The 72,089-nt window shown below is 39.6% G+C and overlaps 2 protein-coding genes, 3 non-coding genes and 1 pseudogene across 5 annotated transcripts; all 6 read right to left on the reverse strand.

Moving 5' to 3' along the window:
* Positions 1-8,930: 8,930 nt before the first annotated feature.
* On the reverse strand, positions 8,931-9,012 carry trnas-uga (transfer RNA serine (anticodon UGA)). Its single transcript has one exon. It is a non-coding gene; the product is annotated as a tRNA-Ser (tRNA).
* A 2,431-nt stretch (positions 9,013-11,443) lies between these two features.
* Positions 11,444-24,402, reverse strand: LOC115816319 (butyrophilin subfamily 3 member A3-like; annotated as a pseudogene).
* trnas-uga (transfer RNA serine (anticodon UGA)) lies at positions 18,275-18,356 on the reverse strand. The gene has a single exon. It is a non-coding gene; the product is annotated as a tRNA-Ser (tRNA).
* Positions 24,403-26,105: 1,703 nt separating the features above from the next.
* LOC115816320 (butyrophilin subfamily 3 member A3-like) lies at positions 26,106-34,880 on the reverse strand. Its single transcript, XM_030779276.1, has 5 exons — positions 34,787-34,880; positions 32,270-32,620; positions 31,899-32,174; positions 26,528-26,650; positions 26,106-26,440 (listed from the first exon to the last, which is right to left on the reverse strand). Exons 1-5 carry the CDS (start codon positions 34,878-34,880, stop codon positions 26,106-26,108), a joined length of 1,179 nt encoding a protein of 392 aa, XP_030635136.1.
* trnas-uga (transfer RNA serine (anticodon UGA)) lies at positions 34,786-34,867 on the reverse strand. The gene has a single exon. It is a non-coding gene; the product is annotated as a tRNA-Ser (tRNA).
* A 3,452-nt stretch (positions 34,881-38,332) lies between the features above and the next one.
* Positions 38,333-43,796, reverse strand: LOC115816322 (butyrophilin subfamily 1 member A1-like). Its single transcript, XM_030779277.1, has 5 exons — positions 43,733-43,796; positions 42,156-42,506; positions 41,781-42,056; positions 41,533-41,640; positions 38,333-38,880 (listed from the first exon to the last, which is right to left on the reverse strand). The coding sequence occupies exons 1-5, from the start codon at positions 43,794-43,796 to the stop codon at positions 38,333-38,335; spliced, it is 1,347 nt and encodes a 448-aa protein (XP_030635137.1).
* Positions 43,797-72,089: the final 28,293 nt, after the last annotated feature.

The raw sequence follows: 72,089 nt of genomic DNA on the forward strand, positions 1-72,089 counted from the left end.
ACACAACTAAAATTATAATGAACTGTGATCCTCTTGAACCTGACTCACCTGTCGAGTCCAGATGCCCCAGGCATTTCTCATGTTTTAACAGTGTCCTCAGGAGCTGGGGCTGAGACGCAGACCGTGCGCATTCCTCCAGAACAGCGGGGGCAGTGCTGAGCCATGACACGGTCTAAAACACAGGACAAACCACTCAACTGTCAAAAAACACCTCTCCACAAAGTAGTATATGGATTCGTGTAATCAAAGGCAAAGCTAAAATTGCAGACTTGGATATGCCCAACGAGAGAACAAAACAGAATGAGAAGTATAAAAAAAGTGACATCGTTTAAATAAGTTCAAATATGAGTACAGATTTGAGAACTTGTTTCCGCATTCTAAGTGCCTCTACCTGAGTCAGATCTGGCACTGGTAGTAACTGGTCCAATCTCGTAAGAAACTCCCACAGAAGTTTCTCCAAAGCCAGCTCATACTGAGGCCCGTACTGAGAATGAAACTCCTCCTGAGGAGAGAGGGAGGGAGAAAGACGGGAGGACGTCAGTAAAGGTCCTCCCCCCCCCCCCTTCAGAGAGAAATAAATTCCTTGAAAAAAAAAAACAGAAGGGTTCGAAAACCATCTGACCTGGAAGAAGATTTGTCTCTCAGTTTGGTACTTGAGCAGAGCCCGCGTGAGGGCGTGGAAGTTCTCCACGGCCATCTCGACTTTCGCATCTTTCCTCTGAAACCGACAGAAGCACGCTTGCATGAGGAAAGCACCAGAACCTCGTTTCTCTGTCGCTTCGCCAAAATGCGCGCCCTGTCGTCTGACGCGACCGAGCTCGCATAGCGCGCGTGTGTGTACGTTTGTTACTGATGGCATACAGAATGACGGGACACCGCAGCGTTTGGATGTTCATTCATTTACTTACCGGTCTGGCAGAGAGAGGGAGAGGGGGGGCACGAACTCTCTCCAAGTGGGACTCAATGATTTGGGGATCTGGCGATTCTGAGCAGTGAAACAGCTCTAGGATCAGCTAGAGAAGGCCACAAACGACAGGAAAAACTCACACACAACTGACTTTTTTAAACACAACCGGTATATCACGACACGCAGATGATCATTTAAATTATTTTAAGCATAATCGTGTGACACTATCTGCTAATGGCCAAAACTTGTACCACAGATACAACGGATTCGTCGGTCGTTCTGTTCTTAGCGCTGAATCTAAAGTCTGACGCATAGTCCTGCAGACTCACCCGTGCCCTGAGTCCAACTGTCAGCTTTGCCTGGTGTCTGTAATTTAGCAACCCCGGAGCGGCCTCGCAGACAGAGGACACGAACTCCTCCAGCTTCCCGTACTGCATCACATCCCGATGCTCCATCACCTTCCACATCGCCGCCGAGACCAGTCGCAAAGGCGGAGCCAAAAGTCGCAATGAGGAGAAGGGGAGGGTTTCATCTAATAGTAATGATAATATGTACGTAAGAGAGACAAATTTTACCATGGTTTCCTCGATCAATGTTATGGTTCTTGCATATGCTAAATATGGAAACACTGACAATGTTTATAACACATGTCTCACTTTCACTGACTTCGAAAAAAACGTCAACAATCTATACTGTTTGTAAACAAAATATGACACAGTCATAGAGAAAGTGTGCTATTCACGGTTTCGATGAGGTCAGGAGGTTTTTGTTTAATTTTTGAAAAATGGACTAGTAAGACATTCTGTAGATCTCTGAGGAGATGACAAATCGGAATTGCCCAAAACAGTACCTAATACTGAAATTATAGATGATCTTGACAACTATAGTGCATAACATTTTCATCCTCGGAAACCAGCCTGCTGGTTCGGTGGTGAATCCATGGAAATGTTCACAAAACCATTAACAAACAAACATAGGCCGGCGTCAGAACCGTAGAATTAGAAGACAAATGATTCGTGATGGCTGAGGACAATAACAGCTAACACAGCCTACAACGAATTATCCTTCACATGGTAACTTGTAATGACAGCATAGACATGATTTTACAAATCATTTACAAAGCACACGGGACAGCTTTGTTTGCTCCAGCCACTGTCTGTCAGCTGACGTTACTGAAACATTTTAAGGAACATAAACGAAAACACATACCCTCACTCGTTGTCCGCAACGATTTCTTCATCATCAGCGATCAAATTTAAAACGACTGCAGTACTATCTCTTTCAAACTCGCAGAGCAATTTTCTCTACGTCAGCTGATTTTCATCACAAGGTTGTATTTCCACTGATAAACCCTGTAAATTTTTTCGACAATCTGTCAAAAAGGTATAAACAGCCAATGTTTCTTGTACATGTTTTGAAAGGACATATACTTCACAACTCTGTTTCTGCAGTAAGCAGACACTTCTCGAAAATCTGGAATTTTTTCCCGCCAACCGATGAATAGGAAAAGGTGTAACATATCTAGGATGTGACGTAGATTTCGTCACAGCTTTGTTTGCCACGATATTTTAAAAGTAGACTTTATTTGTTTACAAGATATGTAAGTGTGTTTAGTGGTTCTCTGAGAGTGTTTAGTGACATTGTCTGTATCGACGCTAGGATACTCAAATTTAAATCGCGAAAAGGATGATTCAGGGCTTACAGTATGGTAAAGCTAATTGAACAAGTAGGAGACCACACAGTTTTTTAGGTCCGTCATCTTAGCAACACCCTAGAAGCACTATTATTCAAACTGAGTTGAAAATCACAGAACGTGATGCTGTTTTAAAGGGATTACTGAATATGTTAATAGCGGTTGTGCAGATCTTAAAGTCTCGGAGTAAGAAGCACATCTTTATATGATGTAAATGGCCTGCGCGAAAATGATTTTCACCTAATTTAATACAATGTTATGCCGTGTGTCAAAAGAGAGTTGCCGCGCTGTGTAATTAACCAAAAAAATATGCTGTTTAGTTTTCCCTGTTTATTTATTAATTTATGTACAATTCTGCATAATTACCAAGTCAAGTGCACATACAGTACGAGTGAACACGGATATAATGGACGTTTTGCGTGTTTCCATTTTATATGAATTGATTAATATGAATATTAGTACTAATATGCAACTATTAACTGAGCACTACCGTAATGTTGCTGGTAGAGGAGAGAGAGCAAGAGAGTGAAAAGAGAGAGGGGGAGGTGCAAAAAGTTTTAGATATAGAAAAGCCCCCACCCCCCTCCCCCGGGCGATCTGATACGATATGGATCCGGAGTAACATCAACTTTAAAAAGTATAGAAAATACAAATACGAAATACTTTATTAATCCCGGGGGAAATTCAGGTGTCGCAACAACACCGTCAGCACGCACCAAACACAACAGAGAATAAAAAAAGTGGAATATAATAAGATAAATAGGAAATAGGAATAAAATTAAAACAAGACAAAAATAAAGGTTGTTTCTGTACATAGTGCAGTAATTGGATAGAAAAAGATAGATATCTGTGTGCTAGTGTGTGTGTGTGTGTTTGTATTACTTATGCGTGTTCGCATAAAGTTCACATTGAATTGATGAGGTGTTATTCCCTGAGTGATGCGGTGTTATTCCCTGCAGCAACCGAAGACTCGTCTTTGTTTTTTCCTCTCTTATTCTCAGACTCTGGAAAGAGATTGAGGTTGAAGATAATATCACAGATCATGACGTAACAGTAACAGTATGAATACATGGGTTCAGATGGTTCTGGGTCTGATATGCATATATGTATGTTATCTATAAAAACTGAAATTGCCAACCAACCAATCAGTCAGACAATTGTTCACTTACACCACTTATCTATGTATATAAACTCACCTGCACATGTCTTTCTTCTCTTAATTTCTACAGGAACAGAATGTCAAACATTCAGAATGAGTTTTACATCTTCCAACGAATGTACTGTATGTGAAATAGTAAGTGATTACACCAATGAAGTCTTTACCGTGCAGTTAACTCAAACTGTGGTTTTAACGCAAAGAATCATCAATCTTAAAGGTCTTAAATCTCTGAATTACCTCTCTTTATAAGAATGATGCAGATCATTATAATCAATCCAGTGACAACAACGGTGGCTAAAATGGCAATCCAGGTGGTATGAGTCTTCCAGAAATGAAAAATATTACCTGAAGAACAAAATCAACATGAAAAATAAGCCTCCACAGTGTCAGATAGCTAGCTAGATAAGAAGGCAGACACAGCTAGTAATCATGACATACTTGAGATGTGAATCTCTGTCTCCTTCATATGGTCTCCCATTATTACTCTGCAGTAGTAGGTGTTACTGTCTTGTACTGTGATTCGGTGTCTAACAGAGAAACTTTCTGTGTCTCTGAGTGTCTCTGTATCTTCAGCAGGTAGTCTGGTTCCCTCACTGTCCAGCCACACAACTTCAGGCTCAGGCCTCCAGCCTTTAGTTTCACACAGTAGACTGAGTCCCCCACCTTTACTGTAGCCCTCCAATGAGATCACTGGGTGTGTTCCCACAACTACAAAAATGAAAACAAACAGGAGCATTACTACAAAAAAGAAGAAATTGACAACTGAGAGATGTGACTTGAAAAGGGTATGATTTTTATTGTGCTGTTTTGTCTGTCATGCCTTTAGTTGACCACCAGAGGGGGATGGAAAGCCACATTAGACAAGTCCTTTCAGGCTCCCCTGTCTCTCAGTCTGTTTATCATTAGTTAATCATCTGTACCACTTTCCTATTGTCTAACGCATTTACACTACCTGTTCTGTGGTATTTGTTAAGTCCTGGAGTTGTAATGCTGCTGAGGTCTCATATATTTTGGAAGTACTTTGTGTTCTTTCCCTCTTTTTTCATTTATTAAAAACCACATTGAATAGTAAAAGTGGCACTTACCAGTTCACTTGTGACAGTCTTAAATGAGTTAAATTATGTTCTAGAAATAAAAATGACAGATGTTTGCATTTTAGTCACAACCAGCTGTGTTTGGAATGAACACCAGTCTCACCTTCAACACTGACTTGAGCAGTCATATCATCATACCAGCTTTCAGACTAGACAAAACATTTGTATTGTCCTGCATCAGAGACTTCCACTCTGGAGAGTTTTAATGAAGTGTTGCCTTTCTGCAGTTCCTCTTTAAACAGTGAGGTCCTCTCTCTGTAAGATTGAATCTGACCTTCATTCCTGTCAGCACCATCTTTGTATAAATGCACCACTGAGTCTGATGTACGGAGTCTAGACCATTCCACTCTCATGTCCACAGCACTGATGCTGGGTTTGAGAGAACAGGGCAGAATCAGATCTTCACCAGCTTCAACAACAAGAGGACCATCTGGACCAACAACCTGAAACTGATCTGGAATTGAAAACAAGAGCATTAAAAAAAACATCCTTCATACAACAGTGAGACAGCTGTCCTTGGCAGCCTTGACTGCTGGGTAGTTGAGCAGATACAAATATATTAGTGTTAAAACACACGCACACACACAAACCCAGACATACACAGAAAGCTAAAAAGTCCTGTGACAATGATTTTTCCTGTTCCAGACAAGGTTGTGCCCTGAAGCATTAGGAAAATCAGTAAAGCGGAGTTTATTCTTCATAGAGATGGTTCTACATAAAAGCTACTAAATGAACAAAGATTACTAGACTAAATTACTATTTAGTTTTACTGAAATAAGCACGTGTCTTGTGGCCCAGGTAACAAAATGAAAGTACGGAATTTTCCTGAGGCCAATCGCATCTATAAATTAAACCATTAAAATTGACTCATCTAAATTCTGTGCACCAGTGCTAATAACTTACCTTAACAAGACAAAGACAAAACAGACTACACTAACCAGGGAACACTGGGGGCAGATCAGTAATTCCTTACACAGTGTGGCAAATCAACATGACGGCAAAATTATTCCAGCAGTCTCAGTAGTATCATTCAGTAGTTTTGAAAAATGGGAGAGATTCCCCTTAAGGTTCTATAACCTAACAGTAAAGGCTCCCAGACCACACAGGAGAGGTATATATATGTGGGCATTTGTTCCCATGCGTTACTGCTAGCTATCCCACACACCATTTTGGGCCTATGAAAATGACCAAAATTTGCTACCACGCCGTGTTTTTTTCCATAATATCTTCATGTTCATTGGTGGTAGAGACTTCAAATATTGGCACAATATTAATAAAAGATTGTATTTGAAGAAATAATAATGATTGATACCATTTGGGTGCAAACAATGGGGTTTATAATACCCTCAATACCACCCTCGTTTAGGAATTTTGCACTTTTTTCGCAAGGACGTTATAGAAAGTCAATAGGCATACAGTACAAACTTTTAATGGTTCAGTCATACTGAGAACACGTTTGTTTTCCAGCCCGACAAAGTTGGGTGAGGCTAGGCACAATACTTGTCAAGATTTTAATGCCTAAACATGGCCTCCCAGATAAGGTGTTTTTGAGGCGATAAAAACGAACGAATAGAATTTGAACAGAAATATTTTACAGGCCTAGGTTTTGGGACCCACTCATGATACAGACAAAGTTTGAACAAAATCTGAGATGGAACAACCTTATGTGACGTGACGTTGCACTCTTTTAACTCTTTTTTTTCCAATTCTTTTGAGTGGATGTTTGTTTTTTATTCTGAATCTTTTTGGAAGGGTTAATATTTGTTCTTTCTCTGTGATTATTGTATTGCAAACATGTTTGTGCTGTTTATTAACCGCAATACTATTGAAACTATAAAACTGGTTGAGTTGAGTTGAGTTGATTTGAGAGAGAGAAAGAGAGAAAAAGAGAGAGAGAGCGAGAGAGAGAGAGAGGTGGGTGTACATTTCAGTGAAGGTCTGCTTACCTGATGTGGACAACGAAGCAAACCGAAGAGTCAAAAGAATCACACAGTAAACAGACTTCATTCCTTAATGTGTCCAATTCAGTTCTCAATACAAAAGGTTTCCAGTATTGTACTCTGACCCCATAAATGAAAAACCCCACTTGTTTAAGGTCAAAAATTCTCATCTATCATCTTTGGACATGTTCGATGGGAGGTTACTTCAGAATAAGTTTTAACTTCACACTCTCCTGTTAGACCTGTCCACCCTCCTGCTATTCAAATAAAGTGATATGCAAACATATGTAAACGTGCATACGCTGACAGGCACTGTTGTGGATCTCCTACAAACCAGGGACAGGTCCACAGTATGAATATGGACAAAAATAAAATAAAATTTCAATAAGAATTCATATTCACATTAAAGGATGTACATAACCGTGTTCATCATATTCACACATATGTTACATGTGTGAGAAATGCTAATATAATATGGACCTTGGTCAGCTTATGATAAGGTTTCATCATTTTAGCTGTAACAAAACCCTCACTCTCTTCTCTCACCTCTGCCCTTATAAGGACAACAGGACTTCCTGGTGTGAGTAACCAGGTATCAGAGACAGACTCAAGGAAATTCTGGAATCATATGCAGGTTAGCTCAGTTTATTTGAACAAAAACAAGCTTGACAATTTTTTTTTGCAACTTACAGGACTCTTGACACAGGATTCACAGCACATTGACAACACACTGACAGCTTCTCAAAGAGAAAGAAGGAAAAAGCAGAGGTATACATACCAAACAGAACAGGACTAGAAAAACTGAACCAGGTGCCACTAATGATATAATTAACTGGCTTAAAGGAAGACCAGGAAGTGCACGTATAAATTGAACAAAATGACCAGCAGAGGGAGTAAGAGAGAACTAGGGCGTGACATCAGGGGTCTAAAAGCTCTGAATCTCTGATCCTGCTTCTCTGTATGTTGGGATAATTGTTATAATATATATATTATAACTTACAAACTTTGTCAAACTACACTGTGTTCTTCTGAGAAGTTAAAAAGACATAAGTGTGAGATGCACCATCATGTTTAGGACATCCAGCTGAGAGAAAAAAACACAGTCCCTCACCACTTTGTATTTCTGCAGCTTTTTCTGTAGCCAATTTTGTCAACAGTCATACAGGTCATTAATGGCATCATTCATAAGTGTCTATGGTGTCTATAGTCGATGGTCTCTTTTTTATGTGAAATACATGCCTAAATCTGTTAATAAATTAAAAAGACATTAACTTGTCTCCTTTCTACAATGTTGTAGTTATGTATACACCTGCTGTTCTCACACTAAAGCCACGAATACTCCACATGTATATAAATGTTGTTGTGTATATGAAGCTGTTCCCATGGAAACTTTCCAAGTTCTCATGAGCAGCTAAGTATTACAACACCAAAAATGTAGTCGCATCAAAATGTGGAGAAAACTCACCTGAACGCTCCATTTTAATGTCATCTGAAAGGCTAAAAGGAAAAGCATGCATGAAATGATATGTTATCATTCATTGTCATATTATTATTTGTAATACTCCAGTTCCCATGTGCAAGGACTAATCACTTCCTAGTGTGTTTGACTCAAATCAGCATACAGGCTGCACATGTGACTGCATAAAACATTATCACAGTTTTCACACTGTTCAGATTATAAAAGCCACTGATGACAACAAAAGAGTAACGCACAACTTGTATGCAGAAATGACAAATACTTTCTCTCTGTCTGTCTGTCTGTCTCTCTCTCATGCATAAGAGCATGTCATTAGCTGTAACACTGAGCAGAGAATCTAAAGATTTTTTTCCGCTGTCTCCTTCTTTCGGACACTGTGAAAAGACAAAGTGTGTATGAAAATGCCAAGCAGATGAGACTTGACAGAAATGAGTATGACTCTGACACTGCTAGCTAAGTTCATTAGCAATACATCACTGTTTGTCAGCTGAACGTCTGGAAGTCGTCAAGGCACCCACACTCATTCATTACATTTACATCAGATCATCGGATGCTTTTATCCAAAGCGACTTCCAAATGAAGCAGAATACAAACCAAGTTGCCATTGAGTTCTATAAGTACAGCTGCTAAATTCAGAGCAGATATAAGTGAAAGACCTCACGCTGCGAACAGGGTTCGAACCTGTGCGGGGAAACCCCATTGGATTTCAAGTCCAACGCCTTAACCTCTCGGCCATCGCAGCCACGCTTGCCTCGCCCTGCGCCACAAAAACACTGCAGAGCACTAAACCGGCGGCAAGACACCCTGGATTCCCTCTGCATGATTACTAGCGTGGATGTTTACACAGTAAATATTAATTTGGATGAGAGAGACCTAACGCAGAGCACATGGTGGTGTGGTGGGTAGTGCTGTTGCCACACAACAAAAACATCCCAGTTTCAATCCCAGGCTGGGTGGCTGGGTGCTGGTCCCAGGTTCAATCCCTGGCTGTGTGGCTGGGTGTTTTCTCTGTGTGAAGGTTGCATGTTCTCTTTTTGGGTTTCCTCGCACAGTCCAAAGATATGCAGGTTAGATGAACTGGAGTCAGTAAATTGCCCCTAGGTATGAATGTTTGTGTGTCTGCCCTGCGATGGACTGGTGACCTGTCCAGGGTGTTTCTTCACCATTTGCTCTATGAGCGCTGGGATAAGTTCCAGCACCCCCTGCAACCCTAATTAGGGTAAGCAGCTTTGAAAGTGAGTGAGAAGTTTCAATGTAGATTCATGTAAAATCACAATCTTGTCACATTATCCAATACTGTGTTTTTCATTTACATTTACCCATTTAGCTGATGGCCGTACCATAAGTAATTTATATGGCAGAGGTCAGAAGCCTCTGGAGTGATTGTGGGCTTAACACTTAATGACAGAAAACCATATTCAGGAGTCATACCCACAACTATAGAGTAACTAGACTATTTTTCTCATCTCTACTCCACTACATTTGCCTATAGTATGTGACGAAAGGTGAGACTTCTGAATTCAATGAGGGGAACAGGAGGAAACCAGAAAACAGACTTAGTTGTGCAGAGTTTATTACAAGTGTGCACCAGACACTGAACCAATGGCCAAGTTCTGAACAAACGCAGTTCTCATCTGTAGCTTGAAAAAAACTGACAGACAAACATTGTGATTTATACCAAGAAAGAATTATATTAAACAAACATTAAGATCAAGCTCCACACAACTTACACAGTTGTATCATGGCCCTGAACAGCAGCAGCATGCAATGTAACTTCTCTGAACGTTCATTCAAACGAGCATCAGATTTATGTTTAAAGTTAATAGCATGAGTCATGAAGGTGTCGTTTACAGTCCCGGACAGGATCATTTATAGTGTGACCATTCCACTCTAAGCAAAAGGTTTTTTGATTGGACAGTGGGATTTCAGCTTCCTGTTGTGTGGTAGAGGAGGTGCAACTCAATCTGTTGTGCGGTTTTCTATTTACTTGTGTCTATGTCACACCCATGTAACTTCCAGCTCATAGACTTCTGGTTAACACAATGTTGTGTCTGCCCAAATAAGAGATAATGTTGTTATCATGATGTAACACATTCCATCAGAAACCTGTTACCCCTCTTCTGCCACTGACCCCTCCTCCAACACCAGGTCGGCAAGTTCTCACCAGACAAGGAAGACAATGTTACCCTAATGTCAGTTTATTCTGGCTTGTGGAAAAAGCACTAGGTATTAAATCAGAAACCCTCATACCTGACCAGACTGCCCTATGCTCTTTGATAGACATACCAGACTGTAAAAGATTTTTCACAGGGTGAAAAAATTTTAAAAGCTTGGACCAAACGAAATTTGACAAGAATATGAGTAAGAACGCGATAGCGTCATCGTTTTATAACAAACTGCAACAACCTCCCTCGCCGGTCTCAGCCACTCAGCGCTCGGCGTCTCCGGTTTACCAATCACCGGCCTGATCACTCTTCATCTCTCTCACCTGATTTCACTCTCATTCCCCTCTCTATTTAAACCCCACTGTTGGAACACGTCCTTGTGAAGTCTACGCTCTCCATGTGCTCTCTAAGCCGCCTCACAATTGTCAAGTTCGATTCAACTCGGCCCCCTGGTAACCCATTACCAACTGAGTGATCCGTGAGTTCATTGTATTCTGTTTGCGTCTAGTCCTAGTCCCCTGGTAACCCAGTTTGTACCTGACTCCTTTTATCATTAAAAGAACCTTCTGTTACGCCGCACTTGTGTCCTGCTCCGTTGTATTTCCTGGCACAAATAAAATTATGCTCTAGTTATTCAGTCAATAGGGTGAGGAGTTTAGACACCCGGGAGGAGCTCGGAGTAGTCCTCCGCATTGAAAGGAGCCAGATGAGGTGGTTTCGGGCACCTAGGCAGGAAGCCTCCTGCACGCCTCCCTGTGGAGGTGTTCTGGGCACGACCAACTGGGAGGAGACCCCGGGGAAGACCCAGGACACGTTGGGAGAATTATATTTCTCGGGTGGCCTGGGAACGCCTTGGGATCCCCCAGGAGGAGCTGGTGGATGTAGCCGGGGAAAGGGATGTCTGAGCTACCTTCCTCAGCCTGCTGCCACTGCGACCCAGTCCCGGATAAGCAGCATTAAATGGATGGATGGATGGATGGATGGATGGATGGATGGATGGATGGTTATTCAGTCAGTGTGACTGACAGGAGTGATGGTCAGTGGACCTTTGTTTTTCCCTCCATCATTAAAATAGGGATTGAAGTATGGATAGAGTTTCTCAGTGAAAGTCTGACCAGTGTAAGAATAGATATGAGACCTGGCATCCACATCATAAAAAGATATCACGCCCTCCTCATAATCCACATACACCCCCACTCTCTGGGGTTTCTGTTTCAGAGAGAGGAGAACAGGAGAAGAGTTTAAAGCCTTATATTCCTTTCCTTTCCTCAACCACACAGTCCAGATCCCATTCTCAGGGCTCTGAGGTATATCCCCTTTCCTGCTAATGGATCCACTGACCACTCCTAATGTCCAGGCAGTTTTCCCACTGACCTGCACCTCATAGTAAAATCTCCCTGAGGAGAACCATCCTTTCCCAGGACAGCGACCCAATAATGAAACCTCTCTGGGTTGTCATCCACAATCAGTTTGGTGTTTCCAAACCTCACTTGTTTCCGATCGTCAGACAGGATGAGGTAGGAGTTCGCTGTGTTTGGATCCAGAGTTATGTCCACTGTGAAAATCAAAGAGAATAAGGTTTGCATGTGTGTGTGTGTGTGTGTGTGCGTGTTAATTACAAGCAGTAGAAAATGACATGTTTAGAGATCAGTGGTAATAGATTAAGCCACTTAAGTCATTTGATGAGTTCAGAAATCAGGGAATCAGATCAATGAAAGTATTAATCGCGTGGTGTAAACTACTAAACTACTCACTGGAGGAAACACACACTCACCTTCATATTTTCTTCTCCTCTTTTCAAATTCTGGAAAGAGATTAAGATTCACAACAATATCACAGAGCATGATTATCTGAGACTAGCTTGGAGAATTAGTTTTGACTGTCCATTTGTTATTGTCACGATCAGAAATCCTCATCATTATTTAACATATGATAAATGCTTGTGTAAAGAACGTGTGGATATCTTAATATGTCAACTGTAACAATATGAATACATGGGTTCAGATGGTTCTGTGTCTGATATGCATATATGTATGTTATCTATAAAAACTGAAATTGCCAACCAACCAATCAGTCAGACAATCGTTCACTTACACCACTGATCTATGTATATAAACTCACCTGCACATATCTTTCTTCTCTTAATTTCTGCAGGAACAGAATGTCAAACATTCAGAGTGAACTTTACGTCTTCCAACAAATGTACTGAATGTGAAATATCAAGTGATTACACCAATGAAGTCTTTACCGTGCAGTTAACTCAAACTGTGGTTTTAACGCAAAGAATCATCAATCTTAAATCTCTGATTTACCTCTCTTTATAAGATTGATGCAGATCATTATAATCAATCCAGTGACAACAACGGTGGCTAAAATGGCAATCCAGGTGGTACGAGTCTTCCAGAAATAAAAAATATTACCTGAAGAACAAAATCAACATCAAATATAAGTCTCCGTTGTGTCAGATAGCTAGCTTGCTAGATAAGAAGGTGGACATAGCTAGCAAATATGACATACTTGAGATGACAATCTCTGTCTCCTTCATATGGTTGCCCTGTATGACTCTGCAGTAGTAGGTGTTACTGTCTTGTACTGTGATGCGATGTCTAACAGAGAAACTCTCTGTGTCTCTGAGTGTCTCTGTATCTTCAGCAGGTAGTCTGGTTCCCTCACTGTCCAGCCACACAACTTCAGGTTCAGGCCTCCAGCCTTTAGTTTCACACAGTAGACTGAGTCCCCCACCTTTACTGTAGCCCTCCACAGAGATCACTGGGTGGGTTCCCACAACTACAAAAATGAAAACAAGCACGGGCATAATTACAGAAGAGAAGATTGGAGATCATAGATGTGACCTAAAAATGGTGTTATTTTATTTTTTTAAGGTGCCATTCTGTCTTGAACACATAATAAATGATCAAATTATAATATTTAAGTTTTTTTTTTCTTTTACAAAGGTTTGTATGACAGTCACAGTTACACTGTGTTTTCAGTAAACACTACTCTCACCTTCAACACTGACTTGAAAGGTGATATCATCATACGAGCTGTCAGACCGAACAAAACATTTATACTCCCCCTCATCAGAGACTTTCACTCTGGAGAGTTTTAACGAAGTGTTGCCTTTCTGCAGTTCCTCTTTAAACAGTGATGTCCTCCCTCTGTAAGATTGAATTTGATCTTCATTCCTGTCAACACCATCTTTGTATAAATGCACCAGTGAGTCTGATGTATGGAGTCTAAACCACTCCACTGTCATGTCCACAGCACTGATGTTGGGTTTGAGAGAACAGGGCAGAATCAGATCTTCACCAGCTCCAACAACAAGACGACCATCTGGACCAACAACTTGAACCTGATCTGGATTGAGAAACAGATTTTAAAACACATTTCTCTAAACACTATAATTTAAGCCACCGATACAGTATAAAATGTGCCAAAGCCAACAGTGCCTTTGTCAGGTGACACTAGGCATACCGACACTTACAATACATACATACTGATTCGAAATGCCCAAACTAGGAGAAAGAGGTGGAGACACAGAGGAGAGCTAGAGAGAGTGAGTGAGAGAGAGAGAGAGAGAGAGAGAGACAGGGAGAGAGAGCTAGAGAGAGAGAAAGAGAGATGAAAGCATGCTGAGGCAAGTCAGGCTACACCAGACAACAACGGAGACAGAGCTGAATTTTCTCATGTGGCACAGCAGAGCCAAACTGAACACAAATACCTAGAGATACAGACAAATACATTCTAAAGTTCTAGAGAATGGGAAAGGTTCTCCTTGAGCTCACAGAATCTAACAGTACCGAGAGGTTCCCTATACCCCATAGGAGAAAACGAACAAATGCTCAGCACTGGCTGCTATATACATGCATACACACACACACACACACACACACACACACACACACACACACACATACACACACACACACACACACACACACATATATATATATATATATATATATATATATATATATGTATATATATGTATGTGTGTGTGAATATAAAATGTGTCTTATTTCATTCTGTGACTTTATGGGAAAAAAGATACTGCACCCGTCTTTCTTCACTCGTTTTTTTTCTATAGTTTTTGTGTGGATGTTTGTTTGTTATTCTGAACCTTTTTGGAGGGGTTAGCATTGGCAGAGGTGGGACACAGTCATTGTTTGGCAAGTAACAAGCAAGTCTCAAGTCCTAATGACGAAGTCCCGAGTCAAGTACCAAGTCAAGACAGAGAAGTCCCAAGCAAGTCCCAAGTCAAGGATTACCAAGTCCAAAGTAAAGTCCAAGTACTTAATCTTATGTTTCCTGAAGAAGTCACTGTGCACTCTTCAACTAATTTAATGCTCTTGCATTCTTATCTGCGTGAGTGAATGAGTGAGTGAAGTGTGTATGGGTGAGTGAATGAATGAACCTGTGAGTGAGGTGAGTGGTTCTTACAGTATGGATTTCAGGGTAAGCATACCGCTAGCTCAGGATGAACCATTATATTAACAAAAATCAGACTGGACAAAAGTGTGTCAGACGTTTGTGCACGATGAGGACTTAGTATGATGCCACCATGGCTGAAAATGGGCTCTATGGAAGCACTGGATTAAAGGTAGATATTGCAACCAATTTGTTAAGAAAAGATTTTGCTGCCACATCGAGTGTGTCGAGAGCTCGTTGTTTTTAAGTTAGACCCATACTAGCTCTTATCTTTCTAGTTTAAGCCATGGTTTACCAAACTTTACTACAAAGATAATTATACTTAATTTACCTGTCTTTGTGCAGCCTTACGTGTCTAAATTGCAGGACATATTCATTTTATATATCAATTATATAACAACGCAGTGTGTCTTAGTCATGCCAGTAAAACGGTTTGAGTGTAAATGAATTGCATTCAGGGAGATCGAGAGACAGAGTGAGATCATGCTGATCTAAATGTCTCAGTGAGGGTTTGCTTACCTGATCTAGACGGTGAAGCAAAACGAAGAAACAGGAGAATCACACAGGCAACAGACTTCATTCCTGTGTTTCTGCATCCAGTTCCTGATACAAAAGGTCTCCGTTACTGTAGATTGCCCCTTCAAGTTAAAAAGGCTACCATTTTTAAAGTCAGCAACTTTCAACAGTCACATTTAGAGATCTATGTTAGGGAGTTTTCCTCAGGGCAAGTTTTAGTTTCCCTCTCGCTTGCTGTCCTTAAACCTGACCAACCTGTTTCTCTACAAAAACAATGAAACGCACGTGCAAACACACACAGTCATGGTTGGCCACCATTTTAAAGTAAGCAGCTTTCAACAGTCATCTTTAGAGACATATGTTGAAGAGTCTTCCTCAGTTTCACTCTCTCCTATTTTTATTGAACCTTCCCAACCCACTGCTATACAAATAGAATGAATTATAGACACATGCAGTCAGTCGTGGCCTGACACCCACTAAACTATGGTCTGGTTGAATGACTGGACAAGCCTCTACCAACTGTATTAATAACTCATCTCTTCAATATTGCACATCTTGACTTGTCTTTGCTTATTTAATGTACTGTACTTTTTTTTTTAAACTCCTAAAACTCTAAGTAGGTCTTTGAGTTACAACAATGGGTTAAGTACTGCTTATTCTTATTCACACATGCATTTACAGTAAGCGGCAAGTGTTTTTGGACTGCGACACATTTTGTGGTTCTTGTTGTTGTTGTTGCTGTTGTTGTTGTTGTTTTAACTGTATGCTTTCTTTCTTGTCCCTGATGTATGCATAATTGATTTTGCGATGCAGGGTGATTTTGCAATGTCTTGGATTGGTTCATTTTGATTTGTCTGCCTCATGACGGACAGTTTCACTGACACTTTTCTGACTCTTCATTGAGCCTTAAGTGTTACCCAAACCCAACAACAGTCCCCAAAGGCAATCACTGAAGGCATAGAATCCAAACTCTCATATACATACACTAATGACAACACAGCTTTTTACCAACAGACATTTCATACATTTGTCTGGACAGAACACACAATACACAACAGTATGTGCTGACAGATAGATAGATAGATAGATAGATAGATAGATAGATAGATGGATAGATAGGTAAACATACTGTAATCATGACATACTTAAGATGACAATTTCTGTCTCCTTTATATGGTTGCCCAGTATGACTCTGCAGTAGTAGGTGTCACTGTCTTGTACTGTGATACGATGTCTAACAGAGAAACTTTCTGTGTCTCTGAGTGTCTCTGTATCTTCAGCAGGTAGTCTGGTTCCCTCACCGTCCAGCCACACAACTTCAGGTTCAGGCCTCCAGCCTTTAGTTTCACACAGTAGACTGAGTCCCCCACCTTTACTGTAGCCCTCCAATGAGATCACTGGGTGGGTTCCCACTACTGCAAAAATCAGAACAAACAAAGAACAGGATTACAGATGATAATGTTACTTCAAAAGGGAATGCTTTTTACTGAGCTGTTCTGTTTTTGTCGTGCCTTTGGTTGACCACCAGAGGGGGGTGGAGAGCCACACTAGACAAGTCCTTTCAGGCTCCCCTGTCTCTTAGTCTGTTTATCATTAGTTAATCATCTGTACCTGTTTCCTGTTGCTAAGCTCTCATTCACTCTCTTTCACTCAATGATAGAGACAGTTCTGCATAACTACTTAATGCACAGAGGTTAACAGGTTAAATTACTGTTTAGTTTCACCGGAATAAACACTTATTTTGTGGCTCTGGCAACAAAAGGAAAGTACGGGATTTTCCTGAGGTCAATCGTATCTGTAAATTAAACCATTCAAACTGACTTAATTTATGAAAATGTAGCACAGAAGAGATTTCACAGAAATAAGCCTAACTCACTAGCAATACATTATGGTTTTTTCAGTTCAATGTTTGGAAGCCTTTAATGCAGGGATGTCAAACATATGGCCCGTGGGCCAGAACCGGCCCGCCAGAGGGTCCAATCCGGACCGCGAGATGAAATTTGCCAGATGTGAGAAATTATGACATTAACTGCAATATATTTATTTGACCACCGGGGGCCCACTGTTTCAGTGAGAGTAGCAGATACAACACAACATACTTTTGCCGCGAATGTAGAATAATTCAAGAAAAATGGACCAGCTCCTATTTATTCACACAGGTCAGTGGGAAACCTGTGTGCTTGGTGTGTATGCAGCAAGTTGCAGTGCTCAAGGAATATAATATTCGACGCCACTATGAGACTCATCACAGTGAAAAATATGACAGCTTGCAAGGACAACTGAGAAGAGAAAAGATCAGTGAAATGTTAGGGGGTCTGAGAAAACAGCAGTCTGTTTTTACCCATAGCCGAGAGATTAGTGATGTGGTGGTCAAAGCCAGCTACCTCACTGCCAATGAAATAGCATTAGCATCCAAGTCATACTGTGAGGGCGACTGCGTGAAAACACGAATGCTGAAGGCTGCAGAAATTGTGTGCCCCCGACAAGCTTTTGCCAACATTAGCCTGACGAGGAATATTGTTTAAATTGCAGTTCTTTTATTCAAATTTCAGGATTTTCATAATATGTGTTGTAAAAAGATAGTTCAATAAATGTGAACATCTTAATAATATATTAATACTTCTTTGCACTAAAACAAAGACATGGATTTAGAATTCTAGTTATTTATAGATTATTATGCTATTATTTTACTGGTCCGGCCCACTTAAGATCAAATTGCGCTATATATGACCCCTGAAGTAAAATGAGCTTGACGCGGCTTTAACGGCAGCCACACTCATTACATTCCCACTAGATCATTTAGTGGATGAGGCAGAATACAAACCACCCATTAAGGTCAATGGTACAATTACTACAGCTGAGTTCAGTTTCAGAACTGATACAAGAAAGACCTCACGCTGCAAGCAGGGTTTGAACCTGCGCGGGGAAACCCCATTGGATTTCAAGTCCAACGCCTTAACCACTCGGCCATCGCAGCCACACCTGCCATTTGTTGATAAGGAAATTTCAAAGTAGATTATAGTAAAATCAGTATGTTGTCACATTATCTAATACCATGTTTTTAATTTACATGTATTCATCTCGCTCATTCCTGTATCATGAGTAACTTTTATGGCAGAGGTCAGAAGCCTCTGGAATGAACATGGGCCTAACATTTAATAACAGAAAACCATACACAGGAATCATACCCACAACTGTAGAGTCACCAGACTATTGTTCTCATCTCTACTCCACTACATTTGCCTATAGTATGTGACGAAAGGTGAGACTTCTGAATTCAATGAGGGGAACAGGAGGAAACCAGAAAACAGACTTAGATGTGCAGAGTTTATTACAAGTGCGCTCCAGACCCTGAACCAACGGTCAAGTTCTGAACAAACGCAGTTCTCATCTGTAGCTTGAAACAAACTGACAGACAAACATTGTGATTTATACCAAGAAAGAATTATATTAAACAAACATTAAGATCAAGCTCCACACAACTTACGCAGTCGTTTCACGGCCTTGAACAGCGGCGGCATGCAATATAACTTCTCTGAACGTTCATTCAAACGAGCACCAGATTTATGTTTAAAGTTAATAGCATGAGTCATGAAGGTGTCGTTTACAGTCCCAGGCAGGATCATTTACAGTGTGACCATTTCACTCTAAGCAAAAGGTTTTTTGATTGGACAGTGGGATTTCAGCTTCCTGTTGTGAGGTAGAGGAGGTGTGACTCAATCTGACATGTGCTTTTCTCTTTACTTGTGTCTATGTCACACCCATGTAACTTCCAGGTCATAGACTTCTGGTTAACACGCTGTTATGTCTGCCCAAATAATAGATTGTATTGTTATCATGATGTAACTCATCCAATCAGAAACCTGTTACCCCTCCCCTCTGATTTGTCTGCCACTGACCCCTCCTCCAATGTCAGGTTGGCAAGTTCTCACCAGATAAGGGAGACAATGTCAGTTTGTTCTGGCTTCACAAATAAACAATCTACAAAAGCACTAGGTATTAAATCAGACACCCTCATACCTGACCAGACTGCCCTAATGCTCTTCGACAGACATACCAGACTGTGAAAGATTTTTCACTAGATGAAAAAAAAGTTTTAAAACAAATTGTAACGACCTCGTCTCCTCCCTCGCTGGTCTCAGTGTCACCGTTTTACCAATCACTGGCCTGATCACTCTTCATCCCTCTCACCTGATTTCACTCTCATTTCCCTCTCTATTGAAACCCCACTGTTGGAACACATCCCTGTGAAGTCTACACTCTCCATGTGCTCTCTAAGCCACCTCACAATCGTCAAGTTTGATTCAACTCGGCCCCCTGGTAACCCATTACCAACACCAATAGTTCTGTGTGTTCACTGTATTCTGTTTCTGTCTAGTCCTAGTCCCCTGGTAACCCAGTTTGTATTTAGTCTTGGACCCCCGGTAACCCCGTTTGTACCTGAATCCTTTTATCGTTAAAAGAACCTTCTGTTACACTGCACTTGTGTCCTGCTCCGTGGTTTTTCCTGACACAAATAAAATTATACTCTGGTGATTCAGTCAGTGTGACTGCCAGGAGTGATGATCAGTGGATCATTAAAATAGGGATTGAAGAACATATAGAGTTTCTCAGTGAAAGTCTGACCAGTGTAAGAGTAGATTATGAGACCTGGCCTCCACATCATAAAAAGATATCACACCCTCCTCATAATCCACAAACACCCCCATTCTCTGGGGTTTCTGTTTCAGAGAGAGGAAAACAGGGGAAGAGCCTTATATTCATTTCCTTTCCTCAACCACACAGTCCAGATCCCGTTCTCAGGGCTCTGAGGTATATCCCCTTTCCTGCTAATGGATCCTCTGACCAATCCTAATGTCCAGGCAGTTTTCCCACTGACCTGCACCTCATAGTAAAATCTCCCTGAGGAGAACCATCCTTTCCCAGGACAGCGACCCAATAATTAAACCTCTCTGGGTTGTCATCCACAGTCAGTTTGGTGTTTCCAAACCTACAGGATGAGGTAGGAGTTCACTGTGTTTGGATCCAGAGTTATGTCCACTGTGAAAATCAAAGAGAATAAGGTGTGTGTGTGTGCATTCATTATAAGCAGTAGAAAAGTACATGTTTAGAGATTAGTGGTTATAGATTAAGCCACTTCAGTGCCAGTCATTTGATGAGTTCAGAAATCTGGGAATCAGATCAATGAAAGTATCAACAGCGTGATGTAAACTGGTCTAGTATTACTCACTGGAGGAAACACACACTCACCTTCATATTTTCTTCTCCTCTTTTCAAATTCTGGAAAGAGATGAAGATTCACAACAATATCACAGAGCGTGACTGGCTTGGAGAATTAGTTTTCACTGTCCATTTGTTATTGTCATTATCATAAATCCTGATGATTATTTAACATATGATAAATGCTTGTGTAAAGAAGTGAGATATGTGTGGACATCTTAATATATGTCAACTGTAACAATATGAATACATGGGTTCAGATGGTTCTGGGTCTCATATGCATATAGCATATGCATGTTAACTATGAATTAACTGAAATTGCCCCCATCAGGACATACAGTCCATCAACCGATGAATCAATCAGTCAGTCAATCATTCACTTACACCACTTATATATGTATATAAACTCACCTGCACATATCTTTCTTCTCTTAATTTCTGCAGGAACAGTATGTGACATATTAAAAGTGAAATTTAAATCATCCAACAAATCTGCTGAGTATGAAATAGTAACTGATTACATCATGGAAGTCTTCATCAAACAGTTCACTCAAACTGTGGTTTTATCACATAGAATCATCAAGATCTTAAATCTCTGAATTACCTCTCTTTATCAGAATGAGGTAGATCATTACAATTAATCCAGTGACAATAACCGTGGCAAAAATGGCCATCCAGATGGTATGAGTCCTCCAAAAAAGAAAAATGAACATTAAAATAAGTCTCCAGTTATCTAGCTAGCTAGATAAAAGATAGACATACAGTAATCATAACATACCTGAGATGACAATCTCTGTCTCCTTCATATGGTTGCCTAGTATTACTCCGCTGTAGTACATGTTACTGTCTTGTACTGTCATGCGATAGACATAACCTGAGTATGTTGAACTTGTTTCATGGTACAAGCCCCTGGGGCCTATACTACAGAGCAATCTCAACATGGCTTCACAAACCCTAACAGCTGGCGTCACAGATACGCAATGTCATGAGGGTGGTTATCAACTCTTTAAATCAATCCAGGTTTTCCTAATCTTACTATGAGCGCATTCACGTAAAAGGGGCGGTGATGGCACCGTTTGGTGTTAAATGGTATGACAGTGATTAAGATTTTGGTTAGTTGACTCGATGTTAACCTAATTGGAGTTTGTAGGCGTTCACATAAAAGGGGCATGTTTGGCAACCCAAGCAACGTTTTTGCATAATGGCTCGTGCTCTGTTTATTTATTCCACGAAGAATGCACGTTGATAAAGTTGGGACATGAGGAGTTTAAAGAAACGTTAATGGCTAAATCTAACACCGTGGCAGCCGACAAAGCCAGGGAGGCTTGTTGGAGGCGCGTTGTCGACAGGGTAAATTCGTAAGAGCAGTGTTCTTGTTGTATGTTCTCTGTTCTGTCTTACGGACTTTTTTTTGTAATCTGATTTGAGATGCGAGGACATGTAAAATAGTCTGTCTAAATATGTGAAAACAATTAGGATAATTCAGTTATAGCCTACACATGGGCTACATCTCTGAAATTGACCTGTTACTCACTCTTAATGAATTAAGATCTTCTCCCTGAAGCACCTAGGCTGTAGGGCTACCCGTATGAATGTAATGCTATTGTGTTAAGAATTACTTCATTCTAACAATCAGTTCAGCTGCAACCCCAGTGCAAAGTGCACCTGGCAACAAGTCAGGATGAAACAGCAAACAGAAGAAAGGCAGAGATCGTGGAAACTGGAGGAGGGCCACCTCCTGCTACATTTTCACAGGGAGAGGAGTTGGCAATGGCAATGACAATAGAGGAAGGCCCGCAATAGAGGGAGACGAGGAGGCAGTCAATTCTGACCCTGGTGGCAGGTCAGTGTCCACCCTTTATGTACAGGGTAATATCATATCAATTGTTTTGACTGCCCAGTTTAAAATAACTTTATGTAGTTCATATGCCTGTCGTATGCACAGTTGAGGGGGACACTACTGATCTGCTCCAGCCATCAGCATGCCCCTCATCTGACTCTCAGGTAGAGGTAAGTGTGGAAATAATTGGAGTTCTGTTGGTTTCAGTACTGATATGTTGACACAACTTAACAGCTTTTCTCTTTTGTTTATTTATTTTTTTCAGGAGGACTTGGGTGAGGAGACCATGTCAGCCATGTCTGACACACACACACACACACACCCAGGTCGACCCATTTCATCACTTGTACCTTTATGTCTTTTTAACAGTGGTTAATGTTACGCTATGTATGGCAAATTGTCATGAGCTGATATTTCCAGTCATACATCTGTTGAATGAGAATGAACCTTCGAAAGAGAACGAAGCTTTGGTCAGCTGGCAATTGCATTATTGTTTTCTCAAGAGGAGCTAAATCAGCCATTCTCCCCGCCCATGGCTACCTCCTGTCAAGGTCTCTCAGAGAACCCAAAGGGTAACTTTTCCTTTGCTATTCAAAGGATTACTGATTATTGTCAGACTGACAATATATAACACTAATGATGGCGAATCTTGTATACCATGTTTGTTCTCTCGGTGTGTTTTGCAGTGCAGGCTGGATTTGACAATGTGTGGTTGCTCTATAACTGTGTGCTTGAGCTCGACTGAAAAAAAAAAAAAAAAAAATACTACAAACAAAAAAAAAAAACGAAACTGGAAATGGAAAAAAACTGGAACGTGACAAAAGGTTTTGCTATATATTGACCATCCTTTGATCAATATGTCTCGGCCATCTGTAACTTTTTTTTTTTTTCTTTCAATTTTTAGGAGTTGGAAAATGCCAATAAATCAAAATAGAATAAGTTAATGTGTCTTTTCTTACTGGTGGAAAAAATTTACCTGTAATGGCCTCTCAGACAGCTCTTCTTGTTGGGTGATCCAGGGTCACTGGGTCCATTACATCTGGTGGCATCAGCAGTTGGCATGGTGCTCTTTATTTTCTAAAAGTGGCAACATTATGGAACACCACACATGCTGCCACCACTTCACATGCCTGCTGCGGACACACCCGCCAGCCAAACAAAGTGTGCTTTGTTGACCCCAAATGTCATCTCAATCCTGACCCTTGTGTTACTGTGAGCCACGCTATACTTTATTTGTGCCCTTGTTTGTGGGTCAGGATAGGGGGTCATCAGGTAACGCAGACTCCTGTAGTCTCTGTCCCCCAAGCAATGGACCATCAAAATACCCTTTGGACAATAGAAAGAAGCTGTCACAACACAGCGTGATGTGTGAAATATAGAGTGGTGGCTATCTTATTTTGTTCAAATCCCTGGCCAAGAGTGGATTCCCGAAAAATGTGTGAATCATGCACTGACCCAGGCCACCTAGCCTCCATACTGGTCACCATCAAATGGTGATCACATGCCATCTGACAAAGGACTTCAGGTAAGTAGAGGGACAAAATAATGTAGGCTGGCCCACATGTCAGATCAAATATGATATGATGAAATACCTGAACACTGATGATGTGAAATGACCTCCTATTCACATAAACCCCCTCATGTTCTCCCAGGGGCTCTCTAATGGGGGTATGTGTACAGTCAATCACACCAATCACCCTCAGGATTCCTATGAAAAAAAAATGGCAACGTTGCTAATTACCTGCACTTGCATAAAGCGTCTTTGATCTTTAGAACACTTTAATGGTCAGAGAACACAACAAATGCAACCAGCTGTTTAGTGAGTAAACTTGTGAACTGCACGGCATACAGTATTCTCATCGGGTAGAAGAGTTTGCCGGTCTCTAAACACCCTCGCCCTGTGGAGTGAGCCTCTTACAGTTCGTGTGGCAATGTCAGTTGGGTCGTCCAAACGTGCTGGCATTTTCTCGACAAGATTATGGGCGGAGGGGCGGTGCTTATATGGGTAATATCGGGAACACGAACAAAACCTGTTCGGAGCAGTTCAGAGACGCAACGTAAACCGCCATGACAGCATACCTCGAGTCAAACGTATCCTCCTTTCGTATTAAGGGTTAATCTGGAAGTGACAACCGACGTCACAATGTTGCTCCAGAAGTTACCCGCACAAGCCAGTTACCTTGCTTCGTTGCACAGGCGCCAGGAAGTGCATAAGCAAAAGTAACACATAGTGACCAGCAGAGGGGGAGAGAGATCCTGGGCATGACAGCAGTGCTTGATCCACTGTCCTGAATGTAAACTGAAATAACAGCGATTTCTTCTTCAGAAATGTTTCCATGTATATAGATATATTTAATGCTGTATATAGACATGCAACATAAATGTAATTTTTACACACAAACACACACACAAATGAGTACACATGAAAAAAAAAAAATTGTACCCAGGGTTTTGTGTTGTCTCATGAACTGACTACATAAATGTGGTAATGATGAAACTTTAAACATCGATATGCAAATCACGACACAGCTCCAATGGCACTGGCTCTAACAAAGAATGTGATCTCTATTGCCTTGTCCCAGCTCTTCTGTAATTCTGTCTGACCTGTCAGTGAGACCATAACCAACCTCCCTTTACCACACAAATGAATTTACAACACCATCAACAAACACATAGTCTTACAGGCCCAGAAAGCATTGTCTGAGATTCAGAGCCATTACACATCTGATTATTCATAACAGAGGGCACTATTGTCTTTATTTCCTGTATTTGGATACAGGCGTGACAAGTGTAAAGGACATTTGGGGTTTCCTGTATGGAGAGTTGCTAAGTCTCAGAGACAACAAACTTCAGATATGATGAATCACATCTTCTTTATTTTACGTGCACAAGAGAAGCACAAGACATGAAGCGCAGTTCCCACTGAGGTTAAGGAGATTAGGCAGAGTTATTCATACATTAAGACAAACTTCCTAGGACATGTGTAGGGGTATACAAGATAACTTTTCTCATAGAGCACAGGATAATTGAAGTTCGCTCTCTGAGTGGTACAGACACACAGTTCACTCAGAGGCCTTGTCTTCTACATGAGAAATGCTCTTGTTTCTAACAAACAGATACCTACACACACACACACACACACACACATATATATATATATATCAGTCAAAAGTTTGGACACACCTGCTCATTCAAGGGTTTTTCATTATTTTTACTATTTTCTACATTGTGTTTTGTTTACAGTTTTTCTTGTATACTACATAATTCCTTACGGGCGATATGGATGCACAGTGGGTGGCACTGTTGCCTCACAGCAAAACGGTCCTGGGTTCAATTCCTGGCTGGGCGGCCAGGGTCCTTTCTGTGTGGAGTTTGCATGTTCTCCTTGTCTCTGTGTGGGTCTCCTCTGGGAGCTCCAGTTTCCTCTCACAGTCCAAAGACATGAAGGTCAGGCAAATTAGAGATAAATTGCCTATACTCAATTTAAGCTCTGGTCTTGAAGACAAAAATACTCTGATATATATCTTGAGAATTTACTTCTTAGACACGTTATCAAATAATTTGAAACCTTTAAAAAAGATTTGAAAAAAATTGGTATTGATCATAGTATTTACATTTCAGTATTCTTCTGCATGGAAGTTAAAGAGCAAATGATTTCGTTAAAATTCATTCAGTGTGACTGACAGGAGTGATGATTAGTGGAGCAGAGTTTTGACCTCCTGCAGGTTCAAATGGAGCAAAGTACGGATAGAGTGTTTCGGTGAAAGTCTGACCAGTGAAAGAGTAGATAAGAGATCCAGCCTCCACATCATAAAAGGAGACCACACCCTCCTCAAAATCCACAAACACCCCCACTGTCTCGGGATTCTTTTTCAGAGAGAAGGAGACATTGGGACCAGCTCGAGCCATGTAAGTCTCATACAACAGACCGAAAATCCAGAATCCATTTTCGGGCCTCCGTTCAATATGCTTAACCCTTTCGATGGACCCCTTAACCACTCCTAATGACCAGGCAGTTTTCCCACTGACTTGCACCTCATAGTAAAATCTCCCTGAGGAGAACCCCTCCTTTCCCAGGACACTCTCACTTTCAACAAACCTCTTGTCATTTTCAGAGAGCTCCTGTGGTTCATCTTCATATGTCACTTGTTTCCCATCAGCAGACAGCATGAGTAGTGGATGAGCTGTATCAGGATCTAGAGTCACATCCTCTGTGGAAGATGAAAAGTTAAATATTTAACATTTTAAATGCATATTAATTTAAATGTGTGTTCATGTTAATCCATGTGAATCACCTTCATTAAGGTAACATATGTTTTAATTATAGTACTTACTTACAACACCAATTTAAACATGTGTATTATCACATTATAGATGATGATCATGGAGGTTCATAACTGTTTGTATATGACAGTGTTTGTTTAAAACAATAAAATTCTGAACACTCTGTGTGGAAAGTCATACATTTGCACTTATAGGGTCACATGGCCAGATCAGTGAAAATATTACTGAATAATACAAACTCACATAGAACTTCTGTATTGGTGATATAAAATGTTTAATGAGTAATTCAGAATATTAGCGATAAAATAAGACTCACTTTCATGTTTTCTCCGTCTCCTGTTAAACTCTGAAAACAGTTGATGAATACTGTAAGTGTTATGACAAGTATGGCTATAATAGTATCATGTATAGTTTAACGGTATCATGGCAGCCGTGGTCTAAAGGTTAGAGAACCGGGCTTGCGACTGGAGGGTTGCCAGTTTGGTTCCCAAGCCCTTGAGCAAGGAACTTAACCCCAATGCTCCCCAGTCGCAAGGAGTGCTGCCCACTGGTCCTGCATCTGGTGTGTGGATTCACTACTGGGGTGTTGGATGGGTTAAATGCAGAGGACAAATTCACTGTTCACAGTGTGTGTGTGCACAATCATGGAAACTTACACTCATGTGTGTATGATAAGTAGTCTCTACTTTTATAAATATGACTTCCCGGGCAACGTTGGGAAGATTAATTAAAACTTAAGGGCACGAACTGGTTCATTTCAGGTACAATTTATATAAAAATGAAATGAGTCGCAACACCATGGAATTCACATTAAAAATGGAGAATAAATTCAACTCGTTGAGTTCAACAGAGTGTAAGGACTGTTTGTCATTAATTTTTTTCATTTATAACTACAAAATATTGGCAATGAGAGGGTCGGATGTGTCTGAAAACATGATCTTACAGTCTGAAGTTTTAACTTTAACAGATTTAACATACAGAGGCCTTGTCATCTTCCATCTTCATTTTTCATGATCTGTTCAAAGCCATTATTATTCTGATTACAGCCAACACCTCCTTTCCTTCCCACTCTCTTCCTCTCTGATAACTGAGGAGATCTCTGTCTGTCTGTCTGATATATCCCCATCAGTTGAACAAGTCACCTTAAACATGACCTGGACAGGACAGAGTTCACCTGCTTTCCCATTAAACCCACTCTGCTGCAGGACCACCCCACACAGACAGACAACTCCTCCTAAACCACCTGGATCCTCAGAGTTGTTCCTGACAAACTTTTCTGGGTAAATCACTACTACAACAAAAACTTGCTGTTTCCTTGTCAACATCAAGTGAATTCAGCAGTTCCTGATTATCATCATCACTCAACTCTTCTGCAAAGTAACTGCTTGTCTGATGTGTGATCTGCCCAAATTCTGCATCAACATCTCTCCACTCAGATACGTCACGTACACGTACTATACATCCATACATCAGCTACTGATCAAGTAAAATAATCATTTCCCCCCTACATTCTGCAAACTAATGTTTTTTGATCAAATGTGTATTTTATGTAGGCGGGTGGTGCAGTGGGCAGCGCTGTCGCTTCACAGCAAGAAGTCCCTGGGTTTGACTTCTGGGTCCTCTCTGTGTGGAGTTTGCATGTTCTCCCAATGTCTGCATGGGTTTCCTCCCACAGTCCAAAGACATCCAGGTTAAGTGAACTGGAGACACTAAATTGCCCCTAGGTATGACTGTGTGTGAGTGTGTTTGTCTGTGTGTCTGCCCTGTGATGGACTGGCGACCTGTCCAGGGTGTTTCCCCACCTTACACCCAGTGAACACTGGGATAGGCTTCACCACACACTCTAATTAGGATAAGCGGCTTTGAAAATTAGGTTTGACCGGACAACAGGTACCAGCAGTGGAGACCTCAGTAGTTGTTTTTGAAAGGTAGTATAGAGTCAGTCTCTCTGTAATAATCTACCCATACAATTTTGGGAAAGGTGAAAGACATCAATGTTGGCTGAGGCATCATTTTCAAAAATTTTTCAAAAATCTAAATTGAGAGAAAACTGAAACTCACCCTCTCGTATCTGTTTCTCTTTTTCCTCAGCGCATTCTGTAAATAAACAGAAAACATTAACCAAATTATTAATAACAGACATGGATCAGTCTATCTGATGTACAATACAGACATAAATCTGTATATTCATTTATTTTTAATTATTTAATAAATTTACTCTTTGAATTTGAGTGACTTATGTAATGAAACTGAAGATCAGCAACATTAAACTGTCATGAAAGCTCACCAGCACGGATCTTCTCAGACACAGGAAAAGAAAAGAAAAAAAAAGAAGCAGTTTTATGTTGTCAGCTATGGTGTACAATTCCTGTAGTACTAATTGAGAGATCGGTTGTGGTCTCTCTGATTACTGTAATCAATCACACAGTGAAAACAGATTGTGATGACAGTGGAGCACACGGCGGTTCCGGCTGTTACTCTTTCTGCTCGACTTTTAAAAAACGTGGGCTTTACAGGAGCACTGTCCCCCTGTCTTCCCTTCTCTCTCTGCTTTTCATATTCATTTGATACTTTTCTGTAGGATTCTACAAACATTCACATTGTCACATACAGTAATAGGCTTTGGATAATTTCTCTAACATGCAGCCTCTAAATGGAACAGTGTAAGTAATGAAACAGTCTCCCTGAGCCTCATTGTCTGAAGTAGCATAGTTCCCTCAGTAATTCAATGATTCAACATTTATGCCTGCTGGTCTATAAAATAAAAACAGAGTGGATTAAACAGTACAATTGCTGCATTGCACCTTCACAGTGACATTTCAATCAAAATACAATAGCCCATATTCAGTGTTGGAATTGTTTACCTGAACATTTTGAAAGGATTCCTGGAATGCATAAAGGGCTGCAAAGAAATATTATGACCCTCATTCATTTGATGAATAAATATCTTGTATGTGGAAATGATACACTACAGTACTACTGTTTCTCTGTCCCTCCCAGACCGACTGCCCAGTTCATTCACAACACAGCACAACATTCATGCTCCTGGGAGATTTCAACTTGTTTCCAGATACATTACAGCTCATCAGGGTCATATTACACCTGCACTGATCTCCATACTGTCTCAGTCTCCAGATATTTACAGGAGGAATCAACAACTCCTCTGTTACCAGTCACCTGAATCTGTCTTCATTCGTGATGGCTCATGCCATCCCCTTCCACAAATAGAGGTACTGGACCCCAGTGACCCCTAAAACCACACATCTGTATCCCTCCTTCCATTTTTACCAAAACACTTAATGTCCAATCACTGATTTTTAACTTTCAGAGAGGCTCACTTTTCTCTCCTCACTTTTTCTGAAATTGATTTCACAGCACTGTACCGTACTGTACTGTAGTAAGAGAGACCTCATCATCTTCTGTCCTGATTCTCCTACATTTATTCACTACTGATGATACTCAACACTTTCTGTCCTTCCCACCCTCTTTCTCCCACATCACTGACAGGATTTCTGTCTGTCAGTCAGACACACCCACTTGGATATATGTCCATTGTCTTAAACATGACCTGGACAACACAGAGCTGATCTTCCTGCCCATAAAAAATTATTCTACTGCAGGATCTCTCCACTGATGGACAGACACTCCACACTTTACACACCACCAACAATCTCACAGTTGTTCTTTATGACCAGCTTATGTTTATTGGCAAATCCTTGGCCAGAGTAATTAGATTACACCCCCTTCCATAAAATTATTTGACTGGCTGTTTATTTAGCATGGGTTTGAGTTTAAAGACCAGACAAACAGCAATGGAAGCACCAATAGGTGATTTTAGGAGGAGCTGATGAATAATTTGGACATACGTTGTGTTCCTAGAAAAAGTTAAAAATACATTAGTGTGAGATGATGCATCATTTCAAAGTCTTAGACAAAAATCAAAATCACTCACCATTTTTCACTGCATTCTGTTTTTCCAAGTCAAAGCCTGTAAACAGTCATAAAGATATACCTGAATCTGTTTATTAATTAAATACATTAATTTGTCTTCTTTCTCTGCAATGTAGTTCTATCTGGTATTGTAGGTTGTTGAGTGGTGTTGCAGTTTGTTGAGTGATGTTATAGTTTGTTGGCTGGTGTTGTAGGTTGTTGGCTGTATATTCTTTTCCATGGTGAAGGGGGCTTTGTTATGCTCTCACAAACTGGTCAAATACTGATCATGATCACATGATCAAAATACGTTTATGACACTGATTAGTAATGAACTCTGGTTGCTGTTCTTATACGTTTCCTCTGGCATGCTTTAATTACTTACTTTCTCCAAAGCCAGTAACACTAACTCCTCTTTTTCTCTCTCTCTATCATTCTGGCTCTCTCTCTCTCTGTCTTTCCCCCTCCCCTATTACTATGATGTTTTATTGTAGGATTCCATGAATACTGACATATGTAACTGCCTAAACAAAGTATTACTGTTAATAAAACTGGGTTTCCTTCAACATCAGCTTCCTCATTAGAACAACTCAATAAACTACTTAGTAACCCAGCATTTATGGTTGTCATTTTAATAAGACAACAATGGGGAAGATTAGTGAAATGTATCATTCTAACATTATATATTAACAAAATAATTTAATGGCTACAGTAGACTTATAAGCTCAGATGACACACTAAAATTACTATCTGACTCTAAGTCTTTCTCTCAGTCCCTCTGTTTCTCTCTCTCTCATCTTTTAAAGCATGTTGTTAGTGTAGGTTACTTACAGACAGACAAATATTAAACATCTCAGTCTTGTATCCTGCTCCTGCATTTTGTCTTTTACTTTTGTTTAAAAAAGGACCTTGGTTTCCTTTCCTCTCCTCCTGAACAGATTCATATAGATTGTGAAAATGTACATGAAAAAACAGGAGTCTGTTAATTACCTTTCATTCTGCGAATATAAAAAAAAAGTCCAATTAATCCAATGATAATGACTAAAACTGCAATGGATATCCAAGCAACCGCAGCTGTCCAGGTATGAAAAATGCTCTCTGAAACACAGAGACAAAATGGAAAAAATATTATTCAAAAAATAGAGAAAGAAAAACAAAATAAATAAATCAAAAAATAATGTGGGCATGGTTTCAGAGTAGGAAATAAGTCTTATCTGTGTAATATTTGAATGTTGTGTTACTCACTTGAGATGACAATCTCTGTCTCCTTCATGTGATCTCTCATTATCACTCTACAGGAGAACCTGTTGGTGTTACGGTCCTGTGCAGTGACACGTCTTTTAACATGGAATCTTTCTGGGTCACTGAGTGTCTCTGTATCTTCAGCAGGGAGAAGTTTTCCATCATTGTCCAGCCACACAATCGTAGGTTCAGGCCTCCAGTCATTTGATTCACACAATAGACTGAGTCCTTTACCAATACTGTAGCCCTCCATAGAGATCACTGGCTGGGTTCCCACAGCTGTTAAAAGCAGTGACAGCAAAGACAGTCATTGTCAGAAAAGATGTTGAAAGTAGCAACTGTTAATTATGCTTTAAATGAGGAACGAGTGTCACCTTCAACATTGACTTGAACAGTAATATCATCAGACCAGTCTTTTGACTGAATATAACATTTGTATTTTCCTTCATCAGAAACTTTCACTTTGGAGAGTTTTAATGAAGTGTTGCCTTTCTGCAGTTCCTCTTTAAACAGTGATGTCCTCCCTCTGTAAGACTGAAACTGATATTCATTCCTGTCAACATCATCTTTGTATAAATGCACCAGTGAGTCTGATGTATGGAGTCTAGACCACTCCACTGTCATGTCCACAGCACTGATGCTAGGTTTGAGAGAACAGGGCAGAATCAGATCTTCACCAGCTCCAACAACAAGAGGACCATCTGGACCAACAACCTGAAACTGATCTAGAATCAGACATACAGAGTTGAAAAATACATTCCTCATTCAAAATGATGAGCTAATGAGGCAACATAACTTGAACAAAACATGCCCATGTCTTTTGGTAAGTAAGTCAACTCTACACACACGCAGTCTTACAAGATACACATACACACATAATCACACCAAAGTGTAAAGATTCAAAGTATGGTTTACCTGATCTGGACACAGTAATGTATTGAAGGAAGAGAAACACTGCAAGTAGGGATTTCATTGGTGAAAGAAACAGTTCCGTAAAAAACACAACCGAATGTGCAGTTTAGCAAACTAAAACGCATTCTACTATTTCCAGTCAAAATACTTATCTTGTAATGAAAAGACAATATGATAAACTAGAAGCACACAGTCTGAAGGACATTTATACCTATAAGCCTCACAATTAAAATGAAAAATTCAGCGCTTTGCAAAATGTAAAAAAATAAATCAAACAAATGTAAATGTACTTTCCGTTTCACACATAGTTTATGGTGATCACATTGCTGCGCCTCTCCCATAAACTGTAGATCATTAACTTTACTCAGATTCTCAGTATCCGCCTCCTCACGAGTTTAGTGCCCAAAACCTGGTCTTTGGTCTTTAGCCTTCTGGTGTTTCTTGTCATACACGTTGACTAAACATGTAGATGCGATAAGCAAATGTTTTATATTTCACAGCAAAGGAAAAAGAAGGCAATTTTTCTGACCATTTGAACACAAAAATATGATGTTTTATTATTTTACTGTCAAATTCAAGAGATCAGAAACTTATCTGACAGGTGTACAATCTGTTTCCAGGAGAGCAGCAGAATAAATGTGAATCTTCTGTACTGGCTGAATGCCGAACACTATGACATAAGTCATTAAAACAGTAAAAGAAATGTACCAAATATACTAGTGTTCACACTTAGGCCTAAAACTCATGAACATAAACACCAGAGAGAGGAGAGAAAGAGAGAGTTCTAAATGTTTGAATGAAGTCCTGTACTAAGGCAGTTTACAACTTGACAGTACATGGATATAGTAATGTCCCAAAGTCAACAACCACCCACACACTGGCACACATTCAACAATAGCGTAATAATATAAAATGCCCTGTGTTCATTTATGTCTGACTTTATTCACTGTTCTCACTCTGAGGGAAAACCAATGACATTGACAAGTACAGACCTACATTATGAATATGAGTAGAGATATTTAATAACAGCTCTTGAAAGATTGAGGCTCTATAGTATAATCTGATATTCTGTACTTAAGAATACAAGTTAAATTGAGCTACAAGTGCATCATGTGCTTCAATCATTACAGTGTTCTTGCTGTAAGTATGTTTTTGTGTATTCAATTCCAAATTGGTTTTGGGGGCAAGATAGCAGTAATAATTTGGGTGAACAGGTTAAATATGTGTCTTTCATGGGTAATGGGCATACACACTTTTTACCACTCACACACACACACACACACACACACACACACACACACACACGTTAACAATGGCATACACACTCATTACTCAGCTATGCGGGAGCAGATTAAATTTTTTAAACACTTAATTGATGTCCTTTGCTATTAACTGCCTAGGGACTTTACTAGGGATAGATAACAATTTATCACACAGATACAGTGACATGAGAAAACACGCAACCACCTGCACATTAGCACACATTCAACAGTTAGTGTAATAAGATGAAATCTTTTCTCTTCACATCTGACTTTGTTCACCATCTCTCCTATTGGCAGAATCAGCTCTAACGTATCAATATAAGCAAACATTTAATATCTACCTCTGAAAACAAGTTCTGTATTATTTCTGAAGACTAAGGCTATGCACTGTACAACATAAGTAATGATGGGGTCACGTCATGGAATATTCCAGATCTTTATTGTATATACACTCATGTGGTTAGAATATAATCTCATTTTCTGTAATTTGATTTGAATGCAAGATGTGTGCAGTACTCTATATAACCTCTGTGTTCTCTCTCTGTCGCTCTGTCTTTCTCTCTCTCTAACACATGTCTTTCTCAGCAGGACTGGATTTGCCAACCCCTGCACTAGATCATTTAGTAGACGAGGCAGAATACAAACCATCCCTTAAGGTCAATGGTACAATTACTACAGCTGAGTTCAGTTTCAGACCAGATACAAGAAAGACCTCACGCTGCGAGCAGGGTTCGAACCTGCGCGGGGAAACCCCATTGGATTTCAAGTCCAACGCCTTAACCACTCGGCCATCGCAGCCACACCTGTCCATTGTTGTACAACAAAAATATCGCATAGCACTAAATCAATAGTAGCATACCACAGATTTGCCCTTGTGTGATTACTGTCAAGGATGTTTATGTAGCAAATATTAATTTGGATAAGGAAATTTCAGAGTAGATTATAGTAAAATCAGGATGCTATCACATTATCTTGTACCATGTTTTTCATTCACATTTATTCATATCTCTCATTCCTGTATCATGAGTTACTTTTATGGCAGAGGTCAGAAGCCTCTGGAGTGAACGTGGGCTTAACACTTAATGACAGAAAACCATACACAGGAGTCATACCCACAACTGTAGAGTAACCAGACAATTGTTCTCATCTCTACTCCACTACATTTGCCTATAGTATGTGACATAAGGTGAGACTTATCAATTCAATGAGTGGAACAGGAGGAAACCAGAAAACAGACGTAGATGTGCAGAGTTTATTACAAGTGCGCACCAGACCCTGAACCAATGGCCAAGTTCTGAACAAACGCAGTTCTCATTTGTAGCTTGAAACAAACTGACAGACAAACATTGTGATTTATACCAAGAAAGAATTATATTAAACAAACATTAAGATAAAGCTCCATACAACTTACACAGTTGTATCACGGCCCTGAACAGCGGCAGCATGCAATGTAACTTCTCTTAACGTTCATTCAAATGAGCACCAGATTTATGTTTAAAGTTAATAGCATGGGTCATGAAAGTGTCGTTTACAGTCCCGGGCAGGATCATTTACTGCGTGACCATTCCACTCTAAGCAAAATTTCTTTTGATTGGACAGAGGGATTTCAGCTTCCTGTTGTGAGGTAGAGGAGGTGTGACTCAATCTGACATGTGATTTTCTCTTTACTTGAGTCTATGTCACACCCATGTAACTTCCAGCTCACAGGCTTGGCTCATACCTGACCAGACGACCCTATGCTCGTTGACAGACATACCAAACTGTAAAAGATTTTTCAAAAGGTGAAAAAAAGTTTTAAAAACCAAATCAAACCAATCAGACCAAACGAAATTTGACAAGAATTTGAGTAAGAACGCGATAGCATCGTCGTTTTAGAACAAACTGTAACGACCTCATCTCCTCCCTTGCTGGTCTCAGCGTCGCCGGTTTACTGATCACTGGCCTGATCACTCTTCATCCCTCTCACCTGCTTTAACTCTCATTCCCCTCTCTATTTAAACCTCACTGTTGGAACACATCCCTGCGAAGTCTACACTCTCCATGTGCTCTCTAAGCCACCTCACAACTGTCAAGTTCAATTCAACTCGGCCCCCTGGTAACCCATTACCAACTGAGTGTTCTGTGAGTTCATTGTATTTTGTTTGCATCTAGTCCTAGTCCCCTGGTAACCCAGTTTGTATTTAGTCGTGGTCCCAGATCAATAGATCAATAGTACTTCTTCTTTTGGGCTTGCAGGCATATTCCTGCACGTACTCAAACATCACATTCTCGCATGACTTCCTCTTTGTTATATTTTCACTGTTCAACCTAAAACGACACTTAATATTGCAGCTTAAGACTTAAGATTAGGCAGAATAGACATTCAGACAGTGTTAATGCTTAAATAGTTTTCTACAATAGAATCAAGACTCTCATATACATACACTAATGACAAAAATGGCGTTTTACAGATGGATGCTTCATAACTTTGTGTGTGATGAGAGTGTTTGTGTGTAACACTCACAGACATGTAAATACCAACACACACAACTGTGAAGCTTCTGACCTCTGACCCCTGTCAGCAGAGCTGCACAGCACAGCCAGTCTCTAGTCACTCTCTTCTCTTGCTTCATCTGTAACTGCAGCGAAACATTTTATAGTTTTCACTTTCTTTAGTCAGTTCGAAAAACAGGAGCCAAAACACCATCACTTTATTCTGAGGTAAAAGTTACAGATATGGTTGACCTCTGCTCAATAGACAACCTTACTGGACACAAAACTCCAACAGCTTATTAACCAAATACATTTATTATACTGTCAAACCTTATTCCAGAGATCTGTATGTTTTCAATCTGTATTCAGTAGCTAAGGTGTAGTCACTAACTAACAAACAATAAGAAATGTTTTCATTAAAAATTCAAATGTTAAGTAAATCACATTAACTTGGTCATAAAAAAGCAGGACGTTTTGATAGTTGAGCCCTAATCTTTTTTTTTTTTTAAATGTATAAAGTAACAGGCTACAATGATTGCTAAACTGATAACACGCAATTAACACACATACACACACACACACACACACACACACACACAACTGGAGCAATAAGGAAAAATGGCCTTTTTCATGGACACCTGCATGTCCTATTGTCTTGCACTTTCATCTTTTCACCACTAGGAGGTGTGATTGACAGTGAGTGAAACTGAAAGCACCTGGATGACATGGCATTTTATCACACAGAAAACACTCTTTAACATTTTAATAATGTTTGAACAATTTCTTGATATGAAAAATGTAATACTAAATCAAAAAAATCCAAATGAAAAAAAAAAGAAAAATACAAGACAGGCTAAAAATGATTATTTTTATTGACTATTACTGATTATCATCTATTGTTATTATTATTATTATTATTAGTCAGTGATCCACTCCTGAAGTGAAAATTTAGTTCAGTTCAAATTTATTGTGTCTGTCTTTGTGTTAAACAGACATCGTCAGAAAAAAATGCTTTACATGATAGTATGCCTAAGACTTTCAATGAAGAAGCACAAGGCAAGAATGATGATGAAAAACATTGTTTGGTCACTAGGGAAGCCTTCAGAGAACCAGTCTTAATCGGACAGGTGAAACTAAGCTCAACTGAACAGAAACTCGTGAAGCCAATGGTTGAATTACTCACCGACTAAACCAAATGAAACAGAACACCGGCCAAATCAAGGAAAACAGAACCTCTAAAAGGCCAGTGGTGGGCGGAGTGAGATCCAGAAGGCGACAACATTATAATTGTAAACAAAGATTATTGTTATTTGACCACCCAAAGAGACCACCCTGTTCCGGCAAAAAGGAATTTACAGCCAGCAACATCGAAAACCCGAGCCCCACCAACCAACATATTGTGTTGCAGGCTGGTAAAACGCTGTTTAGGATTCACGTTTGTTAATCCCCTGATAATTCAGGTTGTCTTGAGTCCTGTTTGTGGATAAAGGTGTGACAAGAGACTGAGGGCTTTGATGGTCACGGGTGGTCACATCTGTTCTCATTAAAAACACGGCTGGAGTTTTTGCACAATTCACCATGTTCATAAAAGCACAGACATGTCTGAGTAACACGTTCATTAGATCTGTTTATTTAATTTTTTTTTTAAGAATTTTTTGACAAGACTTGTCAAATACTGCTAATTAAAAAACGATTTTAAAAAATGCTGTGTCCGATTCGAATTTGATATTTACATCTTAACATGTCGCAGCTTATCATTTAAATGGCTGAATGAAAGGAACAGGTGAACATTTATTCAGTGCGAGAGACAGGAGTGATGATCAATGGCCCTGAGATTTTACTTTCATAATTATAATAGGGACAGAAGTATGGACAGAGTCTCTCAGTGAAAGTCTGATCAGCGAAAGAGTAGAGATGAGAGATGGCCTCCACGTCATAAAAGGAGACCTCGCCCTCCTCATAATCCACAAACACCCCCACCTTCTGGGGTTTCTGTTTCAGAGAGAGGAGAACTGGGGAATCAGCACAAGCCTCACACTTATTTTCATTCCTCAAACACACAGTCCAGATTCCGTTCTTAGGGCACCGTGTAACATACTCCGTCCTGTTAACAGACTCTGTAGCCACTCCTAAATACCAGTCCGTTTTCCCACCGACCTGCACCTCATAGTAAAATCTCCCTGAGGAGAACCCCTCCTTTCCCAGGGCACAGAACCAGTTATTAAACCTCTCTGGGTTGTCAGGGAGATCCTGTCGTGTGTCTCCATGTCTCACTTGTTTCTCATCATCAGACAGAATGAGGTTGGGATGTGCCGTATCAGTTTCCAGGGTTACATCCACTGTGGAAAATACAGAGAACATTGATGTAATTGTGTGTGTTAATGATAGTCCTTTACAGATTACAACTGTATCTTGATTAAGATGATATCTGATTGAATCACAAAGTTTTTCTTAACACAAACCCAGTGTGCATCGTTAACCCTGTGTGGTGGTAATGACATAGTGAGGCAGACCGGTAAACTGACGGTTATAGATTTGAATCCCAAACATAATGGTTCACTGTTGATGTGTGTGTGAGTTAGACGCTGAACCCCATGGTTACTCCAGAGGTGTGTGTGTGTGACATGGAAAGTCATATTCATAAGGTTCTTTGGTTAAGTCTATCAGCTGCAAAACTAGAACTGGACCATTCGACATGTTTAAATGATCAGCTTTTATATCCACTGTGGATAATGTTTAAAGAGGTTAATATCTGTTTGAATCAAACAGTTTTTACTAAACTACGAATTCCCTCATTACATGGGTGTACAGCTTAGATATTAATCTAACATCTCACTAATAGACACGTTCACGCTTACAGGATCCCATGACCAAACCATTCAAAATATCACTGTGCGATATTGTCTAAAGCCATAGTTTTTTTTCATTACTGATAAAATGAGGCTCACCTGCATATTTTCTTCGTGTCCTGTTAAACTCTGAAAACAGACAATGAACATTTTGAGTGTTATATCATGAATTTTATGTCAGTAATAACATTACTTTACATAGTCTCCAGTGTTATAAATGTGACTTTTGTTGGGCAGTCTTGAGAAGGTTGGTAAAATTTCAATGACAGGAAGAGTGAGACGGTTCTTTTAAGGTAGAGTTTAGATATAAATGAACTGAGTAGCATCATCACAGTTAAAAATGGAGAAAAAGTCCGAGCCATGAAATCTCACACAGTGCTTTTTGAAGTCAGTCAACAGTTTATTTCCTTCCCTTTCTTTGCCTGTCTCTCTGATGTGTCCAAATAGGTCATCAACCGTCACCATCACTCATGCACCTAAAACAGCCACGAATGGTCTGTAGACTGAATCACTGCAGACACTAGTAGGTGCTATAACTCCTCTGTAATTTTTCTGTATGTCAGGTCCATGAACTACCAAATTCTTTCTTACCATCTTTCTGCTCATATTATTGCACATATATTCACGAATCCACTAAGAAACTAAAGCAGTCATATGCAAACTATCACTCTTTCATGAGATAATTATTTCATATTGGCACCTGTTGACTTTTAAATGTTAAAAGGAAGTGCCCAGACAGTTTTATAGTGATCGACCGACCCATACAGATTAGCATTGTGAAGAGTTAAAGACATCAAAATAAGCCAAAACATTATTTAGGACAGGCAAAATATGCAAGAAATAAATAAATAATCATAGCTGAGAAAAGAACCAGACTCACCCTCTCGTATCTGTTTCTCTTTTTCCTTGACGTATTCTGTAAATATGCATTGACAACAGTAGCCATGTTATTAACAACCACGGAGTGGCATGTCATGTTGGCTTTCCCTTTGTAAATCTATTTTTTCATTAAATACACAAACCGGTCTGCTCTCTCTGGTTGGAGTAATCCAGTAATTATGTCTGAACCTACTATTTTTAGACCAAAATTAAACTGAAAACCTAATTTTTGAATTTACTCCTCACAGTTAAACAGCTTAATATTATGAAACTGCAAGTCCGTTACATTGATCCGTGTATGTGATAGATAAAAATTAGTGAGAACTCTAAACTTATTACTATGATTAACAAGATGGTGAGATTATTGAGTTAAATGTTTGAATCATTTAGTTTTTGACAACAACACAGAGGCTTTGGTTACAGTTTTTAACAATTATTAAGTTATTAAGTGCATATCTCACACTTAGAAGATCACATGACCAGATCAGTTAAAAAATACATGCAATAATGATACAAACTTATATAGCGTGTTCTCAGTTACGTTAAAATGAGACAGACCTGCATGTTTTCTTTCTGTCCTTTTCAACTCTGAAAACAGATAATGCATGTTTTCAGTATTATGATTATATTGCATGTTTTTGATAAACAGTGTCCACTGTCATAAACATTACCATGGTTTAACAGATCTGGGCTGTTTCATTGTTAAAAAAAAAAAAAAGACTTAAACTTACTGAGTGATAGTGTCATGGCATTCAGTTCATAAAGAAAGACGCGAAATGTTAAAATAAGCGTTTATCCTCTTTCCGTGCCACAATATATTTTTAAATGCTATTTAGTCAGTGAAGGCTTCAGTTTGATCATTGACTAAATTTTAGTAGGAGGTATACTGTGAATGAACTGGAGCTACATTTACACTGACAGTGTAGAATTGACAAAGGAGGCTCACATATACACTCATAGTGTCGAGTGTCAAGTGAAACTGCTGTGTTCTGAATTACAATCTAGTCAAAGGGTTTATCCTTGTAAAAAAGAAGAGAACATCAGATCTGATGCAAGCATTAAAAAAAAGTCAAAACGCACCCAAATCTAAACTGAGAGAAGAAACAATTTGACCTGATTAACAGTTAAAATACAATAATAATATAGACATATAGAAATAATATTGGGAGAAAGCATAATAAATAAATACATGACACTAGTAAAGACTGCATAAGCCAATTACACACAATATCTTTTTTAAAAGATAAAAGTCCATGACTTTACCTTTCATTCTGAGAAGAAAACAGATCATTATAACTAATCCCATGGTAATGACTGAAAATAAAACCGAAATCCAGATAACATGAGCCCTCCAAGTATGAAAAACTGCACCTGAAACACAATTAAAATAGATATTTACTTCATGAAAATGCAACAAATTAACACACAAAATATAAATGAGATCTAATTTATAGTTGCACATTTTGCTGTACAAGCTGGATATGTGCTATATTTAGTGTTGAATTACTTACTTGATATAACAATCTCTGTCTCTATCAAATGGTCTCTCAGTATTACTCTGCAGTAGAACCTGTTGGTGTTACTGTCCTGTACAGTGACACGTTTTTTAACATGGAATCTTTCTGTGTCTCTGAGTGTCTCTGTATCTTCAGCAGGGAGAACGTTTCCATCACTGTCCAGCCACACAACTTCAGGTTCAGGCCTCCAGTTATTTGATTCACACATTAGACTGAGTCCCCCATTAATACTATAGCCCTCCATAGAGATCACTGGATAGGTTCCCACAGCTGTTAAGAGCAGCGAAACAAAAAAACCCAGCCATTTTTGGGGAAAAATGTCTAAAATATTTACCAGTAATTATGTTTTAAATGAACAATAAGTGTCACCTTCAATACTGACTTGAGCAGTAATATCATCGTGCCAGCTTTCTGACTGGATTAAACATTTGTATTTTCCTTCATCAGAGAATTTCACCCTGGAGAGTTTTAATGAAGTATTGCCCTTCTGCAGTTCCTCTTTAAACAGTGATGTTCTCCCTCTGTAAGACTGAATCTGCTTTTTGTTATTGTCAACACCATCTTTGTATAAATGCACCAGTGAGTCTGATGTATGGAGTCTAAACCACTCCACTCTCATGTCCACAGCACTGATGTTGGGTTTGAGAGAACAGGGCAGAATCACATCTTCACCAGCTCCAACAACAAGAGGACCATCTGGACCAACAACCTGAAACTGATCTGTAATGGAAAACAAGAGTGTTAAAAAATACATCTTTCATACAACAACATGATAAATCAATGAGACAGCTGTCATCAGCACCCTTAACTGCTGGTTGGTTGAGTAGATACAAATACATTATCGCTGAAACACAATACACCCACACACAGACCTACACAAACAGACCCAGACAAACACCAAAAGGCTGAAAAAGTTCAGTGACAATGATTTTCTTGCTTTAGACAAGGTTGTGCCCTTAATCAACAGGAAAATCTGCAAAGCAGAGTTTGTTCCTGATAGACATTTTACATAAAACAGCTACTTAATGTACAGAGGTTACCAAGATAAATGACTTTTTAGTGTTAGAAATGCTCTGGAATAAAAAAAAAAAAAAACAGATTTAAAAAGATGTTTCTTATATACTATGACCAAAATGACAGATTATTGCCTTTGCAAGGGGACATTTAGTAAGAGGACATTAGTGAGAGAAATGGGTGGTTTACCTGATCTGGTCAGTATGAGCTGATGAAAAAATGCAAAAATCAAACAGTAATCAGGTGTCATTCCCTAATTGCCAGATATCCACTGTCAAGAGCAAAAAAAGTCCTGTGCTGTACTTTCTTTATAAACCCCTGAAGCTCCTCTAGAGGTCTTTGCGGTACACTTGTGACACGTTAAGAACACCTTATTCGTATTTAAATATGCATGTAGAGTGAGTACCCGGTGTTTTTGCGGAGTCACACATTTTTGTTGTTTTGACAACAACGGCAATAATGATGGGAAAGATTTTTTTTTGGTTCTCTCAAGGTGTTTATGGTAACCCATCAGAGGTAACCAGGCCAAAAATGTAATCTGTCCAGGAGATCTGACTTTCCCGCAGTTTCGTCAAGTACCACCAGCATTCCAGTACTGGAGAAGTTTGTTTGACTTCTTCTCTCTTAGCTTTTTTCTTCCTACACACAACCATATCTAGGGTATCACATGAAGTAATATGTAAACCTTACTATAACTGATGAAGAGCCGTTGGATCAAATGGTTCACTTATAAATGTGAATAGATGAGAGTCTTTAACGATAAGAGCTGCAGCACTGAATGGAGTGATAACATGGCATAATAGTGAGGAACTGTTATTTCTCAGGAAACAAGGAAATGATTAGAGAAAACTGGAATCTTGGAAAAGTTATGCTGGGTTCAGACTACACGATTTCAGCTCGATTTTGACACGGTTTTGTCGTCGCGGACATACTTCCAGCTTCGGGCCCGAATATGAATGTCTGGAACGATGAACGGGCATCTTTACCCCTTGACATAATCTAAGAACAGTGATGTTGCGTCTGAGAATGAGGTACCTCACGACGAAACAAGACACACGACATGAAAAGTCTAGCATGTCAAGAATTTTTTGGTATTTTCCTGCCTAGTCTGACATCTCCTGTGACATGAACCTTGACATTGACCAATAGGATGAATGACAGTCCTCCTTTGAAAGGCAACATATGATGATTGGCTGGAGTCATACTTGTAGCGTGGCTAGTCTCCTGGCCAAGACACAGCAAGAATTTATGGCACTATGATTGCCTAGTCTGACACACTGGCCGTCATGGCCAAAATATCGTGTAGTCTGATCCCAACATTACATGTTCAACTCAAATGCCACAGTTTGGGATCCAATCTAAATTCTGATTAAACCCAAACACACATTTTTAATGTTCTCATGGGTGTCTTTGGAGTCAGCCAGTTTATAATACCTATCCATAACACTTTATCCTTAGCACCATTACTTTTAACTGTAGATTAGACACAGTGTTTTTTTAGTTATGAGAACAGGTGCTTCAAATCCTGGATATCTAATATTTCTGAGACAGGAAGCAGCTACAATGTCAGTAATGTGAAAAAAAAAAAACTAAATGATGTCTCTATGGTTGAGTTAAAAGGTTCAGTAACATGTCAGCAACAGGGCTCCTTCAGTGTGGATGTCTGAAGGTACTTGCACCTGTTCTGTGGTTAGACTACAGGCCCTGGAAGAAAAGTGGGGTCTCTCTCTCTCTCTCTCTCTCGCTCTGTGAGTGTGTGTGCGTGCACGTGCATGTGTGTGTGCGCGTGAGAGAGCGAGAGAGAGAAAGAGAGAGTTGCAAAACTTGTCTGCTGTCAATAACATTCATGGAGCAATATTTCTTTTCAGACAAATTTAGAGAAATTTAGTAGGGTTCATTTTAACAGCCTAAAATAAAAATAAATTCTTTTAAAAATAATAATACAAAAATAACATCATAAAAATATTAGTCTCTCTCTCTCTTGCTCTCTGACTATATACTTTTGCTCATGTGTATTTGTGTTTCTAGTGAAAATAACAATATCTACTTCCTCCTTACAGACATCAGATTGATTACTTACCTGCTCTCCTGTCCTCTTGTATTTCTAAACAGCAACATCTGGTGGCCAAAGAAAATCACTTTCTTAAACCTCGTCTGCTTAAAACTATGTCCTTGCATCTATAGTGCTGAATATGAGTATGAAAATAATAATACTTTTCTGGCCCAGTACCTTACTTTAGCAAACAGTGTGGTCAGGTGTCCTGTTAAAGTGATGGATCAAATCTTTAAGGTTCAGCATGCTGCAATGTGATTTTATTCATTTATTTATCATTCATTTTCCATGTGTCTGTAATAGCTGTTACCAGATGGACCAGATGGACCATGGAAACATGAACACCATTCCTGAGTACTCAGGCTATGTCCCAACTAGGGCTTTGTATCGGCAAGGACCTTGTGATACAGTATCTTTCCATATGTTACATAGATTATAATGCAATACACTATCACAATATATTGCAATGTTGCATATTGTGTGATATAGTTTGACACAAAAAAAAAAAAAAAAAAAATATATATATATATATATATATTAGGGATGTGCCAATCAAGTTTTTTTTGCCCCCAGTTCCGATCTGAGTCTTTTAATATATGGTATCTGCCGATACCAAGTTTATTTTCCTAGATAATACAGCTGTACAGTGCTCATTTCATGTACATTAAAGGTATTAAAATCGATTCAATGTATATGCTTGGCAAATGAAAAGCATCCAAGCATCCAAAATGCCTGCATTGAAGCTATTGCTTTTTTTTTATCTACCTTTTTATTTTACAAAATAACAAAGTGAACCTTGTCGTAAAGCCTCGGTAGAGCAGTGTCTGAAACGTAGTGTCAAAAGGGTAGGGCGTTCTGTGGCTCCAAAAGACCGCAGTGAAGTTAGCCTGAAACATTACACTAAATCCAGATGAATAACAATTTAAGGCACGTTGTTGCATCCTACTGTTTATTCCACTGTTCGTCTTGCACGGAGATGGCGTTTCAAAATAAAAGTCCCTCGAAAGTTCATGCATACTGAAGGGTAAACGTGTGTATTGAAAGTAGAATATCGGTGAAGTATAAGGCCAGGCATGGTCAACAAATTTTGAATATTTATATTTTGTGTTCCGTTTCTCTTTAAACAGTAGTAAAGGATTACTCATGATTGCTCCTCTGAATAATAACAATACCTTTTGAAAACACATTTTGGGACTTTTCTGTTTAAAGGTTCGACCTGGTTCTAGTGACCAACCAGGTATCTAGACATTTTATTTTAACTTAGATTTCAGTAATTTAGTAGTGTCAATGAAATTACCATAAACGTATGATTGTGAAATTTCTCAAAAAAGTGAAATTGGAATACATATCTAAAATGAATCTGGGTCAACTTCAAAGGTCAGGCCTGGTCCTAGTGACTAACAGATGTAGACATGTCATTTCATCTTAAATATCATTAGCACCCTGGTACTGATGAAATAAACAAATAAATACAGTTTTGAAACTTCTCGGAAATTTGAGAAATCACGTAACACTGAAAAAAGGGTGCAGCCGTGGTCTAAAGGGTAGAGAACCGGGCTTGTGACTGGAGGGTTGCTGGTTTGATTCCCAGGCCCAACATCCCCAGCTGTGTCTGGTGTGTGTTCACTACTGGTGTGTTGGATGGGTTAAATGCAGAGGACAAGTTCACTGCTCATTGTTCACAGTGTGTGTGTGTAATCACTGAAACTTAATTTAAAAAAGTCCTAGTGACCAGCCAAAGGATGTAGACATATCATTTCATTTTATATGTCAGTAACACCCTGGTATTGATGAAATAAACATAAAGTTGTGAAACTTCTCAGAAATTTGTGAAAACAGATTATATATATAAAAAAGCGCTTTTTGGGGTCAATCTTAAAGGTCAGCCCTAGTCCTAGTGACCAACCAAAGGATGTAACATTCATTTAATCTTATATGTCAATAACACTCTAGCAGTGATAAAATAAACACATAAATATGGTTGTGAAAGCTGTTAGAAATTTGTGAAATCAGAAAACGTGAAGCATCTTGCACAGAAAATTGGACTGTATTAGCTGGATGGTAAAACGTGGAAAAGGAGTGCTGAATGAAGATGGTTAAGTTGATTTCAGCTCTTAGCGCACGTTTGTATGTGGGTGTTTTTATGGGAATGTAGATCTTTCAGATCAGTTTGAGAAGAGCCTATGGTTTACGTGTTCCACATTTTATCTTAAGTGTCTAATGAAGCGTGGGACTCGCACTGGTCTGGTCCTGGTCTTGACTTGGTCTCACCCTGCCTTGGTCTTGGTTTTGACTTGGTCTCGACCCCTCAAAGTCTCTCAGAACACTCTGGTCTTGGTCACGACCTAGTCTCAGTTTAGGTGGTCTTGACTACAACATTGCTCTGTGGTATTAAGATCATTAAGGTGAAACACTCACACACTGCTTGCATAGTGATATGCTTACGCATACATCCTAAATAACATGCACGATATATGTGCATCCCACCATAATGTACATGTCTCCATCTTGTGCATTCTTCCATATAGGTACATTTCCTTTATCCTCAGACGATTATGGGCTCATATTAACCATATGATATTTCATATTAATTAGGGTTAAACAGAGTTATTTGGTCAACAAAACAGAGAGATCTCTGGGTAGTGTTGTTATTATAGAATTCAGCCCTGCTGTATATACAGTTATTATACCATCATAACTCAGAATTTCTCTGTCATTAAAGAAATATTTTTAGTGACAATCATTCCAGATCTGGCTAAATCACATGCTGACCTAATGAAAAATAATTTTATTTTTTTTATTTTAGAAATGTATTTTGCGAAATATGTCCATTAATTTAACTTAGTACGCCTAGAATGTGACAGTCCAGATACAGTAATACCAAAAGCTCTTAAAATGTTGAATTAAAACATACGTTATCATGTTATGTATATTCATTAAAAACAACTGATGCAAACATTTACACGGCATTATACATGTTTCTGTATAATCAGATAAAAACCGAAATAAATGACCATAAAGGAAAGAAAATGAGAAAACTGTATTTTTACACCACTTTGCTGTAACAAATAAGAGATGCTATGTGTGGAATAACAAGGAACGTATTAAAATAATACAGTAAATAAACTTTGTCAAATATCTGTTTACACACGTTTATAATGAAAGATGCATAGTATGGGAAACCATTTTATTAATCATCATCTAGAATCATTTTACAATCATTTTATTCCTCATAGTCTGTGACTGTAAAGTCATCACAGTGCAGTGAGAAATTACTCAACACTGCCTCTGAAGCTACAGAGAGAAATTGAAAAATGACAGATTACGATGTCTCGGTAACTGCATGCTGTCTCTTGTGTTCATCAGATTTAGCTGTAAAACAGAAAAAAAGTTCATTTGATTGATCAATTATTCAGTGAAACCGTTTTGGTTTTTTTTGGGTTTTTTTTCAGTTTCTCCCCTCTGCATTTATTTACTGCATTTATTCTGTATTTATTTTTCTGCGTTAATTTACTGATAAATGAGTATAGAAGGAAGGTTAAGTTGTCTGATCTTTTTATTCCCATTTCAATCATCTCATATCATTAACTTTATACATGAAATGTGTATCATTAGTATATATAATGTAATTGTAAATAATGTAAATGTCTCAGGCATCACAGGAGGACATAACACCTTGGATCATGTCCACACAAATGTGAGTGAGGCCTACAAAGCCACTCCCCTCCCCTACCTGGGACAATCTGATCATCTTTCCTTGTTCTTGCTTCCCAAATGCAGCCTGGTCATTAAACATGTGAAACCCACAATGAGGATCGTCAAGATCTGGTTGGAGGGGGCTGACTCTTCTTCAGCGGCAATCCCAGCACACAGACTGGAGAGTGTTTGCTGCCCATGCCACCACAGACTCTCAGATTAACATCGATTCATACACCAACTCTGTCCTAGATCACATCAATGGGTGTGTGGACAGAGTGACAACGCACAAACAGATAAAAGCTTTCCCCAATCAGAAGCCTTGGATGAACAGAGAGGCTTGCCTCCTGCTCAAAGCCAGAGATGCAGCCTTCAGGCCTGGAAACCGAGAGGCTTACAGCTCAGCCAGGGCTGACCTGAGTAGGTGAATCTCCCAGGTTAAACACATATACAAACAGAGGATCGAAGAGTGCTTCAACTCCTCGGACCCCAGGCGCATGTGACAAGGTATACGGACCATCACAGACTTCAAACCACCCAGCACTGAGCCCCCATCCAGTTCTGCCTCGCTCCCTGATGAGCTCAAATACTTTGATGCTCGATTCAACCATGGAAACAAGGAGGTCACCCTCAAAGCGGATCCCCAACCTGATGAACTGCCTCTCTCACTGTCCATCTCTGAGTGTGGTATTAGACTGAAAAGCACTCCAGTGGGTGATGAAAACTGCCCAACATATCTCTGGCACCCATTTGCCCACCATTGAGAACATTTACAATAAATGCTGCCTGGGCAGGGCAAAAAGCATTATCAAGGATGCATCCCACCCTAACTACTTTTTACTCTCTTTTTTACTCTCCTCCCATCCAGCAGGTGTTACATGACCCTCCACTCCTGCACCAGCAGGCTCAGAGAGAGCTTCTTCGCTGAGGCTGTGACCCTGCTGAACTTCACGCCACAGCGCTAAGCTTTACTGCACTCATTACTGCATTGTCCCAGTACTTTCATATTTGCACTGCTCACTCTTGCACATGCTGAACCTCTCATGTTGTTCAGATATATATTGTACTGTACATACAACCCTTACATATACACTCCCTTTTCTTACTCTGTCTACTACACCTCTATGTATAACATATTTAATATACTATACATATATATTAATCTGTATATATATATTGCTCTTCACTGTCAGTGACTCTATACATACTGTAAGATATAGCATCCCTTGTGCTGTAGTACTCACTTATACCTGCACTTATCTGTGAATAATACTATTCTTTTGCACTTCTGGTTACATGCTAACTGCATTTCATTCGGTTTGCACCTGTATTCTGCACAGTGACAATAAAGTTGAATCGAATCTAATCTAATCTAATTACACAGTACAGTCGTATAATCAGTGTCATTATTAAAACTTACAATAATTGATACAACTTTCATAATTCAGTTTAGGGAGTGTGAGATTAGACTGATGAACCTCCGTAGTGAGAAGTAGAGAGTTCTCACCTGTAGCCCTCCAGAATTTGAACCCAATGACAATGGTCACCAGCACATATGGAGCAACTACCAGTAGAGAACAGAGCAGTCTGGCGAGAGAGAAGGAGGATTCTGGACCTGTTAATGAAGGAAAAAAACTGAAATCTATAAATCAATGTGTGAAAGAAAGAAAGAATGAGAGAGAGAGAGAGAGAGAGAGAGAGAGAGAGAGAACTATTTTGTGTTATTTGAAACTATTTTTAGCTGTATCTGAAGGCACTGAGAATAAGTTCTTCACCACTGACAGTGATCCAGCTCTTTGGTGATTCTCCTCTCTCTGGTAGTTTACACCAGTAGAGACCCTCATCTGACTTTGAGACAGTAGGGATGGTCATCTCTCCTGTAGTCTGATTCTGGAGGACTAATCCATCTTTATAGAAATCAGCTCTGAGGTCTGAGGGGTCATGTCGATATCTACAGCGCAGAGTCAAAGTATCTCCCTCAGTAAGAGGATGGACATGACTCTCCAAGATCACATCACCACCTGCGGTATAAAGATATTTTAACAGTTGAGAATACATCAATGATAACAACGTGAAATTTTTATTAATGACACTTCATGTGTTGGTACTCAGTAGGGAAGGCTTGTTTTTTTGAGGTCCAAGTTCTGGTGCTTACATGTTGAACTTACATGTTTTGTTTTGTTTTTTCGTTCAATGATAACTGTTTACAGATGCTTACTGATCACTGTAGTGTTGACGGGATTACTGTTCCCTCCAGAGTCAGACTGACACCAATACACTCCACTGTCTGATGACTGGAGGGAGCTGATGCTACATGTAGATCCTGTTACTGATCCCCAGTCTGATGAACAGTCTGACACCTCTCCATTATCTGTGTATCGTCTCACTGTCCATCCAGGAGAGTCACTCTGTACCTCACAGCTCAGTGAGAGAGAATCAGATGTAAAGTGTTGAGTTGTGTAGGAACTCATGATCAGTGAGGATGGAGGAGAGAGACCTGAGACACAGAGAGATGAAGTTAAAACCCGATTTACTCAGGCTTTTCATTAAGCATCTTATTAGACTGCTGATAATAAGCCATGAACGGTAACTATATTCCTGTTTCACCAAGCAGTCATATTTCAGAATCAGATCAGAATCACTTTTAATGACCACACGACCGAGGTCGGTGGAATTTGCTTTCGGTACAGCATGATGGCTAGCTCAATTCAACAGTGTTCATACCATCAAACATAGGTCAATATCACATCACATTAGACATACAGCATCACATTAGACATTAGAAACAATGACTAGCACAGCAGACAACATTCACAGTTACTACAAGACAAAAATTCACCGACATTATTCACAAACAACATTTACAAATTGACAAAGGAGGATTTACAGGTGCCACAAGACAGAAATTCACAGACAATATTACAAGATGGGCTCAGGAGATTTAAGAGATTTAATATTTACAGACCTAATGCAGACATGGAAATAAAACAATTTATGATATCCCGCCCTTCAATTACAAAACAAATAAAATTAGCATAGAAAAGCTAAGAATCAACAGCAAACAGACGCATATCAACATATAATCCCAACATCAACCAACCAACCAACCAATCAATAGTTGATTGACTCACCAGTGACCCACAGTGGTTGTGTTGTGCTGTACTCTGAATAATAGACTGGGTTTCCTCTCTGTGCTCTGCACACATAAACTCCTGTGTGTTTAAGAGCAGCAGGGCTGAGAGTGTAGGAGCCTCCAGCTTCTCTGCTGCTGTCTGAGAGGAGTTCTACAGAGTTAGAATGAACCCTGGGTAACCCATCTCTGTAAGGAATAACTCTGTACCAGAGGAATGTCCAGCCTGTAGAGGAGTCATTAACTTCACAGCTCAGAGTCACTGAGTCTCCTTCAGTCAGCCACATCTTTGGAGACACACTCAGAGCTGACTGGACTGTCCAAATGAAAAGAGTTTGTTACAAAAAATTGACTGACATTATCTTGTGTTGTATGTTAAATGTTCTTCACTGAGTAATTTCTATTTCTATTTAAACTCATTCACATTTACCAGTCACCTCTCCAAGCTCACAAAGTTCTAAGATCTGATTTCTGAGTCTCTTCTGGGTTTTCCATGGCAAGTGATTTTACCCTGGCACTACAGATTAACATGACTGTTTTTTTTTCTTCCTGACCCCCTCACTGATGTCTGAGTGGAAAAAACTAACCTGTAACATTCACCCAGACTGCATCACTGTATTGTGTGTAGTAGACTGGGTTTCCTCTTCCAGCTCTGCACCAGTGCTGTCCTCCATCAGAGTCTGTAAAAGAACTGATTGTGTAGGAGTCATTTTGTGTCAGAGCTGAAGAGTCCTGTGTGTGTCTGTACCAGTAAAACTCCCATCCTGTGGACTGGTCCAGTTTACAGCTCAGAGTAACTGTGCTTCCTCTCAGTACTGCTCCTTTAAGACTGGAGGTGAGTTGAGGTTTTGGTTTTGATTCTGTAGGAGAATAATGAATAGTTTAGACTACACTGTTGGAAATATCATATTGTCCTTTAAGTCTGTATCATTTTAATCACTCACCTGTCACAGCTAGAGGAACTGTATTACTCTTTTTTGAGAGTATGGATCTGTCTTTTCTCTCTCCCTGACACCAGTACTGACCCTGGTCAGTTACAGCTGCTGCTCTGATGGTGAATGTGTCTCCAGTTATAGTGTAACCATTAGACTGAGACACTGCAGTCTGATTGCTGCCTTTATACCACTTATATCTCCAGTTCCTCCCAGACTGTATCACACACTTTAGACTGACTGACTCTCCAGGGTACAAAGGGCTTTCTCGTTCTACAGTCAGAGATGGTGTGGGTAAAGCTGAGTCAGTGAGGAAAAGAGAGAAACTTTATGTAGAACATTTAGAAGTGAATTTCTCAGAGGTAATGCATTCACTGTTGCATTACCACTGAGACATACAATGTGACTCTAAAATATTGCAGTTAAATATTTTGGATTTTGAGCATAAATGAACACAACCACTGCGAAATGAATATAACAGTATTTCATGCTTCTCAGCTCTAGTAAAACAACTAATTCTCTGTCCCAAAACTGTCATAACATCCACAGCATAATAGCAAATATCATTAAACTATCAATTAGTTGTATACAAAATGTCCTCTAAAAAGGGACATCCACTAGTCCTAATCTGACAGAAAGTATTAGTTCCTTCAGATAGTAGCAACCAAAATCTTACCATTAAAATTACAGTGATAAGAATAAGAATAAGAATAAGAATAATACAAACATGGTCTATAACTCACCCATCACGGTCAGTGTCATGGCATCACTCATCTCTGAACATTCATGCATTTTACATGGTTTGCAAGTGTATTTACCACTGTGGGCTTCAGTAGCGGTGAAAGTGTATTTATCAGCTTGCTGAAATGTTTGAGACAAATGATCATCCTTATACCAGCTGACATTCGACTGACCGACTCTTCCATCTATCTTACATCTGAGAGTGACATTCTCTCCAGTGAAGATCTCAGTGTCTTTAGGACTTAATATAACAGCCTTGGGTTTTCCTGTTCAACACAAAGACAGAACCTTCACTGTCAAGAAGATCATCAAAGTGTAAAAGCAAAGGTAGAATTCTGTTCAAACTAGTTACTGTTATTAAGTGTCTTTGCATAAAGATATCAGCAGATACCAGCTGTAACTCTTGCTACTTAAATTGCAATGTGTATAGACAAGTGCACATGCTCTGTACCACTCACCAATCAGATATGTAAAAAAAAAAGAAATCTACAAGACCAGTACCATGTAAGACAAAAGATTAATTGTGTTTTAGTCACCTTGAAGATGTCCAGAGCAGAGCAATGAATTCAGCACTGAAATGGGAAAAGGATGCATCACAGAGGGAACATAATTACAGTCTAGTAACACCATGCAGTGTACAGATGTCAGAGGAAAACATGAATTGTTGTCCAAGTCAGAACGGTTGGTGGATGGTTTGGCTAAGGTGATGTCCTGAGAAAGCAGGAGTTTACCTCTAAAATGAAACCTAGAACTGCTCTACAGTAGTGCTGTCTATGCTACATATAACAGGGCTCCAGGCTAAATGTGTTATCTAATTAATAGCACTAATTATTAGGCAAGTGGCACAAGATGATTTAATGAGGCTTTCATGTATATTACATCTTGATATAAAATGTATACACAGAAAATAATACCTTTTTTTTCTCTATGGAACTTATTGATTATCCATAACACTTACATCAATATCACTTTTAACCGTTCCAAGATGACCGAAGTTTCAAACATATTGTGAAAATAAAGCTGTTAAAATATTTAGTCTAAAAACCACTTCCATTTACAATCAAGGGACTTGGTCGTGGAAAAAAAAAGCCAAACAATTGACCCACATCTCAGAACCTCCTGTACTGTGCATTTCAGGCTAAAGGCACTCAAATTAGTCATACATGTCCAAATAGGGTTTTTAATCAAATATTGTTTGTCCTTTGAGGAGTTCACTTTCTTTAGTTTTCACACCAAAAACATCTTATAACTTAAGCTCTAACGTAAGCAATAGGCAGGTCCCTGTGGGTATAACTTCCTGTTCATAAAAGGCTTTACACCGAAAATGAGTTGAGATGTTAAAGAAATAAATAAATACAAATAAAAACAAAACAAAATGAAACAAAAAAACAAACAACAACAAAAAAATAAACTAACAAAAAACCCCTCAATGGTAAAATTAAAATTTTAGCTCTTCCATGTTAAATAACCTTAACAACCCAGCCAAGAGAGGAAAGACTTATTTGCATTATTTGTATTATTATTTGCATTATTTTTGTGATTTGCATTATTTACTCATCAATTTGTGGTCTTTAAAGTACCTATGTGGTTTGATGGTGTCACAGCCTGCACCTCATTTTGGACTTTTATTTTGAATTGTCTTGTGCTCCTGTTCCGTGTGTGTTTCCACCCCTCACCTGATCCTGTTTGTTCCATTTATTAACCTCGTTTTCCCCTTGTTAATTTGTTCCAATCATGTTTGCCCTGTTTAGTTCTCCTCTTGTATTTAAGCCCTTGTGTTCAACTTGTCCTTGGTCTGTCGTTGTTTGTGTTTGTATACATTCTGTTTGGCCACACTTTTTTTGTTACTGGTTTTTGTCCCTGGTTGCACCTGTTTATTTATCAGCATTTTGTAAGTAAAGTTCTCCTTTTTTGTCACCACCTTCATTGTCTCTTGTGCTTGGGTCCTGAACCATGCCACACCTGAGACACTGCTGAGAAATTACAGACTGTTTTGAATTCATCAATTATTTTTTAATACTGACTTGATATGCAGTGAATGTAACCATATATTTATCAGCGTATGGTTCACTTCGTGGCTCACTGAAGCTTGAGATTTGCTAGCAATTTGTAACAATAATAACAGATGTGCATCATGCTCACCATCTTCTGATGCATTTTAAATTAGACACATTCTAATGGTGGAGAAATTACATTTTCATTTGTTGAAGTCGATGTGGTTGGCAAACTAGCCCAGCAGCCAGACAAACACTGCCTGTAGCAGACAGGTCACCCTACAGTCGAGCCGAGGTTCTCTCAAATATAGCTCTCCCTCAAGCAGTATAAGCCTTGACTTCTTACTGGACAGACAGAAGCATTAACATCACACCAGTCACACAACCAAATAAACCTAATCTGATGTGTATGCATATATGCATGCACTAAAAATGACACAGTGCAGCATGCACAGTTAAAAATGCACCTTAATGGAAACTAATGAAGTTAACCACAGTGCTGATGTCTGATTTCAAGTAATGTTAACCTGGCAACTCAAATCATGGTGACTCTCGGAAGAGGAAAAGGAACGGATTTGTGGACACATTTTAGCTATAAGACAACTGAAAAGAAAACGCACTGCAGACAATGTTGGTGCAAAATTGTTGGGAAAAATACCTATAGCCTACCTTTGACTGACTAAAATTTGACTAAAACTTGTACAGTTTTCATTCACTGAAACTAAACTAAAACTAATAATGATCAAATGTCTAAATTACGACGAAAACAAATATGTATTTTAGTCAAAAGACTAAATCTAAGACCAAATCAAAATCACTTGTCAAAATTAACACTGGTGAACCCCGCTACCACTTGCCCTAACTGGTGGACGCAACCGTGTGACACACTGGCTGACTGAGCAGTGAACAGCGCTCAGGTGAACTAGCTAGTAATTACACTGCCAGAGCTAACGTAGGCTAATCTCCTACATGGAGCATCTTGTGCAGTTATACTTTAGTATAGTTTTCACAGATAACGAAATACCTCATCTTTTGGCACGTCAGCACCACATGATTGTAAGTATCAGGACTTTAAAAAGTGAAAAGGACTTTGAAAAGGACTGTGCAAGAAACTCGTCTGTGCCAAAGAAAGAATCACATGGACTTTGATGAAGTTGTCACGAGAATAAAGTCGTAATTTTACACGGAAGAAGTCATAATATTATGAGAATAAAGTCCTAATTTTAGGATACATGTTATTTTAGAGAGTATTGTGAGAGTATTGTGAATTGTGAATCTTTAATGAGTAATGAGTCAGTCCTAAACAAGGTTTGATCAGTTGTGCGTCCAGTCCCCTGCACACCGCTACTTTGATCAGACTTTTCTTGTCTGGGCTGAATCTAGGCTGGGCTGAATCTCTGTATGGCCACAGCAAAACTGTTCTTGTTTTTTGGGGGGATGGTTGGTTGGTTTTTGTGTTTTTGTTTGTTTTTCCTGTACTGGGGGAAGGGTGTTACAGTATTGAAGGCTCAGTTGTGTTGCTTCTTAATATCTTTTCACACAAGAAGAGGCAGAGAAGGAGAGGAGAAAAAGGTACAAGACATTTTTTAACACACAGAGTGAACAGCACAGCAGCCAAAATTAGTCATTGCAAATCACAGATGAGGGGAATGTGTATTTTAATGAATAAATGCTCATATACAGAGTGTGTGTGTGTGTGTGTGTTTATTTACAATGACACCAAAAAGTATTCTCACCCCTTCACTGGTATAAACACCAAGGGTTGAAGGAGACTAGATGGCAAACCACGAACGCTAATTCTGTCTTCTCAGACATCAGCACTGTGGTTAACTTCATTAGTTTCCATTTAGGTGCATTTTTAACTGTGCATGCTGCACTGTGTCATTTTTAGTACATGCATATATGTATACACATCAGATTATGTTTATTTGGTTGTGTGACTGGTGTGATGTTAATGCTTCTATCTATCTATCTATCTATCTATCTATCTATCTATCTATCTATCTATCTATCTATCTATCTATCTATCTATCTATCTATCCAGTAAGAAGTCAAGGCTTATACTGCTTGAGGGAGAGCTATATTTGAGAGAACCTCTGCTCGACTGTAGGGTGACCTGTCTGCTACAGGCAGTGTTGGTCTGGCTGCTGGGCTAGTTTGCCAACCACATCGACTTCAACAAATGAAAATGTAATTTCTCCACCATTAGAATGTGTCTAATTTAAAATGCATCAGAAGATGGTGAGCATGATGCACATCTGTTATTATTGTTACAAATTGCTTGCAAATCTCGAGCCTCAGAGAGCCACGAAGTGAAGCATACGCTGATAAATATATGGTTACATTCACTGCATTTCAAGTCAGTATTAAAAAATAATTGATGAATTCTAAATAGTCTATAACTTCTCAGCAGTCAAACCACTTAGGTATTGTAACGACCACAAATTGATGAGTAAATAATGCAAGTCACAAAAATAATGCAAATAAGTCTTTCCTCTCTTGGCTGGGTTGTTAAGGTTACTTAATATGCAAGAGCTAATATTTTAACTTTACAATTGAGGGGTTTTTTGTTAGTTTGTTTTTTTGTTGTTGTTTGGTTTTTTTGTTTATTTCATTTTGTTTTGTTTTTATTTGTATTTATTTATTTATTTAACATCTCAACTCATTTTCGGTGTAAAGCCTTTTGTGAACAGGAAGTTATACCCACAGGGACCTGCCTAATGCTTACATTAGAGTTTAAGTTCTAAGATGTTTTTGGTGTGAAAACTAAAGAAAGTGAACTCCTCAAAGAACAAACAATATTTGATTAAAAAGCCCTATTTAGACATGTATGACTAATTTGAGTGCCTTTAGCCTGAAATTCACAGTACAGGAGGTTCTGAGATGTGGGCCAACAGCTTCATTTTTACAATATATTTGAAACGTCATCTTGGAACAGTTAAAAGTGTTATTGATATAAGTGTTATGGATAATCAATAAGTTCCATCGAGAAAATAAAGGTATTTGTTTATTTTCTGTGTATACATTTTATATCAAGATGTAATATACATGAAAGCCTTTCATTACATCATCTCGTGCCACTTGCCTAATAATTAGTGCTATTAATAAGATAACAGGTCAAATTTAGCCTGGAGCCCTGTTATATGTAGCATAGACTGTACTACTGTAGAGCAGTTATAGGTTTCACTTTAGAAGTAAACTCCTGCTTTCTCAGGACATCACCTTTTCCAAGGAATTGTGTCACTTAGAGATTGAAGATAGGAAAATGAGAGAGAGAGAAAGAGAGAGAGAGAGAGAGAGAGAGAAGGAGATTACAGATTACTTACAGAGCAGTGCAGGTAGTTGACTGAGCTCCATGCTGTGTGAGTGAGAGACTGTCTGATGTTGAGTGTGCATTATAATCTCTTCCTGTATTCTCACATTTAGATCACACCCCTGCAGAAATGTGAAGAGGGCTGAAATGGTGGAGACAGTTGCACACTGTTTTGTTGTAAATATTGTCTATCTATTTATCTCTCTGTAACTTATTAAATTGCAGTCGGGGCAACTGAGGATGAGTGGAACTGTGCAGACTGTTAAGTCACTCAGAAAAGAGTCACTGAGGAAAGTAACACACACACACATGATCTGGTCTCCCTCAAAAATGATTGCTATCACCTTTTGTGTTAGTATGGTATGGATGCTGCTGCTATAAATGTCGAGCCTAACGTTATTAAAGCGAGTGACTTTTTGTTTCGGTGCGAATTGGTCCTGAACGCACTGAGGCCTGAGCCATAAAAGAAAGAAACTAGGATCAAAGGGACAGGGACAGAAAGGACAGATGAGAGTGAGAAAAAAGGAGAAGCGTGAGAAGAAGGAGAAAGGGTCAGTGAGAGAGAGAAGCAGGGGGACATAGGGGGAGTACAGTGACAGTCTTTACTGAGAAATACTCTTTAGAAAGAGGAGGAACTCCGTGAAGAGAATAACACACAGTGCTGATGTTTTAACACATAGACCTAAAGACATGAGTCAAATAGACTGTTAACAGAAGTGTGACAACATATCTTTTTGCATGTCGTTTTTTATAGAGTCTCTTTGGTGACAGGAATTGGATTAATGCATGTTTATGTGAGTTTTGTTTTGATAGTAGTGGTGGAAAGTAACTTCGTTACTGTAGAGTTTTCAGGTATCTGTACTTTACTTGAGTATTTATTTTCTCATAACTTTTTACTTTTATCCCCTACATTTTAACACAAATATCTGTCATTTCTACTCCTTACATTTTCAAAACAGGCTCATTACTCAAGATGGCTCTTCTATTGTCTCGGACTTGTCATGGATCTGTCAGTATTTGCATTCTCGATCTTGGCCACTGGTCTCGCCAAACATTCTAGTCGGTCTCGACCGAGTCCACCTGCCTTAAATTTTTTTTTTTGTCCTCAGTTAAACTACTCCTACAAAACAAAATCAGTGATTAAGTGAGCTTATTCAGAAAATGGGCATTGATTGGTTTAATCAGTTCAAAATACAGAATAGGCATTGAACTTGGCCTCCTGGTAACCAATTGTATGCCTGCCAAAACTCATTTCTGCATGCAATGCATCCACGCTCATCATTTTCATTTTGGCCACAGGCAAGATGTCAGCAAGCTCATAAAATTTGGTTTTACAAACCACAGACAATTTCTGAACAGTGAAACGACGCACACTTCACATACACAACTTTTCTGAGGTACTTCGCTTCAGTGTCCAAGCCCGGTGACTTAAGTGAAAGTTCTGCGTGACGCATGCGCAGTGGAGCGACCTTTCCAACAGCGTGTGTGTGTGTGTGTGAATTTGTGGGTGTTTTCATATTTTCCATTTGTATGTAACACTTTTCAACGACCTGCTGTGTACAAATGTCCTCTCATCTTCCAAGAGCTAGAAATTTCCATTGTCTCTCTCAGTGCCTCTGTTAAAGAGAAACTAACAGCACACTGTAATTTCTTACTTTATGGGGCACTTGTTTACTCAAAGTATCTTACTCACCGTACTGATAGTCAGTTTCAGTTAGACCTTTAGAAGCATAAAGTTTTGCCTCAGCTTAACAGTTGATATTGAGAAGCTGTAAACTGCTCTATTAATGTAGATGCAGAACTGATCTCTGGGGGGGTGGACTGCAGTTACTCCATGTTGGGAACATCTCCAGGTGACCTGGTAGATCCAGATTCAATACAAAACAGGGGAAGACACCTAAACCCACATCAGACATCATCACATCCATCACCTGATAGTTGACAAGGCTGTATTTGGGTTTGGGAAAAACAAGACAGGAGGTCTCTGTTGCAGTGACCACAGCTTGTCATAGTGTCACAATGAAAGAAGACTGAGACTAAATAATGGGTGAAAATACAATGCTATGTTACTTTTTGGTGGTGAAAAAATATGACAGTACAAATGTGATGCATCGTACAAATTCATCAGCGGTAGTAAATAAATATATAAAATAAAAGTAGTCACCTGTATCATTGTTTGTGTTACCAGCGCACAAAGTCATACGTCACACTTTCTGCATTCCAATCGAGGCCTCACGTTTTACATATTTTTGTCGTAGACAGAAAGAAGATGTTTCAGTAGCAGACTAGAGGTGTTAGCATGAAACGTAATGAGTATGGCTGGAGCTGAGATCGAAATCAAGGATGCGCCCTCCTCCTTTAAATCAGAAGCGTGGCAACATTTTGGTTTTCCGATCATTCACCAGGAGAATGGCGACAGATTAACTGACAAGCGAAGATTATATGCAAACACCGTAGAAAAGCTATCAGCTACATTACTGCTAACACTACGAATATGATGCCGCATCTACAACGCCACCACAACGACAAACTCTGGTCAGGGGATGTGATAAACAAAATGCTTAAAGGCAGTGTCTATCGCTAAAGACATGAGACCATTCTTGGTAGTTGACATCGAAGGATTTTGCCCACTGCTTAAAACACTAGAGCCAAAATACAACATCCTGTCACGCTCCCACTTTAGTCAATCTGTAATACCAGTACAACAAAGCAAACACTAGAGTGCGATGTGGAGATGACGACAGATGGGTGGACGTCTAGGGCTGTTCAGGGCTACATTACAATCAGTAGTGGGTGGGGAAGCTACTGAAGCTTTGGGGGTTCCAGACTCATCCACTTTTTTGAGGAACAAACATAGTTGAACAAACATAGCTGAAGTTTTAAAAACGGCAGTATTAGTGGTGTTTATGACGGTATCTCAACTCATTAATCTATGTCTAAATTTGAGCATTGTGGGTTGAGGTGCAATTTTCATAATTTCCTATTAATGTCATACAGACAGGCCCATCTGATTTAATATTATTTTATGTCTGAAGCCTTTTTTTTGTCTAGCTTTCAAAGAATTCTTCCTATGGTCAAGCTGTCATCACTTTTGGTTTAGTGGTAGGCCATAACAAGACAACAACAGCTCAGCATTCTTAATGCATCAAAAATAAATCTATTGTTTTATTTCCAGTGTCAGTTCAATTGATTTTCTTAAAAATATCATGGAAGAATCCAACTGTAAACATAGTATTGTGAATCAAATCGTGAGCTGTGTGTATTAGTACATCCCTAGTTATTGCAGTGCCTTTTTTTTTTAAGAAAAAAAAAAAAGTTATTATCCCCTCCTGGAATCGCAACCTCATCGTGGTGGAGGGGTTTGTGAGCCCCTGTGATCCTTGGAGATGTGCTGCCTGGAGCATGTAGCTCCTGCTAGGGTCACCAAAGGTAGAGAGGTCCCGGGTAGGGGCCAGACAAAAGGCAATTCTGAAAGCCCTTATGATCAGCACCCACATAGAAACAGGCACCTCGCCCGGAATAGGGAGACCGGGGCCCCCTCCTGGAGCCAGGCCTTGGACAGGAGCTTGTAGGCGAGCGCCTGGTGGCTGGACCTGCCACAGGGTCTGGCTGGGCTCAACCTGAATGAGCCATGTGGGGCTCATTCTTGTTGTTGATTTTCACGGATGGGATCTCAAGGCACAGTCGGAGTGAGAAGAGTGTCCAGTATGGTGCCCTAAGGATTGCCTCTCTGCTTTTTGCAGATGATGTGTTTCTGTTGACCTCATCAAACTGGGACCACCAGCACGGTTTGCAGCCGAGTGTGAAGCGGTCAGGATGAGGATCAGCACTTCCAGGTCCGAGGGCCATGGTCCTACGCCAGAAAAAGGTGGCTTGCCCCCTCTAAGTTGGGACTGAGTTTCTGCCTCAAGTGGAAGAGTTCAAATATCTCGGGGTCTTGTTCACGAGTGAGGGTAAAACGGAGATCGACAGGCGGATCAGGGCGGCGGCGGCAGTCATGCGGTCGTTGTACCGGACCGTCTTGGTGAAGAAGGAGTTAAGTCAGAAGGCAAGGCTCTCAATTTACCAGTCGATCTTTTTTCCAACCCTCACCTATGGTCACGAACTCTGGGTAGCGACTGAAAGAATGAGATCGCGGATACAAGCGGTAGAAATGAGCTTCCGCCGCAGGGTGGCTGGGCGAACCCTTAGGGATAGGGTGAGGAGCACGGACACCCGGGAGGAGCTTGGAGTAGAGCCGCTGCTCCTCCGCATTGAAAGGAGCCAGTTGAGGTGGGCACCTCCCTGTGGAGGTGTTCTGGGCACGACCAACTGGGAGGAGAGCCTGGGGCAGACCAAGGACACATTGGGAGAATTATATATCTCGGCTGGCCTGGGAACGCCTTGGGATCCCCCAGGAGCTGCGGGTGCATGTAGCTGGGGAAAGGGATGTCTGGGCTACCTCCTGCTGCCACCGCGACCCGGTCCCTGATAAGCGGCAGAAAATGGATGGATGGAAAAATTATTATTCCATTGATGTAAAGTAGTACAAGGTCAGAGGGAATGGAGGGATGTGTATGTGTAATACGTAAAAACATAAAGGAACGATTTAGGTGGAAAGGAAGAGCAGTGTGGGAATCAGAAGGACAGTTGAACCCAGAATGCCAGGAGGAGAGGAAGAAGAAAACGGGAGTAAAGGGAGGTAGAGAGATGGGGAGGCTTGGAAAACTGGTCAGCAAGAATGTCTGATAAAGATATTCCACATATTTGGGAACGTTCATACCCTGTTGTGTCATGCGGGCAATTTTTCCAGAAATCAGGATGGAGCACGTTTTTTTTTTTTTCTAGTTCATATCTTTTTTGTTTATACATGGTGAAGTTCTGTGTTCACCTTTTAGTTTTTGAGTGATGAACTAATATTTTTTTTAACTTTTAATAAAGACTGCTCATTTTTCTTTTTTATCATAGTTAAAGATTAAAGAATAGTACCGATATCTAGATTCACTGCCGCTTGAACTAAACGGAACTGTCAGTAAAAGGACTGATATTAATCAATACATTTTTTGCTTTTAATATTGGGTAAAAGACATTAAATGTCAAATGTGTCAAAAAAGGATAATTGCTCTGGTGAAATTGTATTGTTGGATTTACATAATATGGAATTACTTCTGTTGAATTATTTTCTGATGACATGTCAATATCTTTGTAATATAAATCTGTTATATTCTTCGTCAATTTCTTTTACTTTTTTCACAACCTAAATGCAGATGCAGCTGTGGAAATAAGCAAACAAACAAAGACCACTATTTCTTTTGTTTATCACAGATTTACGCTGATGACGTCCATGAAGATATGAATGGTCATTTATATGCACACCTTATTAATACTTTCATGTGCAATCTATGTAAAATTTTGAACTGGACCATTTGAGTTCTTCTACAGTGGCTAATATTCTTTGCATTGACCAGTTTCTTTCACATAAGTGGATAAATAGAAACTCATAGACCTTGTTGCCCAGTACATTTGCATTGTATTCCTTGAAGGGAAGATTGTCACAGATGTAATGTATTTTTTTTTTCTTTTCATTTTTCCCCATTGGCTTTGTGATTACAACTCCATAAACCACAGTAAAAGCTCTTCATTTGCTCCATGCCAAAATACTTCAATGCAAGTACAAATGTCTATAACATTAAAATGCAGACAATGAGTTCATTTAATATAAATATGGGGCATGCAAGTCTGACTCCGTTAACAATATTCACAATTTTTTCAGCATCCACAATGATCTACTGTCTTTTTAAAGAGAAGAGTAAATCAAAAGGACACAATGACTTCTCAATGTCTAATGGATACATGATCTATAAGCACAGGATCAATCAACATCGTCTGAGAGCCTAAGTCCCGCGTCCGGCGCCCCTGGTGCAAACTGTTTTTCTATTATCCTTAACGATTTCGCACAAACCAGAAAAAAATGCAACAAAATGTCCGTGAAACTATATATTCACAGTATTATGCAATGATTTGTGGTTTATTTGGTAGCATTTCATAGTGTGACTGATTTTATTACTTGCATTAGTACTGTAAAAAGTTAGAGTTGCACCATTTGATAGAGGGAGCTATCTTCTATCTTCTGAGTGGGAGACCTTCCCAGGCAGCAGCCTACCTACCTACCTAACTTAAGTAATTCTCCGCACACATTTACACATTGGAACGGTTGCTGTGGTAAAGCTTCATGACACAACATACCGAATTTAGGAAACTTGGCGAGAGGCTTGCTTCCCACTCACACTCGAAAAGCAGACGAAATCATTTGTTCTCACGGCACTAACTTAGACACAGCATCGCTTGAAAACAGGATGACAAATTCCGTCACTACTCTCCAAATCCGGTTTAATTTCAACATGTAGTCGGCACTGTATCTCGCAGCAAGGTGCTAGTTATCCGAACTCCACGCTACTTCGAAACCGATGCAATCCACAACAAAAACCAACTTTCACTAGGTATGCCCGTATCTAAATATACTACAACGCCCCCTAGTGACCAAAACACACAACAAAAACTTTGCCATCAGAAATAAAATAACTTCGATCTAAATACTCTGAGGTAATTATTTTGCAGAACTATCACTTGGTCACATCGATAAAGTTTTCAATAAAAGTGATTCAATCAGTTTTAATATTGTAATGATTTTTTTTTTTTTTTTTTGTGCACAGGAGATTTTTATAGGTATCAGCTAGAGATACTGCCGGAACTGTTCAGTCCCACCACAGTTCTTTTGGACTCTCTAATGAAGTCTCTAATGAAGATGATGTTGCTCTGAGAAACGTGGTGGATGGATCTTACACAATCTCAAACTTTTTTTTCCACGTGATGAAAATATATGGTGTGGGTTTTTTTTTTCCCTTTTTCATTCACAGGGAAGTGTATGCTGGGTTAAGTTATTGTTGTAAATAAAGTGCTGTTCTGTCGTAAGTAAACCTTTATACTTGTAGACTTATCTCTTGTGTCATGTGATGTGAAATATGTGTTTGTGTTTACCCATTAAGATTACCTCCTGTGTTTTCCCCCTTTTTTACATCTGGTTGTTGACTGTAAGGATCTGCCACGTTGTCAGTAAAGAACAAATCCATGTGATGCAGAAAGTCTTTGTTTCTGCCCACCAGTTATTACAGTCTGATTATCTCTAAAGAGACCTTACCAAATGAAGTTTTCTTGCCATTCTAACAAACTGCATTTTAGTTACTGATTTGACTGAAATGCCACAATCATTTCCATGTCTGAATTAAACATGAGAGTGAGTTGTTCTGATCATACTTGTGACCTAAAATGATAATATCCTTTCAATCCACAGGTCATGTGACCAGAGTAGTAGATGGATTTAACTTGTGTTCTGGGAGACTAGAGCTTCTTCGTGGAAACAAATGGGGCACGGTGTGTGATGCTGCCTTTGACCAGCAGGATGCAGTGGTTGTGTGTCGAGAGCTGGGCTGTGGGGAACTTTTCTGGAGGAAAGTTCTGTTGAGCTCCTTTGGTCTCCCTGAAGCCACTGTGGCCTGTAGACATCTGGGCTGTGACTCCATGGTAAAGTTCTGGAGCTCCTCTTCATCCAGTCTCCAAGGCCATGAACTGTGTCTACCAGATTTTCGGTGCACCGGGAATGAAGATAATGCATTAAAATGTGGAATCAGACCAGACACATACTGCAGTCATAGTGAACACCCATCAATCGCTTGCTCTGGTGAGACATTTTTGGTGATCTATGATGGAGTTTAAATTAACATGACCTTTTGAATACAAGTTGGTTATAAAATGAATCAAACTGACATAATAATAACTCTTCAGTGCAGAGTATTTGCTTTAATGATTTCTGCCTTTGTTTGTAAACTCAGGTCCCAGGTCCCTCAGGCTGGTGGGTTCAGGGAGTGACTGTGCAGGGAGACTGGAGATTTTTCACAAAGACTCATGGGGAACAGTGTGTGATGATTCCTGGGATATTGAGGATGCCCAGGTCGTGTGCAGACAGCTCCAGTGTGGAGAGGCCCTGAGTGTCCCAGTTCCAGCCTGGTTTGGTCCTGGAACTGGACCCATATGGCTGGATGAGGTGGAGTGCCTGGGGAATGAGACGTCCCTGTTGAGTTGTTCTTCAAAGAGATGGGGACAACATGACTGTGGACACAGTGAGGATGTGGGAGTGGTGTGTTCAGGTATTCAGTCATAGAAAGACCTCTGTAAACATGTATTTGAAACTTCTCAGAAATTTGTGAAATCACATAACATGTGACAAAAGTGTTTTTTGGGGTCAGCTATACAGGTCAAGCTAAGTCCTAGTGACAAGCCAAAGGATGTAGACATTTCATTTCATCTTATATGTCAGTAACACCCTGGTATTGATGAAATAAACATAAAATACAGTGAAACTTCTCAGAAATTTGTGAAAACAGATTATATGTACAAAGAAGCACTTTTTGGGGTCAATCTTAAAGGTCAGCCCTAGTCCTAGTGACCAACCAAAGGATGTAGACATTCATTTCATCTTATACGTCAATAACACTCTAGCAGTGATGAAATAAACACGTAAATATGGTTGTGAAAGCTGTCAGAAATTGGTGAAATCAGAAAACATGTGAAATCAGAAAACATCTTGCACAGAAAATTGCACTGTGTTAGCTGGATGGTAAAATGTGGAAAAGGAGTGTTGAAAAAAGATGGTTGATTTCAGCTCTTAGTGTACGTTTGTATGTGGATGTTTTATGGGAATGTAGATCTTTCAGATCAATTTGAGAAGAGCCTATGGTTTGCATGTTCCACATTTTATCTTAAGTGTGTCATGTAGTGTGGGACTCGCACTGGTCTGGTCCTGGTCTTGACTTGTTGTCGCCCTGCCTTGCTCTTGGTTTTGACTTGGTCTTGACCCCTCAAAATCTCTCAGAACGCTCTGGTCTTGGTCATGACCTAGTCTCAGTTTAGGTGGTCTTGACTACAACATTGCTCCATGGTATTAAGATCATTCAGGTGGAACACTCACACACTGCTTGCATAGTGATATATGTGCATCCCACCAAAATGTACATGTCTCCATCTTGTGCATTCTTCCATATAGGTACATTTCCTTTATCCTCAGATGATTACGGGCTCATATTAACCATATGATATTTCATATTAATTAGGGTTAAACAGAGTCCACTCGCTTCTGTCTGAAGTGTAAGTTTGGAATTTGTCTTATCTATGGGAACCAAGGTCAGAGGTCTTGGGTAGTGGGGGTATATCTGTGTGTGTGTGAGATTGTTTTCTTTAGTCAGTAACATCAAGACCCACCCACAGCAACATCTTGTGTGCATGGAGCGGCTCATAAGGAGCGGCTCCTCTGGTTAGTCAGTAACATCAAGACTCAGTCTGGGTGCTTCTCATAACATCTTATGTACAGTGCAGGAGTCTTCTCTGCTCTCCTCTCTGCTCCTGTTTCACCTAAAACAACAAACTTCAATCAAAATGACGGAGACCAAAAACCATCTCTGCGCCTGTTTAACATCAAAAATGTCGATGCCCAATACGGTTAATAAAATAAACCAAGTAAATGATTACACCAGTACAGGGTAAGACAGCAAAAAACATTTCTAGTAGCCTATAATAATCTTACAAACAGTGCAGGATTGCCATGTGATCTTTTAATACCCCATGTGTCTTGCTAACATCTGTGCTGAATGAATAGGACCATATATATCTTAGAGAGTTTAAGAAAAAAGACTGCTGCAAAGCCCTAATTACATAGAAATCATATATCTGCATTCTGGCATCTGGTATTTTTCTTGACGTCAAATCAACGTTGCAACAACTGTTCATTAACGACGGTGACTATGCCACCGAACTTGACCAAGAGCCAAGATCCGATTTACTATCAGCTACTAGCGACTGACGTTGGTGTGAAGGTGGTTCAGCGTTGGAATTCCAACCTCCAGCACTGCCACCCAAAACCAACGATGGGCCAACATATGCTTGCTATCGGGGTAGGAAAATGGAAGAATTCCCTTTGAAGGAAGAGAAAACCCTTCTCTTATGAAAAAAGGGATTCAAGAAACAAAGTTATTACTGGGACAGACTGGAACTCTTATTCCACATTACAGTGATTTAAACTGAAGTAGAGGGAAACTTGTCCACTATTAAGGACATCAGTGGGGTTCAGACCACATTTATCTGAGGACGATTTTGAGATGGGTGGCGTTTAATTAACACGAAATCTGGTTTTCGAAAAGGGAATTAGAATAGATAAGGAAAGGGAGGATGTGAGTGGAGATGATGTGGAGAATGATGAGGGGTTTGGTACAAACAGACAGATCTATTGGTAGTGTTGTTATTATGGAACTCAGTCCTGCAGTCTACACAGTTATTATACCATCATAACCCAGAATTTCTCTGTGTTATTAAAGAAATATTTTGAGTGACAATCATTGCAGATCTTCACATGCTGACCTAATGAAAAAATCTTTTTTTTTAATTTTAGAAATGTATTTTGAGAAATGTCCATTAATTTGCCTTAGTACACTTAGAATGTGACAGTCCAGATACAGTGATGCCAAAAGCTCTTAAAATGGTGAATTAAAACATATGTTATCATGTTATGTATATTCAATAAAAACAACTAATGCAAACATTTAGATGGCATTATACATGTTTCTGTATAATCAGATAAAAACCGAAATAAATGACCATAAAGGAAAGAAAATGAGAAAACTGTATTTTTACACCACTTTGCTGTAACAAATAAGAGATGCTATGTGTGGAATAACAAGGAACGTATTAAAATAATACAGTAAATAAACTTTGTCAAATATCTGTTTATACACGCTTATAATGAAAGATGCATAGTATGGGAAACCATTTTATAAGGAATCATCTAGAATGATTTTACAATCATTTTATTCCTCATAGTCTGTGACTGTAAATTCATCACAGTGCAGTGAGAAATGACTCAACACTGCCTCTGAAGCTACAGAGAGAAATTGAAAAATGACAGATTACGATGTCTCGGTAACTGCATGCTGTCTCTTGTATTCATCAGATTTAGCTGTAAAACAGAAAAAAGTCAATTTGATTGACCAATTATTCAGTGAAACCTTTTTGTTTTTTTTTCTTCAGTTTCTCCCCTCTGCATTTATTTACTGCATTTATTCTGTATTTATTTTTCTGTGTTAATTTACTGATAAATGAGTATAGCAGGGAGGTTAAGATGTCTGATCTTTTTATTCCCATATCAGTCATCTCATATCATTAACATTATACATGAAATGTGTATCATTAATAGATATAATGTAATTGTAAATAATGTAAATGTCTCAGGCACCACAGGAGGACATAACACCTTGGATCATGTCCACACAAATGTGAGTGAGGCCTACAAAGCCACTCCCCTCCACCTGTGACAGTCTGTTCATCTTTTCTTGTTCTTGCTTCCCAAATGCAGCCTGGTCATTAAACAACTGAAACCCACAATGAGGACCGTCAAGATCTGGTTGGAGGGGGCTGACTCTTCTTCAGCGGCAATCCCAGCACACAGACTGGAGAGTGTGTGCTGCCCATGCCACCACAGACTCTCAGATTAACATTGATTCATACACCAACTCTGTCCTAGATCACATCAATGGGTGTGTGGACAGAGTGACAATGCACAAACAGATAAAAGCTTTCCCCAATCAGAAACCTTGGATGAACAGAGAGGTTTGCCTCCTGCTCAAAGCCAGAGATGCAGCCTTCAGGCCTGGAAACCGAGAGGCTTGCAGCTCAGCCAGGGCTGACCTGAGTAGGTGAATCTCCCAGGTTAAACACATATACAAACAGAGGATCGAAGAGTGCTTCAACTCCTCGGACCCCAGGCACATGTGGCAAGGCGTACGGACCATCACAGACTTCAAACCACCCAGCACTGAGCCCCCATCCAGTTCTGCCTCCCTCCCTGATGAGCTCAAATACTTTGATGCTCGATTCAACCATGGAAACAAGGAAGTCACCCTCAAAGTGGATCCCCAACCTGATGAACTGCCTCTCTCACTGTCCATCTCTGAGTGTGGTATTAGACTGAAAAGCACTCCAGTGGGTGATGAAAACTGCCCAACATATCTCTGGCACCCATTTGCCCACCATTGAGAACATTTACAATAAACGCTGCCTGGGCAGGGCAAAAAGCGTTATCAAGGATGCATCCCACCCTAACTACTTTTTACTCTCTTTTTTACTCTCCTCCCATCCAGCAGGTGTTACAGGACCCTCCGCTCCTGCACCAGCAGGCTCAGAGAGAGCTTCTTCGCTGAGGCTGTGACCCTGCTGAACTCCACACCACAGCGCTAAGCTTTACTGCACTCATTACTGCACTGTCTCAGTACTTTCATATTTGCACTGCTCACTCTTGCACATGCTGAACCTCTCATGTTGTTCAAATATATATTGTACTGTACATACAACCCTTACATATACACTCCCTTTTCTTACTCTGTCTACTACACCTCTATGTATAACATATTTAATATACTATACATATATATTAATCTGTATATATATATTGCTCTTCACTGTCAGTGACTCTATACATACTGTAAGATATAGCATCCCTTGTGCTGTAGTACTCACTTATACCTGCACTTATTTGTGAATAATACTATTCTTTTGCACTTCTGGTTAGATGCTAACTGCATTTCATTCGGTTTGCACCTGTATTCTGCACAGTGACAATAAAGTTGCATCGATTCTAATCTAATCTAATTACACAGTATAGTCGTATAATCAGTGTCATTATTAAAACTTACAATAATTGATACAACTTTCATAATTCAGTTTAGGGAGTGTGAGATTACACTGATGAACCTCCGTAGTCAGAAGTAAAGAGTTCTCACCTGTAGCCCTCCAGAAATTGAACCCAATGACAATGGTCACCAGCACATATGGAGCAACTACCAGTAGAGAACAGAGCAGTCTGGCGAGAGAGAAGGAGGATTCTGGACCTGTTAATGAAGGAAAAAAACTGAAATCTATAAATCAATGTGTGAAAGAAAGAAAGAATGAGAGAGAGAGAGAGAGAGAGAGAGAGAGAGAGAGAGAGAGAACTATTTTGTGTTATTTGAAACTATTTTTAGCTGTATCTGAAGGCACTGAGAAGTTCTTCACCACTGACAGTGATCCAGCTCTTTGGTGATTCTCCTCTCTCTGAGAGTTTACACCAGTAGAGACCTTCATCTGACTTTGAGACAGTATGGATGGTCATCTTTCCTGTAGTCTGGTTCTGGAGGACTAATCCATCTTTATAGAAATCTGCTCTGAGGTTTGAGGGGTCATGTCGATATCTACAGCGCAGAGTCAAAGTTTCTCCCTCAGGATGGACATGACTCTCCAAGATCACATCACCATCTGCGGTGTAAAGATATTTTAACAGTTGAGAATACATCAATGATGATGACATTTTTATT

This window comes from Chanos chanos, chromosome 7 (assembly GCF_902362185.1).
Source record: "Chanos chanos chromosome 7, fChaCha1.1, whole genome shotgun sequence".
Lineage (NCBI taxonomy): Eukaryota > Metazoa > Chordata > Actinopteri > Gonorynchiformes > Chanidae > Chanos > Chanos chanos.

What these genes read in the sequence shown, in the direction of transcription:
- LOC115816320 (XM_030779276.1), bottom strand. Translation starts at nt 34,880, where the DNA reads ATGGACAGGTGTGGCTGCGATGGCCGAGTGGTTAAGGCGTTGGACTTG. An exon ending in GACAGAGATTGTCATCTCAA is followed by an intron (nt 26,651 to 31,898) that starts GTGAGTAACACA and finishes CATCTTCCACAG; the next exon opens with AGGATGTGACTCTAGATCCT. An exon ending in TGACAAGAGGTTTGTTGAAA is followed by an intron (nt 26,441 to 26,527) that starts GTGAGAGTGTCC and finishes CCTGGTCATTAG; the next exon opens with GAGTGGTTAAGGGGTCCATC.
- LOC115816322 (XM_030779277.1), bottom strand. Translation starts at nt 43,796, where the DNA reads ATGTCAAGGGGTAAAGATGCCCGTTCATCGTTCCAGACATTCATATTC. An exon ending in ATTCGGGCCCGAAGCTGGAA is followed by an intron (nt 42,507 to 43,732) that starts GTATGTCCGCGA and finishes TTTCCATTACAG; the next exon opens with ATCAGTTTCAGGTTGTTGGT. An exon ending in TGCTCAAGTCAGTATTGAAG is followed by an intron (nt 42,057 to 42,155) that starts GTGACACTTATT and finishes TGCTCTTAACAG; the next exon opens with CTGTGGGAACCTATCCAGTG.